Source organism: Notamacropus eugenii, chromosome 4 (genome assembly GCF_028372415.1).
Source record: "Notamacropus eugenii isolate mMacEug1 chromosome 4, mMacEug1.pri_v2, whole genome shotgun sequence".
In the NCBI taxonomy this organism is placed as follows: domain Eukaryota; kingdom Metazoa; phylum Chordata; class Mammalia; order Diprotodontia; family Macropodidae; genus Notamacropus; species Notamacropus eugenii.
Window position 1 is genome coordinate 170,617,134 of NC_092875.1, and position 72,089 is coordinate 170,689,222.

General features: G+C 40.2%; 1 protein-coding gene across 1 annotated transcript; it reads right to left on the reverse strand.

Annotated features, from left to right (window-relative positions):
* Positions 1-19,685: 19,685 nt before the first annotated feature.
* On the reverse strand, positions 19,686-26,606 carry FOXF2 (forkhead box F2). Its single transcript, XM_072603653.1, has 2 exons — positions 25,153-26,606; positions 19,686-20,683 (listed from the first exon to the last, which is right to left on the reverse strand). The coding sequence occupies exons 1-2, from the start codon at positions 26,429-26,431 to the stop codon at positions 20,517-20,519; spliced, it is 1,446 nt and encodes a 481-aa protein (XP_072459754.1). The 5' UTR covers positions 26,432-26,606; the 3' UTR covers positions 19,686-20,516.
* Positions 26,607-72,089: the final 45,483 nt, after the last annotated feature.

Here is a 72,089-nt window from a genome sequence, read left to right on the forward strand (position 1 = left end):
ATCTAATCCCTTAAATTGATAAATCAACCTCCAGTTCATATTCATAAATGATGTTATTTAGGTCATACCTGTATGATCTGATGGTTTCCCTACTTTCTTCAACTTAAGCCTAAATTTTGCAATAAGAAGCTCATGATCTGAGCCAAAGTCAGTTCCAGGTCTTGCTTTAATTGACTATATAGAGTTTCTCCACCTTTGGTAGCAAAGTATATAATCAATATGATTTTGATATTTTTGGCCATCTGGTGATGTCCAGGTGTAGAGTTGTCTTTTGGGTTGTTGGAAAAGAGTGTTTGCTATGACCAGTGAGTTATCCTAATAAAACTGTATTAGTTTCTGCCCTGCTATTCCAAGGTTAAACTTGCCTATTATTCCAATTATATTTTGATTTCCTACTTTAGCATTCCAGTCCCCTATGATGAATGTGACATCTTTCTTAGGTACTATTTCTAAAAGATGCTGTAGGTCTTCATAGATTCAGGTAACTTTGTCCTCTTTGGCATCAGCAGTTGGAGCATATATTGTATGATTGTGATGGGTGATTTGCCTTGGATTCAAACTGATATCATTCTATCATTTTTGAGATTATCCCTAGCAGTGCTTTTCTGACCTTTTTTATTGACTATGAGGGCTGCTCCATTTCTTCCAAGGGATTCTTGCCCGTAGTATATGTAATGTGAATTAAATTCACTCATTCCCATCCATTTAAGTTTACTGATACACAAGATGTTGATGTTTAATCTTTCTATTCCCTATTTGACCACATCCAGCTTATCATAAATCTTTACCTTCCAGGTTCCCATGCAACATTGATCTTTAAAAGCATCAGACTTTCCTTTTGTTACCAGAAACATCAATAGCTGAGCTTCCTTTTGGCTTTGACCCAGCTGCTTCATTAGTTCTAGAGCTACTTGTAATTGTCCTCTGTTCTTTCCCAGTAACATGTTGGATGCCTTCTGACCTGAGGCACTTATCTTCTGGTATCATATCTTTTTTATCATTTTAATATTGTCCATGTGGTTTTCTTGGCAAAGATACTGGAGTGGTTTGCCATTTCCTTCTCCAATAGATCACTTTTTGCCAGTTATTATGGCTCCATTGTGACTGTTCATGTTGGGTAACACTGCACATCATAGCTCATAGTTTCATTGAGCTATGCAAGTCCCTCTGCCATGAAAAGGCAAAGATCTAGGAGGGGTCGATAGATACTACTTATCATTTTAAAGAAAACTCTATTGCTAGGCTTTCTGTTTTTTTAAAATAGGAATGAGCATTGTAATTTGTCAAAAGCTTTCACTCTTGAGATAACCTACTGAGATGATCATGTGATTTTTATTGCCTTTTTGTTGTTATTTATATGGTCAGTTATGCTGATGGTTTTCCTAACATTGAACCAGCTCTGCATTACTGGTATAAATTTCACCAGGTTATAGTGTATGATCTTCATGATATATTGCTATATTCTCCTTGCTGAATTTTATTTTTTAAAAATTTGCTTTAATATTCATTAGGGAAATTGGTCTATAGTTTTCTTTCTCAATTTTTGTGCTTCCTGGTTTACATATCAGCATCATATTTGTGTCATGGAAGGAATTTGTAGAACTCCCTCTTTGCTTATTTTTCCAAAGAGTTTATAGAGTATTGGAATTAATTGTTCTTTATTAATTCTAAAAGAATTCACTTGTGTATCCATCTGGTCCTGAGAGTTTTTTTTCTTAGGGAGCTCATTGATGGCTTGCTCAATTTATTTTTCTAAGATAGGGTTATTTATGTATTCTATTTCCTCTTCCATTAATCTGGGCAATTTTAATTTTGTAAACATTCATCTCTTTCATTTGGGTTGTCAGATTTATTGGCATATGATTGGACAAAATGGCTCCTAATAATTAATTTTTTCTTTATTGGTAGTGAATTCACCTTTTCATTTTTGATACTGATGATTTGGTTTTCTTTTTTAAAAAAAATCAAATTAACCAATGGTTTATCTATTTTATTGATTTTTTTCATAAAACAATCTCCTACTTCTTTTTATTAATTGAATGGTTTTCTTACTTTCCAGTCTCTCTGCTTCCTAGTGAGTGACCAAAAGCACTCTTCTTTGCCCTGGAACTGTGACCAGGGTCCCCTCTTCTGTGCAGCCTTAAGGGCTAGAGCTCTTTTTCATCTTGAGAGTGAGACCAAGAACTGTGTATGGGCAATGCAACAGGGTCCTACATTCAGTGCCAGCAAAGGATCTCCTGTATTTCTCCTTCTAACCACTTTCTAGACTATGGTCTGAGAACTCCAGAAGCCCTGCCACCAATGCAATTGCCCCCAGGGACTGATGATGGCTTTGCTCTACAGCTGTAGGATCCTAGATTTGGGCCACCACTATTTCTCCATGCTTGCCCTGACTGGTGCAGCTGGATGGGGTCCTGCCTATATTTTCCACTGCTCACACCTTCGGGCTTCTCCACTAGTGGAACAAGAAACTTCTTTGCCTGGTGCTCTCTTCCCCTCCTTTTCTTCTCCCTTTCCTTCTTCTTCTTCTCCTCCCTCTGGTGATGATAGTTTTTTTTAAAGAAAAGAATGATGTTAACAGACCACAAAATAGTCAAGAAGGAAGAATAGGTAACAATGCCAAGGGTAGAAAATGTTAAAAGAGGGCAGAGAAAAATGAGGATTTAGAAAAGGACTAGATGGCTCAGTGGATAAGGTGCTGGACCTGGAGTCAGGAAGACTCATCTTTCTGATTTCAGCTCTGTATGACCCTGGGCCAGTCACTTAACCCTTTTTGCCTTAGTTTCCTCATCTGTAAAATGAGCTAGAGAAGGAAATGGCAAACTGCTTTGGTATCTTTGCCAAGAAAACCCCAAAATGGGGTCACAAAGAGTTGAAAACAACTGAACAACAGAAACAAAATTTTGGCAGATATAACCCACATAAACAAAAGCTCTTTGGAGGAAGGATCCTCAATCATTTTTAGGAGGACAAAGAGCTCTTGTAGCCAAAAACTTTGAGAGCCACTTTTCTAAAGAGAATATTTATACATGTTTGTAAACAGCGGGAAAGGAGCCACTAGAGAGAAATATGCCATAAAGCAAGGGAATAATGAATCTAGAGCCTATGGAAGAAAGGAGGGGATATTGGGAATTGAGAGCATAGATAAAAGGGCTAGGTTATTCTTCAAAAGAAGCAGGAATTAGATCTTTCTTTGAGACCAGGGGGAAGGATGAAAGAAGATGCAAGAATGCCCTAGTGCTATAAGGTGGAAAGGAATCCATATGAAAGGGTGTTCAGTAAAATAGAAAGTGATATCAGCTTCTGTGAGTTAGGTGGAAATACTGGAGAAGTGGAGATTGTGTGGTTTGGCCATGGTTCTCCAAGAGGACCATGACTTCAGGGAGATGATGCCATGACTTGCAATTGAATTTGATTTGAGTGAGGGAGGGCTGTGCTAAGTCACTAGCCTTGTCTTTTCCTCCAGAGCCACTGGAGAGGTGGAAAAGGTTCAGACAGCTAGTACAGTGAATGGGCTAAGATACAGAGGAATAAAATATAAATGGTACCTCCTCACTGTTCTAGGCACCAAAAGGGTTTGTTTTTTTAAGATAATTGTTCCTGTCCCCAAGGATTTATTTTCTAGATGAGAAGAGAAAACTGACATATGTGAAACAGTGATTAGAATGACAGAATGATTGCTATAAATAGGAACTTATATATTCCATATTATATCATGTATGTGTTTATCGTCTCCCCTCTAACATGATTACTACTACCTCCCAGCTTTGACATTACACTGGAAAAAGAGAGTGAAAAAGATAAAAGTTCTCCTAATTCTTCAAGACACAATGGTGAGCTGGATCCAGTTTGAGCTGGCTCCCAAGAGCCAACTGTTGAATTTTCAGTGTGAGCATTTACATATTGGAAATCTGTGAAGGCTACTCATCAGGGACTGATTTATTGTTTTGTTGATCAGCCAAAATTAAGAAAATGATGAAAATGTTAACAATAGAGAAACTTAGAAGAGTGTTATGTGTACATTTTTGAGAGTATTTTTGGTGCATTTTTTTTGAGAGCATTTGTTGAGAGAGTAAATAAACATTTACTAGTCCATACCTATACTTAAGAGCATCTTGAAAATTCACGTCACTCTACTGGGTAGGAAATACTGATCTATCCTCCTCTGTGCTCGAACCCAACCATCATTGTATCATTTAACTTGATTGAGGTCATCAAAATGTGTTTTTTTTTTTAAAGAAGCTTAGTTTAGAATTACATTATATACTCTGCATTGGTCACTTTAGAAGGATAGTCAGGAACTGGCACTCTTTTGCATTTAGACTTCTGTAAAGATGAGGAAAATGAGCTTGAATGATTGAAAGAGACAGAGTTGTATCAAGAAATGTGACTTAATAGGAAATTAATTCAAAAATGTTTCATATGAAATTAAAATCTGTGTAAGAATAGCTCTACTTCCTCTTTACTGCATACGTAACATTCCTCCAAAAATTTTAACTAGATGCCCAAGTGTGTCTGTGTGTTTTTCTGCAAATATTTCTTTCACATTTGATTTAGTCATCTTTCACAAGGGCATATCTTTTATAAAACTACATATAAAAATTGCTTATTTGAGCTCTTTTCTTCTCTGTAATCTGCTTCATCACAGCTGTCTTTCCTAGTTCTAGACCTGATTTCAGTTCACTTGAAGCTAGGGAAGTCGTTCCCGAGATCCTCTCCTGAGAACCACTATTAATACTGTAGAACTGCTGACCTGGGGGGAAGGTGTGGTTCATATTCCCTTACATGTAAAATATGGGGAGAAATGTGAAGTGACAGGTGTTCTTCTATAGATACAGAATGCTGACTTTTTAATATACCTTACTTTTTTAAAATTGGGGCTTCATGAATTAAAATAATTGAGCTATGTAAATTCAGATTGTTAGAGGACCTTACAGATAACATAATCTAGTTGCCTCTTTGCCTATGAAGAGATTAAGCCAAGAAGAAGTCAAGTGATTTGCTCAACATGATATAACCAGTTAGTAGCAGAGTTGTGACTCAAATTGAGGTCTCCTGATAATTCCTGGGATCCAATTCTAGATTAATTCTAAGAAGAATGTAAAGTCTATTTCTTTCAGTCTTGATATTTTAGTTGTTACAAAACATTTACCCATGTAGGTTCACTCTGTGTAAAATGGGATTCTGTGACATGTGACATTTCCTGTTGCAAACACTTAAGTAATATTTCTTTCTTAATTTTAATTTTGTTTGTGTTTTCATTTCCACATTTTCTTTCTCTCCCTTTACTACCTCTCCTGACCATTGAGAAAACAAGAAATGAGATACCCTCAAATAATGCTTCTCACTTGGAGGGTGAAACTATAACAGGAGAAGCTTGTGTTTGTCCTTCATTCTTGAAGAGGACCATGATGGAAAGATGATGACATGACTTGTGCTTGACTTTGATTTGAGTGAGGGAGGGCTGTGCAAGGTTGCCAACCTCACTTTCTTCTCCTGAATCATCTGACTCCAGTAGCCTGATATTCATTAGGGTGACAGGAGATGGCCCAGGATCAATGTGAGACACTGGCCTTTTTAGGCTAAGGCCTTACCACTTTCTCACTTTGAGTGAGATACACCCATTTACCCAGGAACCCTGAGGATGTGTAAGATGAGCTCTATTAAAAAATGTCTACAGTCATGTCAGAGGAAAAAGGCATCAGTGCAAGTGTAATAGAATAAAGAAAAAAAATCACCATCTTTTGAGTAAGCAAAATACTTCCTAATAATAAGACCTAGTATTCATATGCCACTCATCTGAACATTAAAACTACTTACTGAAGTAGGTTTTGCAAGTATTATTTATCCACAGTTTACAAATAAAGAGGCTGAAACTCAGAAAAGTAATTGATTTGTAAGAGTCACATGATCAGTTAGGTAGTACTGATAGAGCACCAGACCTGGGGCCAAGAAAACCCTGAGTTCAAATTCAGCCTCAGACATTTGCAAACTATGTGACCTTTGGCAAATCATTTAATTTCTGCCTCAGTTTCTTTAGCTGTAAAATGGGGACAATAATAATGCCTACCTCCCAGGGTTGTTGTGAAGATAAAAGAGTAGTATTTGTAAAGCACTTTGCAAACCCTAAAGTGATATATAAATGCTGTCTGGTATTATTATTATGACCAGTAAGTGGTAGTGCTGGGGAATCCAACATCATTCTTTTGACTAATTCCTAGTCTCTTCCAACTGTATCAGACTGTCTCTCTTGTGGTGTCATATAGACAATTCTTTTTAACAAATAAATGCCTTTCATTAAATAAAAATTCACAAGTCCTGTAACATCTGCTAATTAGAAGTTTTGAGGTTGTCAGAAGCATTATTCTCTCTTTTGGCAATAATTAAAAATAATAAATACTTAAAAGAGTGATGAAGGGTTTCATGCCTTATATTTTGCCCAAACGTTGTCCTTGAAAGAATATAAAGTAGCATAAAGATTTTTGTAACTATTGTATGATATGGGAATAAATATACAAGAGGGAAACTAGACATTTACGAAAACAATTCAGAACTATTAGGTATACTGCCATTGAACTATTCGTACTTGAGTCTATATTGAAAATAGACAATAAGAGCCTTCTAATTAGGCAAATCAACCAACTTCTCTGAGCCTATTTTCTCAACTGTAAAATGAAGGGAAGGGGTTGCACTGCTAATGTTCCTTCTGCTTCTCTATCTACGAACCTCTGGCTTACATTAGTAAGAAAGATTCTCCTTCAGCATGGCAGGAAATCATTTATTTCCTCAGTTGACATTCCATTTGGGATGACCTTATCTAACCCCATGCAGCATTGGCTAGTGGAAATAGAACTGCGCTGGATGAGGAACTGAGAGAACTCAATTCTATTTCCTATATTGATGTAAGCTTATTTTTATGACTACATATATATATATACATATATTTTATGCATATATATGTATGTGTGTGTACACATACACACACATACATATATATATGACTTTTCTTTGCCTCACTTGCACCATTGACACAAATAATTGTCATTTCTACCTGTTTTGGAGAAATGCGGGGAAATTTTGTTTTGATCTTTGTAATGATGCTAGATAGATACATTGTAATCATTTCCCTCCTTTTTACTTATTTCTTTCATTTTCAATTGTTTTTATATCTCTTTCACTTTCCAAATATATCCCTCCTACTTTTAGTACCCAGTGAGTCATCCCTTACAATCAAGAACTTTTTAAAAGAGTAAAAAAAGGCAGTTCAGCAAAATCAATCAACACATCAACCAATTCTGAAATTATATAAAGTGCTCTACATCCTTATTCCCTCATTCCTACAAAGAATGGAAGGAGTTATAGTTTCTCATGTCTTCTTTGGTTTTAAGCTTGGTCATTTTCATTAGATAGACTTCAGTTATCTTTTGCTGTGGTGGTAACTGCCCTTTCCTTTTATATTGTTGTGGTCATTGTGGATATTGATTTCCTGGTTCTGCGTGCTTCTCTATGTATCAGCTCTTATAAACGCTCTTATGCTTCTTTGAATTCTTTAAATATTTTGTTTTTTAATATTCAGGGAATATTCCATTAAATTCACAAATCATCATTTCTTTGGCCAGTCAATGGTCATCAACAATGTTTCTAGTTCTTTGCTACCACAAAAACATGCTGTGATAAATATTTTAGAATATAAAGAACATTTCTCTATGTCTGATATCCTTGGGGCACATGTCTAGTAATAGATCTCTGGCATACGAATTACTGCCATCATTTTCATTACCATTCATTACAGCCTTGTTATTATAGCCCTACCATACTAAGCTAGTTATAGTAAAGCATCTGGGAGAAGATGAATCTTCTACCCCAGCAGCTCCAGGCATTGCATAACTGCCTTCATTTCTAGACTCTCCCCAAGCCTTTTCCCATAAAGCACTATTCTGATTGCCAGGGTTTCTCCTGCCACTTAACTCTTATGACATGAGACATGAGTCTGTATCACTCAAACAGCACCTTTCACATTGTGCTTAAGACAATAGCTAGATTTTCTCTCTCCAACTGGGATAGTAAATGCTAAGACATTGGATACCTGACTTTCCACTTCTTTGTTTGTCCCACACAGTGCTCAGTACTTTCCACATAACAGAAAACCACAAGATCTAGAGATTAAAGAGACTGAGAGATCATCAAGTAAACCCCTGTTCCATCCACTGACCTGAAGCCGTAGTAAGGGTACAATTAATTTTTATTGAATGAATGAAACAAATCACCCACTCTTTTGACTAGGTTCAGGGAAGAAGTCCTGGAGGGAAGGAGGGGGTTTACTGCTACTATGTTTCTTGGCTACCCCTGGAAGGAAGAGGAAGACATCTTTCCTGTTTTTCTGAGTGGGTTATTGATGGATTTCCATTATCTGCACGTATACTTTATCTATTTAATGGAGAATTCTAGATGATCAAGATCTTGCTGGGAAAAAAATTCTCTCTCAACCAGAACTCATATTTGAGTTTAGGACTCCCTGAAGGTTTGACCTGCAGATTCCAAAAAATCATCAGATTCTTTTGGAACCTTCTTGAAACCCCTGGAAAGGAGGGGTCATCGAAAAGGAATGGAAATCTTTCTTGCTCACCAAATCTTGTTCTTATAATTTCAGTGAGGATATCCTGCTTTCAGAGATTAAGAAACCAAAGTCCAGTGGGACCTCACAACTGGATTGGGATGCCAGATGATTATAAAAGAGCATATGTAAATAAACAATGACGTATTGTCAAAGTGCTTCTTGAAGGAACACTGTTCATTTCTTGGAAAACTTTGCATTATGCTCTGTATCCAGCTAGTAACCTTATCCATGGCCAGGGGGCTCTGTTTGGTCTTTGAAAACAAAAACAACATCTTAATTTAAAAGGACTGCTTTTCTGGGATTTGGGGAGGTGGAAAGTGCTACCATTATGAAAGAGGAAGCCCAAGAGGCTAATTATAATATTTTACTGCTTAACTCTGAGATTTTGAATGTTCACATTATGGTAAAACATCATGCCATTAGGATTTCAGCTATTACTACCCTTGGGGGAATGTGTGTTTGTGGGCATATTTGGGGGAGGGGGATTTTGAAGGGGGAAGGAGTGTGTGTTCATGATCCAAAAGATGATTTTTGTTCAACTGTCCAAATTTCAGAAAAGTATCCACAAAAATCTCCAAAGCTTTGCTTTTTTTCCAGAGTGGCAGGGATGGGAAGAGAGGAAGTCACTTGGACTGAGGGAATTATTGAGATATTAGAATTTTCTGCTCAAGGCCGTTTCCCATCAGCTATTTATTATTTCTATTTTGACTAGATCTGTGATTTCATGGGTGTAGGGAACAACCAGTGAGGACCTTGCTCTCATTTGGTGATTCAAATCACCACCTTCTTTCTAGTCTATAGTCTTAGAGACTTCCTTGAACTACTGAAAAGTTAAATGATTTTCTCAGGGTGCCATAACCAGTGTCTGTCAGAAGCAAAATTTGAACCAAGGTCTTCCCAACAGCAAAGTCAGCCATCTATCCACCACGGTGCTACTATCTGGTTATTGTAATTATGCTAAATGAGTATGGCTCGTCCTCATTGTGCTGGACACAGCACTGCTGCTTTTGTTTAGTCTTTTCAGTTATGTCCAACTCTTTATGACCCCATTTGAGGTTTTCTTGGCAAAGATACTGGAGTGGTTTGCCATTTCCTTCTCCAGCTCACTTTACAGATGAGGAATTGAAGTAAATGGGGTTAAGTGACTTGTTCAGGGTCACCCAGCTAGTAAGTGTCACAGTCCAAATTTGAACTCAAGCAGAGTAATTCCAATGGGTTTACAAATTATCCCCCATTACAGTGACAAATCTAGCTTGCACTGGGATTGTAAACAGCTAGAAATTTGTAGGCTTTGCGTCTGGTGCTGATGTCCTAAGGCTGTGCTTTCTTCACTAGGAAATGTGCTTCCTTCTCAATTCCTCTCCAACATTCCTCACCCCCTCCAGCGCAAGTTGTCATCTATACACCCTTCTTTTGGGTACTACCTACTGGATGCAAAATGTACACTTGCCAAAAAGACTATTTTATGGAGAACTCACATAGGGCAAGTGTTCACATGGTAGTCAGAAGAACTTATACAAGGACACTCTCAAGGTCTCTCTTAAGAACTTTGGAATTGATTGTGTAACACAGGAGATACTGGCACAGAAATGCTCAGTATAGCATGCCCACATCAGAGAAAGTTCTGTGCTCTATGAGCAAGCCAGAATTGAAACAGCTCAAAGGAAACTCAGCATGCGCAGATTTAGAGAATTGACCCCAAGTGTTCACATGGACTATTTGCGCCTGACCATCTTATCAGCCAGTTGTACACACTGAAACTTTACTCTAGCATAGTGAAGTCATTTTGGTTCTCTTCGAGAATGAAGGACAACAACCAACCAACCCATCCATCACTGTACGGTATCACAACATGCCACCTGGCTTGGGGCCATCGGAATGACTGGGATTGGTGAAAAGGATCAATAGAGAAGCACTCCCTGTCCCCACTGCTAATAGTGAACTAGCATCTAGACCAGCCAGTCCATCCCCATCCACCCCTGTTCTCCTTTTCTACTGTGCTCTCAGAAATCCGAACCCCCCCCACCAATGTTACACTCTCCTTCGTCTCTTCCTCTCATATTTCTTTCGGGTTTTGCTATTTCCTGAAGCCAAACAGTCTTTTGAAGACAACACATCTCTTGGCAACCTTTGCAAAGCTAGCTGCTCTTTCTCTCTTACACTCTCTGACACATAAGGCCAAGAGGAGGAATTGCTGTATTCTTTGTTCTTGCTATGATGTTCACACTTTCCCTATGCCACCATCACTCAACAACTATCTCTGTTCCCTTTTAAACTGTCCAAATCCTTCCTGTTGAAATCTGTGGGTCTCTAGGGTGAGGTGGTTACCAAAACATATAGGAAGCACCACATGCATCAGAAAGAGCCTGAGGCTTGACCAGTTCAAAGACAAATGAAAAGACCAGCAAAGACCATGAACTTGTCTCTAGGACACAGAAGGCATCCTTACTTTGATCTCCTGCCACTCAAACTCAACAAGAATCTGGGAAATGTAAATGGATAATCACCATAATTAAGAGTGAGATTACTCACTGAAGGAACTCTGATCTGAGCCAGAAAGATTGTCAAACTAGATCTGTCCCATCTCTAGCCACTAGATGCTAAACTTCAGAGCTGAGATCCTTAGGTAGTCAGGGATGAGAAGTTTCTGACAGCACTAGGGTAAGCATTCTTATCCTTGCTGAAAAGAACAATGTAACACTCTAGCAGAGCCAATTCAGAAGCTGGAGTTGGGAAAGACTGCAGTTATCCATTTAAAAATGAACTCTAGCGTATTATTCCATTCAGCAGAGCTGCTCTATCCCATGAGGAGCAAGTCCTGCTGACTAATAGACACTTGGCCATCACTGTGTCCTACACTACAGTGAACGTCATGTGGGCTCTCTGAAGAAAGAAAAAGCATCAGACTGTTAATGTTTCAGAGTTGTTACTTGCCCTAGCCACATGTCTTCCCTACACATATACTTTACTAAAATTGTCTTTAAGTTTATCTCACTTTTCCCTCTGAGACTTTGTGTATATGAGTGAATGCTTTCCTGGATTTGGAGGGCAGAGGTAGGGAGTAGGGGATGATTTGTAAATATGGCTCTTGTTATATCGCTTGAGTAAATATCTTTTCTAAAAAGACAAGTGAGTCTACTGACATTGTTAAAAAGAAGCACACTCATGGAGTCTTATTAGCTAGAGTGTCAGGAGGACTGTCACTTGCAAGGTTATTTCCTATAACTTGAACAGTAGTCATTCATCTGGGGACCTACCCTGCTAGTGTGATATGGAAGCACAAACCCAAAGAGGACACTATACTAGAACAGGAGACGGGGAAATATGTTGATAGTTCCATCATCCTTCAAGGCAAAGATTGTTATTTTCATCTTTGGATACCAGTGCATAACATAGTGCCTGGCACATAGTATACACTTAAAGAAAAACTTGCTGAACACTGAAAAAGACAAGAAAGAAAAGCAGTCCTTTAGTAGATGAAATTTATTTTAACTCTGAAAACTATGGGAAAGCCAAACATTGACAAGAATTAGGTTAGTACACAAAAGGGAGGTAATTGGGTGGAGCTCATTAATGCTCTTTAAAAAGAAGTTCCTCCTCCCAATTCAGGTAGATTTTGTAACCATTTCCCCAGTTTTCTGTCTTTATCTGAATCCCTCAGAATTTATCAGTTGTGATGAAATTTGATAAAGTTCTCTATGTTAGAGTTTTTTAGGGAGATGCATCATACATAACATATCTGATATCTATGTTATGGCATATTATACACAGTGAATAAGTGCTTAATAAACACTTGTTGATTGCATGGTAATGGTTGTATTTTATATAGACCATGTGTGATATGGCTGAACCACTGTTCTAACCCAACATATCAATTCTAATGTTTACTGTGTTAAAGAAGCAGAATGACATAATGAATTGTTCTGGGCTTAAAATCAGAAAGACCTGGGTTTATATCCTACCTCTGACATTTCAGTAGCCATAGGACCTTGGGTAAGCCACTTATCCTCTGGTGTGACTAAGACAACCCCTGAGGGTTGCTTATAAAGTCCTAGATGGTTATAATCATCTTTGGTGGAGGGAATTTCCACAGCAAAAATTCCCTGTTTGTAAGACTCAAATAAACAATGAATAAACATTTATTAATGCTTCTATGTGGTAGGCACTGTATGAAGTACCAGATATTTAAAAGCAAAACCAAAAAATGACATCATCCCTACCCACAAGGAGCTTACACTCAATTGAGGAAGATCACAGATTTTATTTTTTTTTACCTGTAACACTCCCTCCCTCATTCCAAGACAGGATAGGTAGTTCTCTGAAGGGTTGTCCTGTGACCCTGAATACACATAGGGTGCATAGCTACAGACTGCATCTGTAATGCTGCATTCTCTGTATAAACAAGTATCCTGCTTGTTTGGATTGGTTAACAAATATTTATGTCCAGTCACTTAACTGCTAGGGTTAGAAATACAAGGAATTAAATGATGTCTAATCACAAAGAGCTTACATTTCTAATGAAAGACAGCAAGTACACATAAAATATATGTAGAATACATATAAAATTAATAAAGACAAATATATATATGGAGGACCATTCAATGAAAGCCCGAATGATTTGGGTTTAAAGGCATAGTTAAGTAGCTCCATCTGAAACACAATGGGCTGGTCCAAAGAATCATTGAACTCCTTTAAAACAAAAATCACTTTTGTGGAGGTGTGATTCAATAAGAGAGTATACAGGCAGATACAAAAGGCTTTTTTAAAAAAAGAAACGGATACCTCCGACTATAGTCCTACATACTGCCAAAGCCCCATGAGTCACACGTACAATAACCGTAACAAGAGTGATAGTAATAGCTGGCACTTATGAGACACTCTGAGGTATGCAGAGAACTTTACACACACAACTCATCTGATCCTGATGAGGATACTCTGAAGTAAGTATTACTATTATCTCTGTTTATAGAATTATGACTGCCTATCTTGTCCCAAACCCTTCAGGGGTTTCTTAATCCACTCCCTCTGGGGCAGTGAAATTTAACTTCACATTAAATAATTAAATAAATTAATAATTAAATAAATAAAACTTATGTTTGCTCCCAATGGTCTAGAATATCTAATAGGCCAACTTTAGTTGATCACAAATTCAGGAATGTACTTCAGGTATTCAAAAAGAAAAAAAAAATCATTCTTAAGCGTCTACTATGTCAAAGCTTAGGGGCTACAAAGATAGAGTGGACAGGAAGTCATTGCCCCACCCTCAGGCTCAAGGAGGTTACAGTCTAATGTGGGGATCTAACTGGAACACAAATATGATAAAGAGAGCATGTGAAGACAAAGCAAAGTGTTCTACAAGAAACTGAGAAAAAGGGCAGATCAGTTTCATCCAGAAGGAACAGAGAAGAAAGAAAAAAACAAACTTAATATAGGGGGAAGGTAATGCATCAAAGACATGGGGAAAAGAACAAAGGGAAGATCCAGGGGAAGAGAAAAGAGGATGAAGAAAACCAGAAGAAAGGAGAGCGGTAGTTAGTTATACTGGGGATGATAGTTCAGACCAGGTTACTTCTCAGGATATGAACGTGTTGATTCTGGAAAGGTAAATCTGGACAAAAGAAGGCATCCAATTACAAATAGTAATAGTGTCCCTATGTCACCTGGGTAAAAAGTATTAGAATTGGTGGTTCAGTAACAAGCAAAGAACTCTTGTGGAAATATGTTATAGATTCAAGAACAGATAGAAAAAAACATAAAATCAGTAAGGAATGATAGCTAAATCACAATAACCCTTGAGCAAAACAATGGGTAGGCTGTTATTAAAAGTGAAAATCGAATTTGGTTCTCAGGCATTTACAATCCAAGGAAATTTGGAGTCAGGAAAACCTGAATTAAAATCCCAACTCTGGACATTTACTATTCTGTGACCCTGGGGAAGTGAACCTGTTGGTCTCAGTTTCCTCACTTGATCAGAAGCAAAAAAACATTGTATACAGTGACAGCAATATTGTTCAGAATAACTATGAATGAATAAGCTATTCTCAGTAATAGGAACATTTAAAAAAAGAAAGGAAGGAAGGAAAGAATGGAAGAAAGAAGGAGAAGTAGTTCCTGTTGATTGAGCAGAGGTTGAGGAGAGGGCCACTAAACAAACCTTCTGAGATGTGGTGTGGTCTTGTGGACAGAATCCCTGTGGCTAACCCTTAGTGGGTCTCATTTACTTTTATCAGTAGAATAAGGAATGCTATCCTCTTTCTTAGTGCTACTGAATAACCCAGATAAAACTGGGACTTCTCAAGATGAAAGGAGGCACAAAGTAGTAGTAGAAGAAATATACCATTGCCCAATTTTAATGGCTTGGAAAAGAGAGCAATTCAGAGGGCAATGGCCTTTCTGCTGTTCCTAAGAACCCTCATATCTATTCCATCATTAATACTTTTATGCCAAAAGGAATGGAAATTCAGAAGTGGGATGGACTTTTCTTCCATATCACAAATGTCCCTTAGGATCTGATTGGAGCTGAAAAGCTGCATGTTTATAAAGTTGGATTTCTGTGGAGTTCAAGAGCACTGAACTCCAAAAGAACTTTGGGCCTTTTTATTATTTTTGCCCAAATGATCTTGACTTCTGAGCATTCTTTCCCTCATTGACCAAATGTCCCAATCCGTGGTGTTTTCCTGACTAAGATAGTGTTTCATAGAGGCATATTTGGTAAAAATGTATTTCCGTTCTGATAAAATATATTAAAATATATTTCCATTCTAAATTATGTGGAGCCTGATTTGAATTAATTACCATAATGTATAATAATTGGGTAGATATGATATGATGGAACATTTTTTTATTGTGGTGCTAATTCCATTTTAATGTCATGGTCTTCTAGATTCTCCACTCCCATTAGACTTCCTTTTTCTAAATCATAGACTATGTTTATTCTTTTAAAACTGTCCAGCATTGCTGTAACTTTTCAGAGAATTTGTTTCTATGGAATTAATTTACCTCCAGAGAAATCATTTAAAAGTTGAGAGAAGAAAAGTACCTGATCATTTCAGCCAAGACACAAATTGACTGGAGACTTTGTCGGAGGTAGACCAAAGGTGAATTAATCCAGACTTCCAGAGCAGCTACTACCTAAGACTGGACTCCAGCCCTTTGATTTGTTCTTTAAAAATTTACTTTGGAGGATCATGTCTCCTAGTTGGTATTTCTCTCTCTCCATTCTCCTCTTGCCTATCATTTACAACCTTGACTCCATTAATCTAGGAAAAAAACCCAACTTTTTGACAGTTGAGATGCTCTACTCTTCCCTCTACCTCACTTCCCTCTAGTAATTCCTGTGCTCCAATGGACTATAATCTCCTCCTTCCCAGTTTCTCCCCCTGAAAGCTTTTAGTACAAAAAGCTATAGCAGTGAGGGCACGCGTAGGCCAAATAGAGGTTTTCTCACTATTTTTTTTTTTTTAAATAGAGACATGATGGCTGATGTGAAATCTCAGTGACAATCTCAATAAATGTTTTAGCAGACTAGTTAATGACTACAAATGGTTTCTGCTTGGAAATTTTGCTGGAATAAAAATAAGGGTTTCTCTCTCTGAAAAACTTAATAGGTCCTCTGTTCTACCTCCCACTTTCTCTTAACAAAGGTTCAAACTCCATCCAAAGCTATTTCCTCTTGGGGCTGTACTGAACCAGAGAGAGTTGGACAAGTAAACAGATACATTGTTGTTGTTTAATTCGCCAATTTGGATAGCTCAGGATCTTCATTTGTTTCTATATTTTTTGGAGGCCCTTTTCTTTGTAATTTAGGACATCATCTATAGCACTCACCGGTCTCAACTTAGAATGATGTGCTAGCTTTTTGATTGATTTTGTACAGAGAAGACCATCATTTGTCATAAAAGCTTAGAACTGTCAGGAAACTTAGAAATCATCTATCCAATTCTTTCAATTTCTGCTGAGGAAACTGAGGCCAAGAGAGAACAAATGACTCACCTAATGCTACACAGATAAATAGTAGAAGTCAAAGGTTCTCACTCCCAGCTCAGTGCTTTTCCATATGCTCTCATACAAATCTCCAGGTAGAGGTCAGCTAAAAATACTACTGTATTTATGGTTCGTGACACAGTTTTTAGACTTTTTTTTTGTATGGAGTCTGGCAAAAACAATTTCTATTTTTTGGAAACTTTTGTACCTTGCCCCATAGTTGGAACTTCCCACGTGGTAATTGCATAATCACAAACTGTCAACTGCATTAAAATTACTCAGAAACTACAAGAGAAACTCATGGATTCCCTCAATTTGAGGTGATCACTTCTCTTCATCCTTCAGTGCCTTGAAGCACATGAATCAGAACTACTCACCAAAACCTAAGCCATATTTAAAACTGGAACACTATAACTTTCTCAAAGAGAAGGCCATAGTGGGTAAGAAAAGGAAGCAGGGGAAAGAGTTATTGCATTACACTCATTACAATTTATATCATTCCAACTAGAAACTGAATAGCAAGCAGCTATATAATTGGTCGATGAATAGGAAAGATCATTTCAAAACATCCCCAAAAAAGTACAGTGCCATTTGCTTGCTACTTCTTAATCCTCAGATGAAATTTAAACCCTGGGGAAAAGAATCAAATACATAGGGAACATAAGAAACAAAAACTTTTAATGCTTTTGTGTTTCCCAATCCTGGAAAGATTTTTTTGAAATAGATTATGAAATGTTACCATAGAAAAATTTGAATATATTTTTAAAACAACTAGAAATTTCATAGATCTCAAAATTGTCTTAATGCATATATTATCATACTTCTGATATGTTGGCTAATTTTCCTGAACTTCTTTCTTTTTTTCTTCTTTGTTACAAAGGAAAAACTTAATTGACAAGGGACACATATGGGATAGATTAAAAAATGGATAGATATATATTTATATAATTTTATTAATAAATATATGTATATATATGCATATATTTAAAAAATTCAAGTGGTTTAAACTCTCTAAGAACACTGAGCCACCCCTTTGGTTCCACCAGGGGGCAGGCTAACCTTTTTTTTAAAGCCGGCGGTGAGGCAGACGCAGTTTTTTTGTCTTTGAGGTCCTGTCATTCTCTGTATAAACAAGTTACGTTCAAGTGTTTAGGATATAAATTACGACCATGCAGGCTGCCTTGGAAAGAATGTAAACACAGCACTGTGGTCGGAGCAAACTCTGAAACTGACTTTATAATTTATAGCAGGCCCCTGAGTAGCTAGCTCATATGGAAGGAGAGAGAGAGAAGAGAGAGAGAGAGAGAGAGAGAGAGAGAGAGAGAGAGAGAGAGAGAGAGAGAGAGAGAGAGAGAGAGAGAGAGAGACAGAGACAGAGACAGAGACACAGAGACAGAGACAGAGACACAGAGAGACAGAGAGACAGAGACAGAGAGAGACAGAGACAGAGAGACACAGAGAGAGAGACAGACAGACAGAGACAGACAGAGACAGAGACACAGAGAGAGACAGAGAGAGAGAGACAGAGAGACAGAGATTAACCAAAAAAAAAGAAAGAAAGAAAGAAAGAAAAACAGATAATGGATACCCCTCCAAAAAACTCATTCAAATCACTTCTTAATTTTGGAAAATATACAAAATATACTAGGGAAAACTAAGGATTAAGAGGTGGTTATGGCTCTTTGAAGAAGATGCTTTAGCTGCGATCTCTTTCCAATAAGGATAGATTTGGATTAAACTGAAATCCACTGAAAGCACAAAAGTAGATCTCATAATGTCTCTCTCTGTCACTGCCTCCTTCCTCTGTTTCTTCTTCTGTGCCGTAGACTTAGGTACCTAGTAATTGAATGGAAGAAAAATCTTTCCAGGGGATGAATGAACCATCAGTTTTCCGTTCAGGAATAAATAAATAAATAAAATAAGAATCCGCAGCAGGACAAAAAAGTCCTTCCTTGTGGCACTGGGGAAGCTTTTCTCAAAGATCCGGTGGGGGCTTTCGAGGCGCTCAACTGCTAGGCAGACGAAAGGCATAGTTAGGTTTTAAGAAACAACAAATCCTACCTCTTTGCCTCCTAATTGGTCTGCTTTTTTTCCCCCTTTTTTTCTTTCTTTCCTCCAGGGCCTCGCCTGCGAAGTTTCAAGTCTTCCAAACTGTGTCCATCAAGAAAGTTGAAAAGGAGTCTTGGATGTAAATCCCCGAAGGCTTGGGCGAAGTGTGGGGGAGGGTGAGAGATTAAAGGAACTGAGACTGAGAGGGGAAGCCAGGGATGTGGCCTCGGCTTCGCGCCCTGTACCAGTGGCCCTGAATTCACTCGGCCAAGAAGGTGTGAGCGCCTTGGGCCGCCGTGTGCTTTGTGGGATTAAATTAGCCTTTACGAGCGGAGCTGGGTAAAAGCTGAGCTCCTTAGATCTCTGGCAGGCTTTGAGGCAACCCAGCTACCACTCACCTGCTTTTCTCCCAGCTCTGGTCTCTCCCCATCAGATTTTGTAAGGATCATTGCCACCTAGAGAAGGAGAGAGACTACCTGGACGAAACAGTATGCTTCCTTTCTAAGGACACGCAAGGACCATCTACGTCTATTTATGGCATTAGCAGAGCTCCTGACTTCTTGAGGTAGCTGAATCTAATAAAGTCACTAGGCACCTCGAGGTGAGAATAAGAGGGGACTTAGGTGGGGTTTTTTCCCTTTCCTTATTCAAAACACCCAAATGCTAGGCAGGGGAGGAAAGTTAAGCACTACTGGGATGGTACGTTCCACTTTAGAACTTGGAAGGCAAAGAAGTGAAAAGAAAATGAATTTCTAACAACTCTGCATTTAGACCTGTTTTTCAGGATCACGTCTCGTTTCTTTTTAAGCTGTTTCTGTTTCCATTGGTCTCTTATTTTAGTCAGAAATCACAGGGTATGAGAAGGAAGAATAGAAAATGTCTTGAGAGAAGAAAAACCCAAACCCTTCTGAATCACTCCGGATACAGACCGCACATCACACTGATCACTCCACCCGAAAGAAACCCCGGGCTTTTTATATTGCCTGGAGGTGAAAAGAACCTTGTTACCTAGGGTATCCTAGAGAAGAAACGATCGTTCATTATATACAATTTTATTGAAAAAATTTTTACATCAAAATATTTTGGCAAACTGTAAAAGTATACGTAAGTGCAAATATATCCTCCCTTTAAAGTACAAGCAATAGTGTGCGAGTATACACGAAGATCATAAACAATACTTTTTAAAATGTGGTAGAAAACAACTTTGTAAAAACGTTGTATTGTCACAATACTGAATATCCACTTTCTTAAACTAGACAGTTTATTTCTAAATACCTTCTTAATAATACTGATGGGCACTTTTGTCCAAAAAAAAAAATAGTGTTGGAGAAATAGAACACTCCTAATTAAACAGGAAGCGACATTTAAAAAAAAAAAATCACACACACACACACCAGGATTTCTTGTAGTCTTTGCTTTTGATTGCCACTTTGTTGTAAAATCCCAAGTTTTTCATAGAAAAATACCAACTGTTCTCTTTTCAGACCCCGATTCCTGAAGGCAACAAAGATCTCAGAAACGCTTATTTGAGTTTTAACTTGGTTAGTTTTTAAATTCCCCACTAGGGAGATAATGGTCTCTTCTGTCCACTGTTTCCTTTCCTCGTGACCTGCCCTCCTCTCCCCCCATAACAGGTTTCTTCTAACAGTTTCTGAACCTTACCTGGTCTTTGTCTGTCCTTTGATGCGTGGTAGAACAATACTGGCTGCCTCTGGCATTCTGGCCACGTGATTTGTGTTCTACTTAATGCTAGCAAGGGGGCACGGTAATATTTTACCATGTGAGTCCAGCTAGATCTCAAACCTGATATCCCACGGGGTCCGAGATAGCCACTGTTTTATCGTCTCTCCATCAATTGGTTCTCTATTCACATGACACAGGGCTTAATGTCCTGACAGACACTTTGATGGTGATGGTGGTGATAATAAGATCCACTAGCGGAAGGATGAAAAGAAGAAATGCCGTTGAAATTGAGGACGAAATCTTTCCTGTCACACACTGGGGTAGAGTGATGCTGGTAGCGAGGCAGTCCCACTAAAAGAAGAAATTTTTAAAAAGTATGTATATATGTGTATGTCTTTTCAAAAACAAATTTACCAAGGCTGCTGGGATAACGTATTGACACTGGTCACAAATGGAATAACGCATCTCTTTAACTACCATAGAAAATCTTAGAGAAAATCGAGTTCCGGAAGAAGATGGCAATATTTAGAACTTCCCCTGGCTCAGAAAATTATTAAAATTTCATTTTTAAAGAAAATTGCGAGCCCTCTATGCACCTGCGTACTTGTGTGAGGTGATTTCCTTGTTATTTATACATAGGGAAGGAATACCAATTAAACGCCACATGGGAAAGGAAGGATCATGCTTAGTCAGATTTGCTCCCACTTTCTTCTCTTCATTCTATTCCTTTCTTTGTGTGTATCTCTTTCTGTAACTTTCTGTGGGTCTCTTAGTATATGTGTCTCTGCCTCCTCTTTTCTCTCAGGACTCTTGGGTAGTGAGGAAGGAGCCCTGGGTGTTTGGGGTGGAGGCAATTGATAGAAGAACCTATCCCACATATGCTATATTCCCCTAAAGTCCCACTTTTATTAGTCTCTGCTCGACTTTCTCTTAACATGGAGGCTCCTTGCGAGTACGAATTGTTTCATTCTTTGAACTTGCGCCTAGCACAGTGTCGGGCCCGTAATAGCAGCTTACTAAATAGTCCTTGAGTGATAGGTTCAGTTCGTCGTAAAATTAGCCAATCAGACTAGGGGATAGAAGCAGGACTTATTTTTTTCCTTTTCGTTGAAATTAGTGGTAGAAAGAAAGAGGAAAGGACCACTAACTTCAGCAAAATCTGAGTTCCACGTGTTCCCGCGTTCTGCGTGAGTGAATCTGCATATCTGAATCAGCACACGGAGATATGGTATTAAGGAACTTCATTTGATAAGGGGTTGCAGACTGTGAGTTTTCCGAGGACACCTCAGTCACGTGTAACAAATTCGACTATACTTCTGTGTCACAGTACTGCTCTGTGGCCACTCTATCTTGGATTGCACTGCAAATCTTGGACTTTTACTTACGTCTTTATGGCACTCACTCCTTAAATCTTGGGTGGTGCTGGAGGTTGCGGGTGTGGGGAGAAGAGAATCATGCTTCTAGCTGTTAAGAAGGGGCAGGGGAAGCTAGTGCCCTTTCCGAGTAGGTGAAGTTCCCTGCCCCCTTCCTCACCCTTCCGCGCAAGACTTAAAAACTACTCTCTCTCCTTGGTCTATTCTAATAACCCGCTTGGTATGCGGACAATAAACCCTCACAGTTTATTGCAGGCCTGATTCAATCAGTTAGCATGCTTTAACAGCGTGTGAAAAATGTATCGCAAGCCTGTAAGGGGGTGGGTGGGACCTCTGCTTTCAATATTCCTTTCAATCTTTTAAGTTTAAGAAACAACAAGGTCGCTAACATAAATAGCTGGGGATTCGGCCCTTGTTTATGGACCGATAAAAAGCAATTGTAACCAAATATATGCATTGCCTTGCACCCACCAGTAAAAGAGAAAGTAGTCATACCCACAGCAGCAGCCGGAATTGCACTTGTTCCAGTGTACCGGTTAGCTTTCCTTGATTTTTTTTTTTAAGTAAAACATTTTGCAATTGCCTCCCTTCCCTCCCTCTTCCCCCTCCATAACTGTATTCCACATGTGGGGCAGTGAAATTCCACATCATACCCTTGGACCACAATCAGTCTGGTTATTGTTGTTGGTTTGTCTTTAATCTGTTGCTAGGATCAACAGAGAAAAATTTTTAAAAAATGCGAGCAGGAACACACGCGCACACACACACACACACACACACACACACACACACATACTCACACAGTCATACCCCCATACCTACACACTCTCGTCTTGCCTTGGACCTCCCGGTCTTGATAAAGGAATTAATTGGAAAAGAGACACTAAGGTCAGATTAGACTTCGCCTGATGTGCAGCTTTACTCTCATCTTTTCCCTTTTGACTTGAGTTATTAATGTGGTATACTGTGACTGGTCAGAGTTATTCTTCTAGATGTCTCTATTGTGTTTCTGAGAGCTAGGGGACCTACAGAGGAGCAAGAGTAAGGTCACAAATGGTCATTCACAAGTGTGGTTTGGTCATTACCTCAAACTCTTGTTTTATTCTTTTCAGCTACTCTCTCCCCCTATTATCCTCACCAAAGGTACACAGACCTCATCTAGCTTCTGCGGTGGAATACTCTTTCAGCCTTTATCTTGCTTCCTATAATAGGGACCCCTCATCCTCCACAGGGGAGACCTGTGGGGAATAACTAGTCTTTTGGGGTGGTGTCCACCTCCTCCCAAAGCTGGAGACAGTGGGTTGTATAGCTAGAGTTCACCCTCCCTCTCTAATAAGAGATGCCAAATGATTAGGGAAATATTTTAAGTGGGGAAGAAGGCACACAAAATATTCTCCAGTGTCTTAGTAGAAACGGGGGTGGGGTGGAGAAGGGCAAAGAACAAGACAAAAAATACAAAACAAACAAAATAGGTTTCTTTCCTTGCTGCCAAAGTCAAAGCTTGGGCCTTGCCGGTTCTTTTCTGCTTTGTCCCTGAGAAAGAGCATCATAGATGGAGGATGAGGCAAAAACCAGTAGGAGAGAGATCCTGGGGCTCTTGTGGATTAGCTAGCTGAGCCGGGAGGGCTTTCTCCCACTCTGGTTTTGGACAGTCTGTTTGTTCTTCATTTTCTGAACAAAATTCAGTGCTCTCCTTTGTTGCTTTCTGACCATCAAAGACATACTGGTTTATTTATTTTTTTTTAGGCAATTTCATTCAGAGGTCAGAAAAACTGTTTTAAGGTGGTGGTGTCCTCAGTACTGTTAAAGTATTTTGTTAAAGAATATATTTTGGGGATGATCCCTACAGAGGCCTTGACTATGGAACTGCCTGCCTTTGCCTGAGAGTGTTACAGAAGGAATACTAGGGGGAGGGCTGTGTGTGTGTATGTGTTTGTAGGGGAGGATTGTGATTGACAGCTTCTCTGAAGGGATAAAAAAATAAGAGGGAGAGGGTCGTCTGTACTTGTTACTTGTTGAAATTCCCATAAAATTGAACAAGACCCTGCTCTCATATGGGTTAAGTCAGGCTAAAATCCTCTTCGGTGTGGTCCTGCCCAGACTGTCTTTGTTTAGTTAACCTCCAAGACCCGCATTTAAAGGGGCTATTTGGAAAATTTCACCATAAAGGGAGCCACATCTTTTACCCATTTAGGGGGATGTGTATTTTGTGCTTCATTTTCCCTTCGCTAACGTTCTAGAGGCAGAAATATAGATAGTTGGAAACAATTTTTTAAAAACATACACCGACCCCTGGGTTATATTTTGTATTCTTCTTATTGTAGACATACTCGATTTGCTTTAAACTATAGACTTCTCAGAGATTAGCAGATTTTGCTGAGAATTTAGGCATTGCTGGAGTTCCCGAAACTTTTATACTTTCTCCCCATTTTTACTACAAAATCTACCAAAATACTTACTGTATCTCCCCTTCCTCTCTCAAATTTCCTTTCCCCAGACCTTTGACAATTCGTTGGCTTCTCATAATTAGTTACCAAAATATAAGATTTTTTTTTTTAATCGAGAATTTCAGGAGAGTCTCTCCATGGAGCCTCCCTATCGGAAACAAGAGTCTAAACCTCTGTATCTATTCTATGAGCAAGACTGGGCAGAACAGTCCAAGAAATTCCAGTCAGCTTAGGGGTCAGTGTTTTTGTTGGGTATTTTTCAGGGTTCCTTTTGGGTTCCCAGTTCGTTTCCCTTGTCTCTCACTGGACATTGGAACCATATTATTCCATATTCCATATTCTTTCATGTCTTTCCGTAGATCTCTTTCTCTTCCTCTCATTTTGTTTAGGTATCTATGTCTCTGCTTCTCTCTTTGTCTCGCCCCCTCCGGCCCCCACCCCCTTCTAACACTGGCCTCTCTGTCCAGTGACTCTCTTATTATTAGCAGGACTTTTCACACCTTGGCTTTCAGACAAATCAAGAGAAATTGACAAAATAACAAAAAAGTAAGCCAAAACAAAAACAAACAAAAGAAGGATTCTGAAATCACATTGATTTCTCTCAAATCTAATCTCCTTTCTCCTAAAAGCTCTAGGCCTGAGACGTTCAACATGCAAAAGCGTCCGCCACCTCCTCGGAGCAGTTCTGGGATGGTGGACAGAATTACAGAGCAGGAAGGGTAACTTCTCATGATGCCAAGCCCCTGACCCTAGTTACTTCCAGGGTAACAAGGTCACTACTACTTCCCTCTTCTGATCTCTTCTCCCTTCTACCTGTCCCTCCCAAATTACTGCTACACCCAGGAAAAATGCAAAAATATGGGTTACTCCAGTTCGCCAAGCAAGTGACCCCCGGGGTGTCCGACCTCTCAATGTGGCAAGAGGATGGATGCAAAGGGCAAATGAGAGGCAGAACGCGGGACGGGAGGGACAAAGGTGGCTACTGGGCGCCTCGAGTTACCTGAGAGGTCCTCGCGGGCGTTTTGGTGCAAGTAGCTCTGCTCCAGGGAGTAAGAGGACATGCTGGAGTGGAGTCCGGCAGGGGCCGCCGGGTTGCTGCTGGGCGTCAGGGCAGGCGGCTGCTTGAGGTAAGGTGAAGAACCAGGAGGGCTCCAGTGAGCCGCGGGGCTAGTGTAAGGTGAGTGGCACTCTATAGCACTCGCCATGGCAGGTGATGAGGGCACGGGGCTGCTACTACTGTCCGGTCCGTACTCTCCTCCCCCTCCTGCTCCTCCTCCTCCACCACCACCTCCTCCAGCCGCCCCAACTCCAGCGCCCGTGGTGACCGGGCAACTGGCCATATAGGTCGAGCCCGGGTTGGGCGACATATGGGGGACATGATGGTGATGGTGGTGAGGGTGGGAGTGTCCTGGGGCACCAGCGCCGGAATCGTAGCCTCCTGGCATCATGTCGAGGCCGCCGTAGCCACCCTGGCCGTGGCACCCGAGCGGCGCAGAAGGGGGGGCCTGGAAATCGAAGCCCTGCGGCAAGAGCGACGTTCCAAAACCAAGCCCGCTGACCATTCGGTGGTACATGGGCTTGAGCGCCTGGCACTTCCGCCTGAAACCCCGAGGTCGGCGGCGGAATGAGCCCTCTTCGAACATGAACTCGCTAGCTGGGTCGATGGTCCAATAGTGGCCCTTTCCCGGGCGGCCCAACCCCTTGGGGAGCTTGATGAAACACTCATTGAGCGAGAGGTTGTGGCGCACAGAATTCTTCCAGCCCTGGTAGGCTCCGCGGAAGAAAGGGAAGCGAGCCTGCAGGAACTGGTAGATCTCGCTCAGAGTGAGCCGCTTGCTGGGCGAGCTCTGGATAGCCATGACGATGAGGGCTATGTACGAGTACGGGGGCTTCTCTGGACGCCGCAGCCCTGAGCTGGCCTTCTTGTTACTGCTGCCCCCGCCTCCCCCGCCACCCCCGCCGCCTCCTCCGCTCCCACTGCTGCCCCCGCCGCCGCTGGCGTTCTTGCAAGCTGCGGAGGAAGCGCTGGAAGACGAGGAAGATGAAGATGAGGCAGAGGACGCGGAGGAAGAGGAGGAAGAAGAGGTGGTCTCCAGGGCGGCAGCAGCGGCGGCGGAGGAAGAGGACGAAGGGGGTGGCTGGCTCATCAAGACTGACTGGAGCGCACCGGGGGCCGGGCTGCAAGGACTCTGGAGAGGGGCCGGCGGGGGCGGCAGGCGTTGCTGCTGCTGCTGCTGAGGCGGCGGCGGCGGCGGCTGCTGCCCGCTCTCGGTGGTCATCTGGCACTGAGGAGAGAAGCTGAGGGGGGGTTGGGGGTGGGAGTGGGGGGAAGACAGAGAAGGCGTTCGGGTGGGGTAAGGGGTGAAGCCGGCAGCGCTCCCTCTCCTGCTGCAGGAGCTGCAACCGTGGCTACTCCCGGCCAGCTCGTCGGAGTCTCCTCCCTCAGCTCGGCTGGAACTTCAGGCGGCGGCAGAGGAGGAGTGCAGGCAACGCCCGGCGCATCCCTCCCCCAAGCATCCAGCCCTCTTCCTTGCGCAACCACCCTCTCCTTCCCTTAACGCCTCTCAGCAGAGCTTCGAGAAGCTGCGCCCCAGAGTTGGGACTCTGGAGCTCGATGTCTCCCTTCACGTTCCCTCCTCACTTCTGTCTCTCTTCTTTCCACCCTCCTTTTCCCTCTCCCCCTCCCTTCTCCTCCTCCTCCTTCCCCTCTTCCTCCTCCTTCTCGCCCCCGCCCTTCCCCTCTGCTCTTTGCATCACCGCGGGGAGGGCTCACTCACTGTTTCTGAAATCACAACTTCTCTCCCCACCTGGTGGCCATCTCTCTCTCTCTCTCTCTCTCTCTCTCTCTCTCTCTCTCTCTCTCTCTCTCTCTCTCTCTCTCTCTCTCTCTCTCTCTCTCTCTCTCTCTCTATCACACACACACACACGCACACACACACACGCACACACTTCTTCGGCTTTGCGTAAAGCCCAATGGGCCTCACGAAAATCGACTAGTTATTTCTCAGTTTATGAAATCATTCTTTCCCCCTTAGAGACTCTCTCCACCCCTAACTCATCCAAGAAATCCGAGGCGGTCGCCGCTGCTGCGGGAAAGAAACCACCCCCTTCCTTCTGGCCTCTGTCCACTACTCAACCGGCAGGCGATTGCTGCCGTTGCCACCGCCTTAGATCTCCCTTGCTGCTTTCTCTAATACACGCACTCACACCATTTATCAACTTCATTTAGACGTTACAGTTCCCACAACCTCACTCCAGTGTGCCAGACTCCCGAAGGTAACGTGCAGATCACACTCTTCCCGGCTTAGTCCTGCATGGTATGCTTCAGTTAGAGGAGGGCTTGGGGATATCGCCTAGGGAGAGCAGTTTACGGATGATAGTGGGGAGGGAGCGCGGGACTTTTCAATCTATCAAATTCCAGATAAATTAGGACACACACACACACACACACACACACACACACACACACACACAAAGGCTGAATGCAGGAAAAAGATTTCAGTTGCATGAGTTGAGCTTGCATCTTCTGCATGACCATAAAGAGAGGAATAAAATATTATCTATTGGGGGTGGGGCCGGGTAGGAGAGTCACAGAAAAGGTTATTGTATGAACAAATTTCCTTAAATGTGAAAAGCGTGGATATACTAAGGAAAGTGGGGTTAATGTATGGGCAATGCTTTCACTCCTTAGCCTTGACAGATGATCACTAAAATTAAGTATCTCTCACAGTCTTAGTGTATCTTCCTCAAGAGCCGAAACTATACCAGTCCTACGTTTACCCAGCTCCCTAGTCTAACTGGCATTAATCTCTACAGACATTGCAAAAGGATGTGCCCTCGGGAGAAATCATTTTCAATGAGACCCGACAGTTAGTTATTGGATTACACGTGCTAGGAAATGCAGTCTGATCAGGAATCAAGACTGGGAAATAGGAGGAAGGGAGAGAATACTGGAGAGGAGACTTGGCGAGTATTGGGGGGGGGGGGGTGCTGGTGGTGGAGAGAAGGGAGGGAAAAGAACTCTGGAGATACAGTGCATCTCTGAGACAAACCAAAAGGACCAAGAGAGTAGTGATGTGTGTAAGGAAGGACTCGGGAGTAGGGGCATCCTTTAACAGAAGATGGTGGGAAAGGGAGAAGGAAAGAAAAACTTGGAATCTTAGGCAGGACAGGACCGGACACTGTCCTTCTCGAGTTTTGCCTGGAGCTAGTTGTGTCTCTATAGAGCTTCAGGATCTGCTCCGGGCTGAGTTTACTGGTGGGTATATGCAGGGAAGGAAGAGAAGGTGGGGAGGAGGGGGTAGTGCTGTGTGTGTGTGGTGGGGGGGAGTTGGTCCCAGACAGTGACCTGAAGTTGAGTGGAAGCAGGCTTTTTCCATCAAACTCTGCCTGGATACCACACACAGAGACTAAGTGTCAGTTTACTGCACTGAGCCCGGCTCCTTTTCCCTAAGCTCCACAGTAATTAGACAAAGAAAACCTAAATTAGCTGAACAGGCGTCGACAGCTTCCTCCAGAGCACCCCTGGTACCTACATGGGAATGTGTCCGAAAATGGCTTGATTGTAGCCGAGAATCAGCTAAGAAAACACCGAGAGGCTGAACTCAGTTTACCGCTCATTTCCAATAGAAAAAAGAAAGAAGAAACAACTCGTTCCTAGTGAGTTGTTTTGATTGGGGTTTGTAGGGGCTTTTGGTTTTTCCCACTCTTTAAAAATTCTGGTCTGACGGGTGTAAGTCTGTTTTAGAAAATGAGTCCAAATTTATTTCAAGGTACCTTCTATCATGTTATGGCATTGAAAATTACACTAGGTCAATTTAAAAACCAGATTGTAGTTTTTCTATTGTTTCACCACCAATATTATCATTTTTTGCAGTGTATTGATGTGATTCAGAGAGGGGGGAGAAAAAATATTAAGGGGCAACATCTGAAGGGAGCTCTGCTCACTCTGCAAGATACCCCCCCCGTAGAAAAATTTTTTAAAAAATGTACTCATGCTGGAGTTAATTAACTCTGTGTGTGTATGTGTGTGTGTGTCTGTCTGACTGCATGTGAGAGACAGAGACAGAAAGAGATAGAGACTGAAACAGAGAAAGACAAGACACAGAGACACAGAACAGTAGAACTGAGTATGAGGGAGGCAGTGAGTACATACTTATACTATTTGACTAACATTATTATTAATAATTATGCTGACCAAGTTCCATTATTTTTGTAGCATTTTACATTTTCCAAAGCACTTTTCACACTTATGATCTTATTAGGCACAATTCATTATTTAGAAATATATCTGCCCTTAGTTTCACGCCCATTAATGAATTATACAGTTAGAGGAATTAATAAGCAGCCTTGAAAGATTGAGAGTCCAGGGCCTAGCTGCAGAAAGTCCAAGAGACCAAGGCAGAAATTACTGGCAAGACAGTGGCAGCTTTATCAAGCTTCCACAAGAATTACCCATCAGTCAAATGGAACTTCTCTTGTGGGTAAATCGTTGCATTTACCTACAACAGGAACATTAACGAATTCTTTTTAAACTTGTGAGAACTACCCATAAGCTGGTAAACAGTTGCTCAGTTTATTGATAGACTCTTTCTGTAGAGGGAAAATGGAAAAGAATGTGAAAAGCTGTCGAGAATCCAGTCAATTCTGTTCCAATTCCATTCACCGCAATGCACATTTATTATGTGCCTAGAACATGCAGAACATTATGCTCTGCGATGAGGGGCATACCAAATGTAGCTAAGACTCTGACCCTGATTTGGTGGAGTTTAGCTTCCCAATCTTGCATCCTTTTGTCTCTTCAGAAGGAGCAGTAATACCTAGGTAGTCCCTGAACTTCAGAGTGGTCTAGAAATCTGTATATGTTGAAGTTAACAAAAAGATAAGACTTGCCTTTTCTGAAACTTTTCTTAAAGGAACCAAGGGGGCAAGGATGGAGTCTGTCTAAACTTCGTATCCTCTCTCCTCCCTAGAGCCTCGCACAGTTCTCTGCACACAGTAGGTGCTTAATAAATGTTTGTCGAATTGAACTGAATTGGGTTGGGGATCCTACTGTTAAATGCATACATTGTATGTTTTTCATGCACAGACTAACAAAGCAAAGAAGCGCCCGAAAATCTCCCGCGTCCTTTATTCACCTCACTTTACACAAAAGTGCTGGGGAAGAGAGAACGTGAAAACAAATTATGTCATATTCTTCCTCTCAGGAAAAGTCTTCTGCTAAGTAGTCTGTCTTTAAAGGAAACGTGGCAGGCGTAACCGTGGCCCCTGCTGGGATCCCCTCACTTTTCTGCTCAGAGGGTAGCTTCCCTGCTTGCCTTAGGGGAGAACGCTTCTTCTGTGGTGGTCTCTTTGCTACTGACTTTCACTGCTTTTAATACGAAGCAAAACATAACTCGAATCCTTTTTTTCCCCTGGAAAAAGAAAGGTTTGTTTCAATCATTGTTTAGGTGAGGTTAGGGTGGGAAATGGGCAGTTATTCTATAGAAATCGTCTGACTGAAACCCTATTTCTTTCTTTCTTCTGCAAGTGGCGAATGCCCCTCAATGACTGGTCAATTCCTACTTGGTCAAAAACTCCAGTCCTTTGACCCCACTGGAGAGAAAGCAGATGTAATCGAAAGCTTAGCTTCTCAAACGTTATTCTGCAATTGCTTTATTTTTGTTTTAATTCTAAGCAACCTCTTCCTCACTGGAGTTTAAGTTGCATATTTCTAACATGTTTATCTTCTTAAGTGAAATAGTCTACGCTAAACCCATTAGCGAAATAAGAGATGAATCTGAAAAGATAAAGGTATATTGTCATCTGAGAGATGCATGTCCCTGTTTCTCTGCAATGTGTCCACGACCTCTCCTGCCCCCTTCCCTCCCTTTCTGCCCCCATAATTATCTAAGTAAAAGGCCTGCCTTCCAGAGATCCACTACAAGATCATAAGTTTGTATGTTAGTGAGAAGCTGTTTTCTAATTAAGTCTGAAACTGACCTATTCCAACTGGACCTTGAGTTAAAAACCAAAACAAACAAAACAAAAACCGAAATCCTCTGACGTTCTTCTGACCTTGGGACGTTCTGTGCTGGATTCGTGAGTCAGCTGGCCTGAGTTCTAGTTCCCATCTTGGTCACCGACCAGTGTGACTAATGAATAGTTTTACCCCCTTGCAGAGACAGTGACAAATTGTATAAATTGAACTTCTATATTTTGATGGGGGAGGGAGAAGGAAAAGATGGAGAAACTTCAGCCTGAGTACATAGATTGTAGTAGATTTCAGAATAACCACAGTTAATTACAAGTTAAATTAGACTAACTAGAAGAGTAGGGAGTGAGGTGGGGTGGGTATGAGGAGGGGGGTCCTAAAAAGGTGACAGTAAGAATTTTACACCCACAGAGACGTCTGCTCTCCTTTCTCAGTCCAGAATTCCCCAGACCTCCTGGCTTCTTAGGACTTTGGGCACCAGCCATGCAAACTCAAATGTTTATTTGGATAGATTCTTCCGCTTTTCAGGCGCATATGTCACATGCATGGTGCTTTTTATAGCTATCTTTTTGAGAGATTCGACTATGGCAATAGGTCTTCTGTTCCTAGGCCCCATAAGCCCGATCATCAGATCAGAGATATGTCTCTTTGTCAAGAAGGTGCTTAGGTGAGAAGGAGAAGGTGGAGGGGCAGAAGTAGGTGTGAGTAACTCTGGCTGAGAAGAGGAGAAAAAGGGTCCAAATGTCCAAATCTTACTGATGGGAACTGCTTCAGATTATTGCAGTTGTAATCTGTCTTTCTGCTCTCCCAGAGCCTTGTTTCTATATGTCCAGAAGATAGATGTTCTCTGAACATGAGGGCCCAGTATTAATTTCCACTGAAGATAGATATCCTGATTAAGAACTTTCCAGGTGCAAGCTCAAGAAAGCTTAGGGAGCATAAAGCTGGATTACTGATTTGAGAGTGTAGGAGTTGGGGAGGGATATCTTGGTGGGGGGCCTTTAGAAAGGAATTTCCTTTCTAGAATCAAGTTGTTTGTCATAATTAGAAGGGAATGATACAGTGCTGTGTAGTGAGACAAAAAAGATGCCAGGGCACAGTTCAGGGTTCAAATGATAAATGGGGCAGTGAGTCCCATAATGAGGAAGGAACATGGAATTGCTCAGTAAATAAAATAGGTAGGAGTAGGGCAAATACCACATACTTACCATACAGTGAGAGTTATATGTGGGGATGCTAAAGAGAGAAGCCCATTAATTTGTGAGAAAGTGGTGCAGGTAGATTTGAAGTTTTTTCTACATCCATTATCTAACAGTTAAGTGAATTAGCTTTTACTTTTCAAAGAATTCATCACTTACTAATTCGCCAAATATTAAGATGGGGAGTAAGTCATAGAAAAAGAGAACTCTAGATGAGCTGCACAGAGCAGTTTGACACTGAGTTTGCATCTCAGGACCCCAGCCCTCTTCTCTCTTTTCACTTCTCTGACTGTTAATTGTTCTTCTTCCATTTAGTAGATGTTGCCAATCCTAACTCCTTCTCCTTTCATATACTTCCCTAAAGACTAGAGTCAGGGAGCCTTGGTCCTCAAGAGGATCAAAAACGTGTAGAGAGTCAAGAGAGTTCAGAACAAGTCCTGAAGTAATTCTGACTGGGACTTGCAGACATGCCACCTCCACTCTCCTCCCCTTGACCCCTTCCAAGGCCCCCAGAAACAAGGATTTTTCAGGAAAGCTCCTTTGGCTGGGCCAGCAGCCAAGTAGACACGGGCCCTTAGATGAAAGAAGAAAATAGAGATAACAGGGGATGCTGAAAGAAGGCCAGGATGTCGATTCAACTGGTGCTGACCTGGAAGGCTAGGAATGAGGAGTTCTAAACTTGGTTTCTAAGCTTTTGGACTCACAAATGCCTCAACTCCTTCTAAGGCTTTAGGAAACGTTCTCTTCAGGAGGTGAGAGGAGCAAAGAGGAAAAGAAAAGAGGGGGGAGGGAAGAAGAGAACAGAGAGAGAAGGGAAAGGAGAAGAAACAAGAAAAGTAAAATGGATAGAAGAGGGAACGAGGGAATGAAGAGGATGGGAAAAGAGAGCAAAGGAGAACAACGAGAAAAAAGGAAGAGGAAAGATCTAGTTTTTAAAAAAAATTGTTATTGTTTTTCCAGTGCATCTCTCTCTCTCTCTCTCTCTCTCTCTCTCTCTCTCTCTCTCTCTCTCTCTCTCTCTCTCTCTCTCTTTCTCTCCCTTCTCCTCCTCCTCCTCCTTTTCCTACCCCCAGTAAATCAGTAAAAGAGCATATACTTTTGCCGAAAGCTAGGCCACATATAGAACCTCAAAGTTCTATATGACCTTTCTGGAGCATCAACCCCCACCATACACACACACTCCCCGCAGAGTTCAGGATATAGGACTTTCTTGCCCTCTTCAGAAAAGGAAACGTAGCTCTTCCAAAAATATAAATCAGTTCTGACGTCCAAATATTTCTTTTGTCCTCCAGCATCCTTTGTTCGAGTAAATAAAACGTGCCCGGCGCCCAGGCCCCACTTCGAACCTCAGGGCGCCCTAGACAGCGACCTAGAGGCGCTGGCTTTGGGGAGACCTTCCGCTCTTCCTTCTCCCCTCCCTCCCCTCTCTGAGCCTCCTTTCCTTTGGCTCAGTCTGGGTGATCTTTTTCAGCTCTGGGAGGGCCAGAACCGAGGAGAGAGGGGCTATACTCTGGTGGTGGGGGAGGGTGCTGTTTGTCTCCTGTCAGTTTGCCTTCCCCTCCGCCTCACTGCCTGCCTGCCTGCCTGCCTGCCTGCCTGCCTGTCTCCCGGTAAAAGAGATGGTCCAATGTGTACAGTCAGGGGAAAGCGAAAATAATGAGGTGATGAGAATCAATTCGTTTAACGGAAGACAAAGTGACAGATACTAGCAGAGTCCTAACACCAAGTTCCTTCGGTCACGGGTGACGTTTGCTTTTGTACTAGAAATCTCTAACGAATTTAAAGCTCTGGCCGTTCCTCCAAGCCCATTCCGCTTTAAAATTAAGTCCGAGTTTTCTTTTCCTTAAGTGGGGGGGGTGGGGTGGGGGTGGGTTTATACTTGGGGTGCCCCTTTGGATGTCTGTGTGGGGAAGTTGCGCGCGTATTTTAACTGGACACTTTCAAAATGACCCTCTTGATTGCAACGGAAAGTCAGAGGAGGTAGAGGGACAGTGCGTGGGGCACCTCCACCTCAAGCTCCGCCCTCTCTCTCTCTCTCTCGATCATCACCTTTTTTCCAGGAAAATAACCAGGGTAGTTCTGTGAGCTACTCTCAGACAACCAGGGTCTTTTCCAGGACCCCATCTGGGGAAAAGAGAACCTGGAGCCTTAGAAAGAACACTCAAGACAATGACTGCTGAGAGAGGAACTATTCTTATTCCCTGGAATCCCCAATAAAAGTTGCTGAGTCTCTTGTACACAGCTCCCCCTCTCCCCACTTCTCACTCCTACCGGTGGCATTGGTTGAATGAGATTCTCAAAGGTTCTGTTTCTAAAGATTTAAGATATACATGATCTTAGATTTCCGACTGGAAGGGACCTTAGAGGCTTTCTCGCCCAATTACTTGATTTTGCAGGTGAGGAAATCGAGACTTGTCGATGTTTCCCTTTTGCAGGCCTGGATAGCATTGCTATCAGATTTCCGTCGTAGAGATTGGGGTTACGGTGAAACATTTTTAAAGCGCGTGTTTTGAGGAGGATAGGTGGGAAAGTAGGTTGAAGAGTAGGTTCTATTAAACAATTTATAAATACAGTGTAGAAAAAGAAACGTCTGAATAACTCTTTGGAGTGTCTGGTATTTGAGAACAGAGGCTCCTGTAGGTGATTTAAGCCCCTTGCCACCTCGGTGCCATAACTAACTAGTCTTGGTGAGTCGTTAGAAATTGGCAAATTAGCTTCATGTCAGTTTGATGAACTGTCTGTTTGATAAACTCACCATTTGTACTCATCCCACTCTCCAAACGCATTAGTCATATTACGGGATATAATGCCATTCGAGGCAAATGGGCTGGGTTTGATCAAAGAGCCTTGACAGTCTTGGGGGACAACCTGAATCCTTCCCGCCACAGAGGCCCAATATTACCCTGTGCAGATTCCCCCCAACTTGCACTTAGGGACCAGAACCTCCAAAGGAGAGCAGTTGAAGTTGTTCTCCAAGCCCCCTCTTCGATTTTGCTGGGGGGGGGGAGTCTTTATTGATGAGATGGCTTGAGATACACTCCCCCGCTCCCCAACACACACGAAATGCGCTTGAATGGTTTAGACAATCCATCACCTATCACGTCAAGAATATGTTTCCTCCCTTTCAAACACAATCGTCACACACTAGGCGGACTGGCGGGTGTGGAGAGAGAGGCTGGGAAGGAGGGGGCACTTGAAAAGAGAAACAACTCTATAATCAACGTTAAAAACACCCCCTAACAGGGATCGAGGACAAAAATCTCTCTTCCAATGATTTGCGCATCCTTCCATCCCTTCTCTCTCTTTAAATATTCGAATTGAGCACGTACATAACCCTAATCCCTCCCTCATTAAAACAAAACAAAACACCTCCCCCCCCCCCAATCAAAACCATGGTTCTTTAGTTATTTTGAACGGTATGAAAAAGTTAAACCAAGCCTATTCTAGCTTCAGAAACGATGTTCTGTTTTGGCAGAGAGCTTTCTCAGGGGCATGGGCGGAGTGGCTGCGTTAAAGGAGAAGGGTGATGAATTGGGAAGGAGTGGGTTATGGCTTCCTTTCTTAGAGTCAGTCGGTGGGCGGGTCTCATCTCTCAGAAGCTTTACTTTTTCTAAAGGGATCTGACTTCTTTTCTCGGGAAACTCCTTTCAGCTGTAGTTGACTACTCAGATTGTCCCACTTATCTCTCTCCGCCTTCCTCCCATCCCAACCCCTTCTTCCCTCAACTGTCTGCTTTATTTTCTTAGTACTGAAAGAACTGAGTTCTTTTCGCTGCCACTGGATGGCACTAGGCTCTCGGGAATAGTGTGTGTGTGTGTGTGTGTGTGTGTGTGTGTGTGTGTGTGTGTGTGTGTGTGTGTGTGTGTGTGTGTGTATGCGTGTGTCTGTGTGTCTATGTGTGTGTCTGTTCCCAGTCCCTGCTTATCAATCCTGGAGGTCAGAAATCTCCAAAGGGCTATGTACATCGAATCTATGAAGGAGGCCCTCAGAGAGGGGAGTCAAGTCCCAGCAGGAAGCTCTATTCTGGAAAACTCTGGAGACAAGAATCAGTCAACTTCCTCCCCTGAGGGCAACGGGAAAGCTCACATTCACCCCAGTTCTAGCTTCTCAGCACTGAAAGCTGAATCTTAGCTCTTCAGTTCTTAGAATGGTCAACAACTGTAGAATTTTGGAGCTAGAAAAAAAAATCTTAGAGACAGTTTAGTTTAATCCTTTAATTTTATAGATTAAAAAAAGCTGAGAGCCCAGAGAGATTAAATTATTTGTCCAATGTTACACAACTGGTTAGTGGAAGGTATGTGTGTGTATGGGGGAGGAGGGGGAGGTACAATGGGGAGATTGAGTGATATCTTGGAAACCCAAGTAGACCTGGGTTAGGATCTTGACTTTGCCACTTACTACCTGTAAATAAAGAGGCAAAAGGGCAAGATAGTTAACTTTTACCTTGCTTGCCTCATCTCAACACAAGTCTCCTCTACGAGGTCTTTCCAGCTTCTTTACATACCTCTGTTCCCCCCACCTCCCACAAGAGAATGTCCACTCATTGACAACTTAATTTCTCCCTTTGTAACCACAGTAGCTGGGTCAGGGTAGATATTTAATACCTATTTTAAAAAATTTAATTGTTAGATTTAAGTTGAGGCCTCCCTGGGCCTCATTTACAAAAGCAGGGAGTTGAACTAGATCATGAGTCAGTATGGGGTAGTGGAAATCATCAGATAAGGTGGCAGTTCCAAACACCAGCTCTATCACTTGCTATCTGCATGACACTGGGCAAGTCTCTTAACTTCTAGGGATCATGGTTTCTTTGTCAGTAAAATAAAGAACTTAGCTGTGTTATATTTAAATGTCCCTGTGAGCTTTAAGTCCCAAGAACCTGACTGCTCACTCTTAGTCTAGTGTACTTTCTTCATTCCAATGGGTTTTCAGTTGCTGTGACCACACTGCCCCTTTCTCTTTTTTCCCCCCAAGATCTCATAATTGTTATTAAACAGGGAAGAGAGAAAAAAAGTAGTTTAGTGACTTATTTTAGTGTTTAAGTCCCTCTATTATTACAGAAGAGGATCCAGGGGGTCAAAGTAAAAGGACTGAACTGAACTTACTGTAATTGAGTATGTGAGGGGTGAGGGATGGCAGATGGCATGGGGGGATTAGAACCCCATATCTACTTGGTTTTCTTGGGAGAACTCCAGACTCTCTTTCAGTGCTCTACTGTTAGTAATGCCTGCAGTGGGAAGGATATAGGAAGAAGGAAGCCAAGTCTTAGCTTTTACTGAAAGACATTCAGAAAAAAAAAATGGAAGGAATGTTTCCTTGGCTTCTCCAGTCTTTGCCTGGAGATGGAATCACAAACTCAACTTCTATGGAATAAAAGGGGACCTTTTAGGACTTACTTTGAGGTTGGGAGAGATGTATATATGATGGAAATGTAAAGGAATATTGTGGATCTTAGGGAAAAGAGAAAGGAGAATGTTTTTTATATGGGGACCAACTTATACTTCTGGATTTTTTTGGGGGGGAGGAGGGTTGTTCTGACTTCTTCAGTTCTTATTTTCTCCTGTCAGTTTGCATCTCCATTTGGGAAAAGTGTATCTACAAAAATGTGTGTCCCCTTGCATCAAGATCTTTTTTATTTTATTAAATAAAATCAACATATCTCTATTTCAATGGAAGAACCAATTTCCCCCCCCAAATGACAGTTTTCTACTCTACTTTCACTTCCCCCTCCAAAAACAATCCAGAGCAATGCCAGCATCAACAAAACAAAACAAAAGTGAATTTTGTTGGCAATGTACTCTGAGAGAGTTTAGAGTTAGATTTAACTAAGAGTTTCCACAGTCTACTCTGGCAGCCCCTGGGCCTTCCTAGGCAAAAGCCACACTGAGGAAGTAAACCCAGGATTTTCAGCCACTTTGTGTTCATTATTTTTCTGCCAAGCTGCCTCTGTTAAATTCCTTTCTCCTTCAACCTGTATGCTTAGGTATGACAGTTAGTGATCCAAAGGGTGTTTCATTGTTGTTTATTTAAAAATAATAATGATAGATCATGTTATAGGTTGCTGTAAGTTTTTAAAAGCCCTGTTGACACAATACTGTGAGCTGTGTAGTGCAAGAATTCTCACCTGCACTTTTATAGATGAGAGGGTGGCAGGAATACTGAAAAGCAGTGGCTTACGTTGGGAGCCAGGAATACGGCCCAGGTGTGGGTCCACCACACCACATTAATTTATAAAGACTACATCTACCCACAGCCATACTCACATACTATATGCTGTTTGGATAACATTAAAATAACTCTCATGAGTCAGTCTTTTAAGATTGAGGCTTGACACATTGAAAGTCTGCTTGGGTACCTCATAATTTAGCTTTAAAATCCAACAAATAGCAATCTTCTACTCCTGGCAGAACACCGAGTCAAGCTCTGAGAGATATGATATCGCTGCTCTAACTAAATGGTCTATTTTGATCATCTAAAATTTTTACCAAATGCTTATTCTGGACAATGTCAAAAGTGGAAAGGTGAAATGTCAGAGGTGTACTCTGTGTGCCTGGGCAAGTGCACGCAGAGTGTGTTCTGGGAGACATGAAACCTCTAGTCATAACAAAGCCTGTATGGAAGGCAGGGCAACATCTTCCTATGACTTAGACCATTCTCAGTACACTGAGAGCCGCGAAGGCACTCCATAAATATTTGCCGGCTGATTGATTTTCCTAAGCATTGGAGACCATCTCCCATTGTCAGTCTTTGCAACTCCACAACGTGGCGCCCCTGGGCTCCAATCTGTTGTGCATGACTAATTCCTCCAGTTACTCAGTGTGCTAGGTTCCAGCCTCAATCCCTCCCCTCCCGGTGCCCATCGGGTGATTGATCTTAGTGTTCTCAGCTAATTAAAAAAAGAGAAACCAGCTGTCAGGCATAGAGCCCAAATTCTTGCCCACCAGTGTCTGTCTACTTGGTGGGCTCTCAGGCCCACCAAGACGGAGTTCCAGGTGTGAGCCGTTTTCCGCGGCTCCAATCCACACAGTGCCCAATATTTCCAGTTTGGCTCCCGGTGGAATTGGGCCTAGATCCCTAGATCCAAACTGGCATCTTTTGTACCTTAGACATCCGCTCAGTACCAAGAAGAGTCTATATGCAAGGTGCCAAAGAGAATAAAAGAGAGGGAGAGACTAAAAGGCAGCTCTGTCGTTGGTGATAGTTTAGGAATGGTTCAGGCAGAGAACAGACAAGGCAAACGGGGAGAGGATTGGGGAGGGGGGCGGCTGCGGCTTTTGCTTAGAACCTCGGCCGCAAGTTGTCCTTCCTTCAATACTATTACTTTTACCTTAGACTTTAGAATTCTCAAAAAGCGTCACAACACATCATCTTAACTTATCTTTTACATTACCTTGCATACATCTCATTATCTAAGTTTCTCAACAGCTCTGCAAGTGAGGGAAACCGATGATTGTAGACGATAAGTGACTTGCCCAAGGTCACACAGCTAGTGTCAGGTGAGATTTCATCCCAGTTCTCCCCGACTTCAGATCCAAAAATCTAGATATACTGTTCCACGTAAGTTCAGTTGAATATTCAGCAATCAAAAGCTTCCGTTTAGGCCAAATAACCGTCATTCTCCTGCACTTAGTTGGGGAGTTAGGGTAGGAGATGAAGAGGAAGACCAGGAACCAGAGCATTAGGTGCCCCGACATTTCATTAAATGGAGAGCAGGCTTTAAATTGTAAAGAGTGTGCCATCGTGCAGTAGAGTCGGTTCATGGCATCAAATTTGGGGCAAAGAACTCAAAAACTCTAGAGAAAAATATTTCTAGGCGGTTTTTTTTTTCCCTTGCGGGGAGAAAGACTGCATATCTTTCTTGGAGGAACCAAAGCGCATCTCTTTGTACTGAACTGGACTTTACTTCCCTCTGTCCACTCTCAATTCTTTTACTGAAGAGCGAATCAATTTCACTTTAGGTTGTCAAAAAGAGGCTGAGGTTATCCTCTTCTCCCTTCCCGTGGACCATTCAGATACTGGCAGATATCCCTTGAATAAAGGCACCTATTCCCATTCTGAGGGTGCCAGGCAGGAACCGAAACTGGAGCGGAAGCCACTTTATTGTTGGAACCGAGAGCTTATTAGATAGGATCACCCTTGCTTCTTCCTCACTTAAACCACATGGATGGCCGTAGTTATTCTGACTGTAAACTCTGCCGATTACGTTAGAAACAAACAAACAAAAAAATAGTGTATTGTCAAGTCCTAGCTCCAAGGACCCTGGACTCCGATCTCCCCTGATAATTTTTAAATGAGATTGCTAATACATTACAGTATTAATCTGGATTTCTTCCCTCCTTTCTCTCTCTCTAGATACAGTTTGTTCTGGTCTTGTCACAGGTGCAGGACCTTGAGGGGAGCGGGTTTGGGAGAAAGGGAAAGGGAAACTGAGCACCAAGCCAGATTATCGACAGAAGCTTCCAGAAAACCTGACCCAATTTGGGGTTTTTGATCAGATAGGGCTAATTCCAGAGTCCTTTGCAGAAGCGTCATTTATTTTCAACGGTTGTACCTGGTTAAGGCTCCTGTAGAGTACATGATAACAGAGTGGAGGAGAAAAAAAGGAGAAAAGGGAGAGTGGGGAGCTGGGGAAGAATATGTACCCTTGGGAAAAAAATACATAAGAACTTCACTGTTTTTTGTACTCCTCTGCCTATTGAATTAAATGTTTATGTAGATTTTTTAAAAGGATTAAATGTTTTTAAAAAGAAAATTAGAATAAGAAAACACGAAGTTTCAATGAACTCAGCAGCAGCGAACTGAGAATGGCAGACAGGTGGTGCGCGCGCGCGTGCGTGCGTGCGTGTGTGTGTGTGTGTGTCTGTGTGTGTGTGTGTGTCTGTGTGTGTGTGTGTGTGTGTGTGTGTGTGTGTGTGTGTGTGTGTGTGTGTGTGTGTACTCATTCGTGCTCCAGAAAGCATTTCTCACTGTGCTCGTGTTTTACGTGAATTGGTGCAATTCCAGTTCTCGGATAATGAAAGCTGCAAGCAGCAGCGGCCAGATTCGGAGCTCGATTCCAATTTACCTCTCTTTTTCTCTTCTTTCTCCTTTTCTCTGTCTGGACTCGCGCCCTCTGGCGCCTCGACCTTCAAATCACTGCCCAGTTGCGGGGGGTGGGAGGGTAGCGTGGGTTTGAGGATGCAGAGCTTGAGCATCCCTCCAGGAGTGGGGAATGGAAGCCACCAGGCGAAGGGGACAAGGGCTGAACACTTGTAGGACGGATCCTTGTTCTCGATCGCTTCCTTTCCCCATCTCCTGGCTAATCTCGGGACCGAACAATTTCCAAAACGTACTTGGAGAAAGTAAAAACTAGATGATGTCTCTTCTGTCCGTGAGGGAAGAAAAAACAAACACGCAAAGCGGTCTTGCGCGTTGGGCTCGCCACAAATCATCCAGAGATTCCTGGAGGCGGACTCCGACGCCCTGAGCCGCGCGTCGGGCTAGGCACTGGGCTCTTTGACGCGGCGGCCGCAGGACGCGAGGCGCGAAACCTCAGGCAGCTGCACTGCTCCCCAGGCAGAGCTGGGCTGGGCTACTTTCGGAAACGCCGCCACAAGACTGAGTCTCCCCAGGCCAGAAGGAACTATGTAGGAGAGAAAAATGACCTATTGCACTTCATCGAATGCAAATACATATGGCTTTTTTTTTTCCCTGATAGAAAAGGAAAACGGGAGGACAGTGAAATGGAGAAACCTTGATTCCATTTGGAGTTTGAATAGATTACTTTAGACCTTCAAGACGCGTAAATTTTCCCAGGTTTCTCTGGGGAAGTTCGATTACTGATTGAGAAGATCACTTTGTATGTGGTTTAACACTCAACCGCAAACTATTAGTTTTCCCTCTCCCCTCACTCCCCGTATCTAGACCATGCCTGCATCTGTGGAGGAAATTCTTTTCTTCAAGTCTCAGATGAAATGATATACCTCCATGAAGGTATATCTTCTCCGATTCTGCGGGCTGAAATTAAGCTCTGTCTCTCTGTCTCTCTGTCTGTCTTTCTTTCCCTTCCTCCCCTTCATCCTTCACCTTTGTTCAAATCACTTGCCACTTTTTATCAGACTAATCTGAATACATCTCTGCTTGTGTATAAATTTCTTCATCTTTTCCTGGCTTTTACCAGATGGTTGTTGACTTAAATCGTATGCATATTTCATATTAAATGCCTTTACATTTCAATAGTTAACTTTTAATTAATCCTGAATATGAACCCTTACTCTTACGCATATATATTTCTTTCAATATACCCTTCATTGATCCTGCTATTTCTTTCTCTGCCCCTTTTGTCATTAGTGATTGTGGCTATTTAATACTTGCTTGCCAGGTCAGTTTGCTAAACTGATGTCCTGTTTATGAAGTATTATTACTTAAGCCCAATTTTAGTAACAATTTTCAGTTATACAGAACCTATAAATTTAATTTAGCAAACATATAGTGCACAGTGCTAGGCAGTGGAATTTCAAAGACAGAAAAGATCAGTCCCTGTCCTCAAGAAACTTATGTGGTTCCACTCTCTCTCATCTCTCCTCCCTTTAATTCATCCTTCATCATTTGATAACCCTGTAATCTCACTGGTATGAACTCTATCTCTACCAGCACAAATAGAAATCCATCCATGTCTTCTTATTATCTAAAACTCCCACCCACCTCCTTCCAAAACATTTACCAAATGTACTGGAGGCCTTAACATTTCTCAGTTATCAGTGAAACATCTGGGCTGTCTATGTGTCTCTTCTTACTCTCCCTGGGTGACTGATCTACCTCCCTTTCAAGCATTCATGCTCTTGATAATAACCTTTACTTAATTCTTTGCAAGTAAGTTATCTTTGGTAATATGCTTCAGCCTGCTTGCATTAAAAACATGTATTTCTCCATTGCCAGTTGGTAAAAGAGTGCTGATCTCGTTGAACTGATAATAATTGAGGTGGTTAGGTCCCCCAAAGGACTACCCTTGCTTAAATACTGATGTTAAAAATACACTTTAAATTTCTATGGCTCTTTCTGCTGCATTTCCTTTATTTCAAGCCACAAGATTACTGGTAAAATTATCATGCATACAACAAATAGCTGATAAATAAAAATGTAGTCTTATAAAGTGGTACCATTACATTAAGAAAATTATGGTATTTTCTTGGTACATAAAAAGAAAGCCAGATATTTTTGATGCACCTGAGAATATAGTTACTCCAGTGACTATTACCTGGTAATATGAATTAACACTACATTGAGTTAATAGTACATAAGTGCATAGAGTTTGTTCCCTCAGCCCATTTGATCATGTTCTTAATAGATATCAACTAAAATGAACACTTTCATACACATAGTAGAACAGAAAGAGAGGGATGTATATGAACGTTTGAATGTCCATCACGGGGCATTTATCTTTGAATGGAAGCCACTCCCCCCCCCCAAAAAAACAACATGGATTTTCTTCTGCTGATGCTATGTGAAATCCTCACATCCCTTTGTGGGAAGAAAACACAAGCTTTACAATCTTCATTTTGCAGGGAGGTTAAAGCTAATTACTCAAGGTCACAGAACTAACCTAGTAAGTACCATTTTATAGAGAGGCTAAATCCTTTCTAAGGTAAGTAAACCTACTAACCAAATATCCAGAGAGCTAGTTTGTTAATTAGTAGAGTTGGTGTATCTAAAAAAGGATTTGAACCTCATACTTCTGATTTCAGATCCAGAGCTCTTCCCACTTCACCATGGTTGTTTACTGTCTCGCCTTTTTGAAAGTTATTCATGACCTTCCCTAGGAAACTGGAGCTAGGCTAGGTACAGAGTATTTATCATCTATATTAAAAAAGAGAGAGAATAAGATGTCCACTGAATAAGACAGCCATCCTTTCAGTTTTACTTTTACAGATCATTAACTAGCTAATGAGAATTCCAAATCATGTCACAGTGCTGCAACTCAAACCACTGAGTGATGCAGCTGTCTCTAATTCATGGAATAAAAAGGGCATAACATGAATAACAACTTGAGCCAAATTCTCTTCTTGGATCTTTGTTGCTGCAGAACTCCAGAGCTGAAATATGCTAAATATTTGAGAAATTGACAGCAGTTTCCTTGCTTCATATTTCTGTTCTTTTTGTGAACCAAAGTTTGAGCTTTGCTTTGTTTGGGAGGGGGTAGTTTTCCTGAAAGCAACACTGTTTGGGGACCACAGTAAGAGAGTTTTTAAGCAATTGACTTTCCAAACCCATTGAGTAACACAGGGGCAGACTGAGGTATAAATTGGTTTTAAAAATTGGTCTTAAAAATATTCATTCACCAGAATGAATCTATGTTTTTTTCTCTGGATCTAGTATGGATTGAGTAGGGTCAGAGCAGAGTTGGAGAGGCAGGGCATTGGAGTAGAGAAATGGGGACAAAGAGCTAGAGGTTTACCTTATTTCAAATAATGGTAATAAAGAAGTAGTTTTGTCTGAACAAGAGAAAAGAGTATAGTTAACTACTTTTGTCTTGGGCTAAAAAATAGCTCATTAGTCCAGTACATATTCTCTGTACCATCTGAAAAACAGGGTGAATCTGAAATAGTATATAATAGTATCATCCAAGGCAGGATAGCTGGAGGAATTGTTAATGTCAGGATGAGAGGACTTACTCAATTGACCAAAGAACTATCTATATAATCAAGCAGAATTGACTCAGGCATCATATAAATAACTACACAAATTATTTATACAACTATTTCATTTAAATCCAATACATGTACAAGTGAAGACATCATCTTTTGGGGTCATTGGTCCACCTTGAAAACAGTACATGTGGGGAATGGCTGAACAAGTTGTGGTATATGAATGTAATGGAATACTATTGTGCCATAAGAAATGATGAACAGAAAGACTTCAGAGAGACCTGGAAAGACTTATATGATCTGATGCTGAGTGAAAGGAGCAGAACCAGGAGAACTTTGTACACAGAAACAACTACAATGTGTGAGGGAAGAGAGAGGGAGGAGAAAAAAAACTAAGATATATGGAAGTGATTGTAGAAAACCGAAAGCAAATAAAAAAAAAAACAAAAAAACAAACTTAAACAATGACAGTAAAGAACTAAGTGGTCCTAAAATAAAACAAAAGATGAACAACATTGGATAACAAGTATTTCATTTTGTTTGTGCCCCTACCCTAACTCTGTGAGAAACCTCTAATATTTATGTATATAAAATACATTTATTAAGCTACACATGAAATGGACATGCGTTATATGCACCCATGGGTATCAGCAAATACCCATTTGAATTGATTTGGTCCATTAGAAAAGGAGTATGTTCATGATGGCTCCTATCTTGGGTAGGGGTGGGCACATTTCTATTATTCCAGCCCATAAGAAATAAAAAATTTGAGTCAGAAAATTCTCTCCATTTATGAATTAGGAAAGACCTAAGTATTGTCACATTGGAAACATTTTGTTGGGTGTGGGATTTAATGAGAATGAAAATGATATATAGATTAAGTAGAAATGGACTTATTTACAATAAGTCCAATGGTATTATTAAATGGTCTTTTTCAACACTGATTTTCATAGAACCATAGCACCTTAAAAATATTGCATGATTTGCCTTCAAGTATAATCTATTCCTCATTTGCTATTCATTCTGAGTAGAAATACTTGGAATAAAATTTTATGGGTGTCTAGTCTTTAGTTGTCTACAAAGTATAGTGAAGAATTGGAGGGAGGGATAGAATCTGGAACTCAAAATTTTAAATAAAAATGTTAAAAAAAATTTTAAAACAAGAATTGGGTAATTATATCATAATATATGCAGCCCATAGCAAGACCTCTTTAAAATATTTTTCCTGATATCTATTATCTAAACATTTGCTGGAGCTCTTCACCTCAATATGCTAATACATCAACAGCTTCTATATTACCTGGGATTTGGTGATGGGATTTCAAAGAGGGTATATTCATACTACATGACCTTGAATAAATGTTTGCTTTTTTACAATTTGTAGTGAGGTTCTAATTTGGAAAGTTGGTTAAGGAAAATCTTTTTAGAAAAAAGTATGAAAAATTATACATTTGAATTGTGTAAAGAAAAACTTTTGAAAAAGTGACTGGAGAAAGATGTGTGGAAAGAAATAATTGTTCCTTCCCTTGTCTTTATGATTTCTTTCTTCCATCTACACTATTTCTTCATCCACCAGTTCAGATGTCATCTTCTTCAAGGAACCTTTTTTGGATTCCCTCCCCCAACCCCCATTAGTGGGCTTCCTTAGCACTTTGTTCCTTCACTTGTGAGGTTTAGTAAATTCTGCTTTCTGTTATCTTCAGTTATGTCCTACTCTTATTTACTCTACTAAATTGTCCACTGCTTGTTATCATTATGCATGCTTACTTAATAAGTTATAGAATCATGATGTGTTAGAACTGTAAGAGACCTTAGAAACCAGCTAGTCCAATCATTTTTCTTTTTTAACAGATAAGACTGACACTCAGGGTGGTGAGGTAACCTGCCCAAGGTAACATAATTATTAAGTGTTGAAGAACGGACTAAAAATTCTGACTTCTTAACCATCAGTTCTGTGCTTTTATAACATTTGTGTAAAATAAATTTATTCATTCAATGTAGCACAGGCAGTGTACCTTCAGCATAAATATTATTTTCAAAAGCTGAAATTTTTAAAATGCCCAAGTTCTAAAACTGAAATTTTCCCTTAGGAAAAAAAACTAACAATGAGAATGGTACAATGACTTGAATACTTTTCATCTTGTGTAACTTTCATAATGATATTACCTTGCATTTATGTATGAATCACTTTTGTTGCAGGGAATAGAAAGAGTTTCAAAAATCCTCACCTCTTTGCACTAGTCCTCTGAAGTTAAGAGAAAGGGAATATCATTTCTCCCCATTTTTGCAGTTGGGAAAAGTGAGTCATTGGGCCCAGTGTAGTTTAACACTATCACTTTCATCAATAACCTGGATTTTGGAAGAGAAAAACAATCTTTTCAGAATTGTATTTTTTATTCCAAATTTAACAGATGCCAAATAGAATTAAAATTTATATATACGTAATACAACAGAAAAACAAACTTTTACATGAAATCATGGATCTCTGTTATGTATCCAGTGTTTTTCTTTTAAATGTATGATAAATTCTACTGGTAGCTATCAAAGCTCTACTTTCTTCTACAGAACAATACATTTAAAGATGGAATTGAAGGATGGGCTGTGTAATGGTAATTTAAAGAATGTAATGGTAATTTAAATGGGAAGATCTTTCCCATTCATTAATAGGCCCATATGACCTGTCTGGGTCACTTGGAAGTCTGCTGAATGGATGAAACAGGAAGGGATAGAGCAGGAAGGGTAGAACAGAAAAAGGCAGAGCTGGAGCAGTTGAGAAGAAGTTGGTCAGACTAGTCAGAGCCAAGAAAGAGAAAGCAGGCAGCTAGTGTGAGTGGGGGAGCTTATTTGAGATTTTGTTTAAGGGAGCTGGTTTGTGGGAAACCTAACAGAGGGAAGGCTTGGGGACAGTGTTGCCTCCTGCTTTGTTATTGTGTATAGATTTCTTCTGGTGCTTGAATAAATGTTTTGGTTCTGTCTTCCATGTGGGGAGTCTGTTGTTTTTTGGGATCCAGAATTATGCTGACATATTCATGACTGCCGTAGGTGCTGCAAATATCACCTTGATGCTATGGGCTGACATAAGGTGGGGTTGATGATGAGGTAGTCAGCATTTAGAAGGATAAGATCAGAATTAAAATGTCTTGGCAAACTGAAGAACTGACCCAAATCAAACAAGAAGTGGATCATAATTCTCTCAGGAAGGACAAAAAACAAAATCACTGAACACCCCCCTCCCCCCCATTCCCCACAAAGCCTGATCCCAAACAAGATAAGGCAGATAGAAATCTATCAATTTTAGTGGATGACAATAGGAACCATAGACCTTAAGATTTAGAAGGAACTTTAAAGATCATTGAGTAGTTCAAATTCCTCATTTTGCAAATGAGGAAATGAGGAGCAAATGAGGAGTAAAGTGCTGAATGAAAACCATGATGCATAAAACAGGGTACTAAAAAATCTAAACTGGGGCTATGAGGATTATAATCCCTATTATGTCAGATGATGGTTTAAACCTTCAGAAATTCTGAGTTGTTGTTTTTGAGTCATATAGCTGAAGATTGCTGAAGGAGAAGGAAGGATAAGTGCAGCAATGATGTCCAAGTGAATAAAAGACACTTGCATCTAAAGATGGTTAAGATTGGAATCCCCAAATTATACCAAAAATAAATCAAGAGAAAGTAGACTTAAATGGTGGTAAGAACATAGGATGGATTCACAGGAAGAACTCTATGGCATAGAGTCATTGAATGTTAGAATAAATTATCATGAAAGGTTATGCAATTTATTGCATCTCCTCAAAGTAATATACATTTTCCACCTGCCTAAAAAGTTCTCTGTGGTCCTGCCTGAAAGAGGGTGGGGTGAGTGAAATAGATTAGGTGTTTTGCTGCTTTGTGGTTCTGTATCAATGGGCTGGTTTGTCTGCCCATCTAGATGTAATTAAAGTCTACCATAGATCCTAGATTACCAGAACCCAAAGTTTCTAGCTGCTATGTTCTCATTGGTCTCAAGACCTTGGTTATGGGCCAGAACACTATTAGACCTGGGGAGGCTTGAGTTAAACCCCACAATCTCACAAAACCAAATGTTGTTGTGAACTAAGAAGAGCAGATTTGGGTCAGTTGAGTTAACTCTATCCCTGGGTAGATGGATTGGAACCCAACTATAGGTGATTTGGTCAAGAAAAATATAAAAACAGTTTTAGGAGTTTGTTAGAGGAGCACCCAAGATCCCAGGGAACCTGTCTGTCAACTGCTTTTACTTCTTGTATTGTCTTTTACCACCTTGTGCGATTGACTTTTACATGATGTTTATTGAGTGTTTTTACTAAAAGGATTGCTTTTCTGAATCCTCAGGAATTGAGTCCTTGCTCTAGATTGTTGGTCTACCACCAGGACAACATGTAGGGCAAGTGAGTGGGAAAAAAAGGGGACAATTCCTTTTCCCAATAAACTTTTTACTCTCATTTCAACTCATATACTCCAGTGTGCTGACTGTTAGGAAAAGATGGTGACTGGTGGTATTGCTGAAGCATACAGAGAGTATAGTATTTCCTTTTTTTATTTTCTTCTCCTGCCCATGGGTGTAGCTGTCTCCTGGACTTCAGTCCCCACTTGGAAAAAGCCCCTGGATACAGGACAGGTGCATTTCCTGTAGCTAAAAGAATGCCCCTTTGAGAAATTGTGCACAGAGGCCAGATATATCCCAGAATTACCAAGTTGTAGATTCCCACAGTTGGAATGGATCTTGGAGACCACATTGTGCCCAAACAGAAATCCCTTGTAAAACATTCCTGATAAACTATCATCCAATTTTTTCTTAGAGACCTCCACAGAGGGACAGCCCACTAGCAACTGAAGCAGCCCACTCCCCTTTTACCTTAAAGTGTTAGGAAGAGTTTTTTCCACATAGAGCATAAATCTACCACTTGATGTTCTTCATCTTCCTGGTCAGCCTCCTCTGGGTACTCTCCAAATAATCAATCTCCTTCTCAAAAAAATGTCACCTAGTACTAAATAAAATATACCACATGTAGTTTACTAGGGTGGAATACAAGACTCTCAGCTTCATTCTGGATGTTATATCACTTAGTACATCTTAAGATCATGCATCTTTTTTTTTTTTTTTTGGCTGCCATACCACATTATTGATTCATATTAAGTTTGTAGTCCAATAAAAGTCTCTAGTTCTTTTTCAGACCAAGTCTTTCCCTACCTTATACAAATCTTGTAAAGTTGATTCTTTGCACTTGAATATAAGTTTTTAAATCTTTGCTTATTAAATGTTATCATACTCTGATCTGTTGAGATAGTTTGGGATACTCAGTTTATCAACCAGTTTTGTTTCATCTGAAAATCTGATAAGAATTCAAGTCATTGATAAAATTTCAGGGTGTCCTAAGAGACTCTGGATTTTTACACTATTAATGCTTAACTATTTGTACAAAAAGACTAAAGACAGACTTCTGGGACATGGTGACATGGAGAAATTAATTACTTATCTTTGGATATGACCAGTTGTGAATGTATGTCTAACTCACATCCTGTCATCTTTTCCACAAGGATACTATGAGGGATTTTGTCAACTGCTTTGGTATTTAAACTAAAACCTCTTAAAACCAACAATTTTTTTTACTAATTCCTTCCTTAATATCTCATCCTTATCTGTTACTCATTACATTTAAATCTGGCTTACCTTTGAGTATACGCTTTATCTCCTTTGCTAGATTATAAACTTCTTAAGCAGGGACTGTCATTTGTCATTTCTCTATACCTAACTCTTGGCACAGTACATTGTATCCCAGGTTCAAAGTTGAGATAAATTGAATTGTGTACACAAGCATTGGCCTTAGGCAAAATTGCAAAGCACTTGAAGTTTGCTACCTCCTTCCCCCCAGCCCCCATTCTCTTCCTCCTTCCTCAAAATGTTCAATGTTCTCATCTTTCTATCCAAGCAGCTCTCAGGATAGGATATGAAAATTGGTTTACACTATAATATAAATTATCAATCACATTATTTCTCTCAAGGGAAATTGCTTTAAAACAAGCTCAAAGCCTGTAGATGAAAGATTCATTTAACTGTGGGAGAATCTAAGAATTTATCTAAGCAAGTAAAGAGGTGGGGCATGGAAGAAGATTTCCAGTGTGTCTAAAATAACTTCATATGTGTCTAGTCTTCTGCCCCACCCTTGGATAAGCCTGCCCTATCTACAAACCTCTCTTTTAAGTGCTTTGCAAACCTTAAAGCACCATATACATGTCAGCTATGGTTATTATTTATTTTAAAAAAGTCATGAAAGTAATTTTGTGAAGAAAAACCCACACATACTCACGAAAATAACAGTTGACTGGGAAGAGACACTATTTCCTCCGCTGGAAATTGCTTCAGCTCTGAAGATTTGTATCCATCCATCCATCCATCCATCCATCCATCCATCCATCCATCCATCCATCCATCCATTTATCCATCTATCTATCCATTCATTCATCTATCCATCCATTCATCTATCCATCTGCCACCTTTTCTAAGTAACGTTGCACTTTACCTTGTATTAATATGGGACTGATTGATTCCCTTTAATTTAGAGAAATGGCAGAATGCCATGTGATATTCACTCCCTTTCTCCAGAGACACTCCTATCCCTAGGACTCCTCTCCCACATCTCAACAAAGCAACAAAGAGTTGCTTACCGCTACTGATAGAAGACTCTTTCCTCTGTAGGAAAAAGTCATCAGAGATGTCCCTTATGGATCTGTTAGGAGACAAATCATTGCATTTAAACTTTTTGTAAACCAATTTTTTTCAGCAACAATTTCCTCATCTACAAGTTTACTAGGCAGTAAATAGCCCCAGTGTGCATAATGAATTCTGACATCATAAGCCCTCAGCACTTATAAGCAGCTGGTTTGCCAGAAGTTTTATTAGCAAGTATACCCTGAGGCTAAACAACAGCCCCTCCCCTTGAACTTTCTATTGTAAACCTTACTATAAAATGTTCTTTGGAGTTTTCCTCATCTTCAGTGCCCTGGCTTTCTTCATGTTCCAAGTTATTCTCCCTCCCCACCCCTCACCCTTCTTTCCAGGATTATTACAATGTGAGGCAGTCAGATTTAAAAAAACAAACAAACAACCTAATGTGCTGGTTGTTAGCTATGGGTGCAAGGTGGCTTTTATGAGCAGACAAGTAATTCCAATATAAGAAGGTGACAGAATGAAAAACTAGTCTCTCAGCTCTCTTTGACACAGTGTAGACACTGTTGCCCTTCCGGAAGGAGTTACATTTTACCATTTGTTCTCAACCTGGGGCCTGTGAAATCCTAGGCAATTCACTTGACCCAAACACATGAAGGAAGCATTTTAAATTGAGAGGGAGGTGGGGAAGAAAGAACTGAAAATTTGTAATGAAGCATTCATTCCCAGCTTTCCCAATGCCTTTCTTCTAGGGCCAAAAGCTTTAAGAACATTTGGCTAGTGAATTTCATGATTTCCTTGTGAGCCGAAGTCAAAAATAGGCCTCATTTTGTAGAGAATAACTGAGGCACAGGGAAATTTAAAGTAATTTGATAAAAATGTTGTGCGGTGACTATGAAGAAAATTCAGAGGGATGAATGTTGTTAATTATAAGATGTTAGGCATTTGACTTAAAGACTATAATGTAAGGGTAGTTGACTGTAGATTTTTGTTTCTAATTCATAGTGCATTGTATAGTTGTAGAAATTATAACAACTATGCAGTTATCAACATTATTAACAATTATTATTAACATTTACCTAACATTTTGTGATTATAAAGTGCTTTCACATTTGTTAGCTAATTTTATCTTCCCAGAAACCTTATGAGGTTGTCAGGATAACAATGTATAATCTACATCAGAGGTGTCAGACATATTGTGGGTAGCCTGCAACACTCCCTTGTGCCCTGAACCAGATTAAAATGCAGTTTGGAAATATTTAACAAAATAAATGAAAATACAATAAAACATAGATGATTTCACATTTTAAAACTAAGTCAATTCCTTAAGCAGGATTCCTTATGCTTGGATTAGTGACCCCCATTTCTATTTGAATTTGATGTCACTGTTTTATGTTATGCCTCGTTTTCCATTTAAGGAAACTGGAGCTCAGAGTGGTTAAGGAGCTAGTTAGTAGGAGAGTTAGGATTCCAACTCTGGTACCTTTCTGTTAGCATGTTATGTCGCCTCTATAGTTGTGCTTAGATTAGCAATACTATTTATCATAGCAATATCATTTATTAAGTCTTAATCAGCAAATAGGTATTGCCTATTCAAACTAATGCCTATTGAAGACCTTAGCTTGAGAAGGCCAAGGTCCCCCATGGCATCCTGGGCCATCTCCAGTTGTCCTCATCCATATCTGGCCATTGGACCCAGGTGGCTCTGGAGGAGAAAGTGAGACTGGTGACTTTGCTTAGCTCTCCCTCACTCAAACCCAATTCACTTGTGTGTCTTGGCATCATCTCCTTGAGGTCATCATCCTCTGCTGGAACAAAGGACAAGCAGCAGCAGCAGTAGCAAAATTCTGTAATTCTAGGAATATCAATAAGGGCCAGATCTATGATTTCATTGATATAGAGAACTTCCACCAGTGCAGGTTAATGCTTTCTTTACCATTTATATTTTTAGAGAAAACCTCAATATTATAAAACTGTTCTTTACCTTTGCTCAAGAATTTTAGGGTTGGAAGGGACTTTGGTAACTCTCTGGGTAAGCCAGTCCTCTAAAGGAATAATATTATACAAGTAATCAGACAAGCAGCTTTTGCTTGGACACCTGCAAGGAGAGGGAACCTCCACCTCTGAGGTAGCACATGTCAGTAAGTTTTTCCTGACATAAAACCTAAATTTTCCTTATTCTACCCTATGAGGCCAAACAGAGTAAGTTTAATCCTTCTATGATAACATAGCCCTTTAAATAATTTGAAGACAGCAGTCATGTTTCCAATGTCCATCCTCTACCTTCTCTCCCCCATTCTCTAGTCTTCTCTTCTACAGGCTGAGTATATTCAGATCTTTTACTGATTCTCATGAGACTTGAATTCAGAACCATGCTGAACTGGTTTCTTATTTATCAGTTACTCAAAGTCCTGACTTGAGGCAATCTGAATCTTTCCTAGATAATTCCCAGTCTGAAGGACCTAGGACTGATTTGGTCATATTAATATTTGGAAGAGCTGGTGTGAATTTCTGTTTAGGTTCCCTTTGGTTTCTCCATGGGCTTGATCTATGGCTATGCTGATCCTTATTTCTTGTTGTTGTTGTAAACTGAGATCTGTTTAAAGACCTTACCTTGAGAAAACCAAAGTCCCCCACTACATCTTGGGCCATATTCAATTGTCCTGATCTATATCTTGCTACTGGATCTAGAAGGCTTCAGAGAAGAAAGTGAGGTTGGTGACTTTGCATAGCCCTCCATCACTTAAATCCAATTCACTTGCATGTCATGGAATCACGTTCTTGATGTCACAGTCCTCTTTGAGGTATGAAGGACAAACAACAGCCTCTTTGAGTGGAAAGAGAACTATCTATTGGGGACCAAATTGGAACTGACCAGTTGGGCCACATGGCTTTCTTTCTTTTTCCTTCCTTCCTTCCTTCCTTCCTTTTCTCTTTTTCTTCTCTCTCTCTTTCCCTTCCCTCTGTCCACATAAGGTAACATACCCTTACCTGTGGATGTTCTCAGGCAGCAGGGAAAGCCTATATCTTTGAAAGGTTTTCTGCTTTTCTTCATACTTTCACTTTACACTTTTTCACTTTCATTACATGGTAATTAGGGGTAGGGAAAACTTGAAACTACATAGTAGTGTGGTTGGAGGCGGACTAGATCTAGAGTTAGATGGCCTGATGAATCTTGACTGCCATTTACTAGCTGTGTGATGCTGGGAGAATCATTTGGCCTTTCTCAGCTTCAGCTTATTCATCTGTAAAATGAGGATTAGACTCACTGATCTTCTACGGTACTTCCATTTTGAAACTTATGCTTGGTCTATACCTGTAAAGGTGTCTAGTTTATCTGGATTATTTTGCTATGCAAAATGGTATTTTACTTCCCAGACTTAGTTTGTCATAGAAAAAAGTTACTGAGATGTTTCTGGACAGCTTGGATTTGTCTGTATCCCTCTTACGTTTGGGTCTGTTTCCCTTGAGATCCAATCGCATAAGTTGATATTGTAGGTCTTTTAAAAAGTTTGAAAAAAGTATATTTTTAAAATAAAATTAAATCCTATAAGGTGGGACCAGGCCTCTTTGTACAGAGTCTAACATACTTTCATGCAGTATTGGGTACTTAGTAGATGTGTCATTTTTCATAACAAATGTATCTTTCTGTGGTTAGATTTAATTTTTATTTAATCTACTTTATGCAGTATTGTACCTTTGAGGATACTCTATGGTATGAGATCTCGACCTGTGGTCTGTGAGCTTGTTTTTTTTTTTTTTTAATTTTGATAACTGCATTTCAATGCAATCCTTTGTAATCTTGTGTATTTTATCTAAAGCATTTTAAAACATTATTCTGAGGAGTCCATTGGCTTCCCCAGACTTCCCCAGGGTCACACAGGTCTAAGGCACAAAAAAGTTAAGAATCCCTACATATCTATGAGGATCCTTCAGAGTCTATGTGTTAGATATGGACATCATCTCACCTCTTTCAATACAATAAATCCATTATCATTTTTGCCTCCTTTGGCAGGAAAATCATCTAAGAAGGTTTTAAAATTTGAGCTTACTTTATCAAGTCAATGACATAGATGTTTGAATTTTGATTGGCTTAATTCCTGGATTGGAGAAGTACCATTTTGGTTTTTCTTTAGTTTTTCCAAAAGAATTGTGAGTTTTATTGTTATTGAATAGGTTATCTGGAGGTCAGTAGGCTAACAGGTTGTTTGGATTTCCTAAAATTGTGCCTTTCCCTAAATGTGGTTGAATAGATTAAGCAAGACAGCATACTAAGCTCCACACAATGCTGCTATTTCTGATTCCTTCTGCTAGCCCTGATAGAGATATTTTAGGGAAACGTGGTATTTAAGAAGATAGTTAAGCCAACAGCTATAAAAGCCTAAATTCTTCACAATCTCTAAAGATTCATTGAGATTTCCAGCAGAATTCAGAACAAAAGGCTTATTTGGAAGAGTTATTTGTGTGAATTTCAGGAAACTGGCTACATTTTGTAATCATTTTTCATTTGATGGACACTTTATTCAGGTCCAGCATATGGGCAACTTTCAGTTCAGATAAGCTGCCAAATCCAGTTGCAAATGCAGATCTTTATGAGTTTATGAAATATACAGAATCAATGTCTTGAATTTGTATCACTTTCCTCAGAATCATCCTTAGAATCATCCAAGTTTTTCTATTTAAAGAAAAAGAAAAAAAAGCAGGATAGATTCATTTCCTGCTTTTAGCAGGAAACGGATTTGCATATGAAATTTGATTTTATAATAGCATGTGTTGGAAATTCTTGACTGAGAAAAATATCTTCCTTTAATGTATGATACTGTTGTGCTGTGAAAGGTCTCTACATGCTGGCACACATGGTATTAACTTATCAGGGGTAAGGGAGAATTTGTCCCTTCATTGAATAGTTTAAAATGAACTTATTTTGCCTGGTGAAAGAAAATGTGGTTTGTTTAGTATGTACTGGGGAAGTGGTGATTCTAAATCTAATTTGACATTGCAATTGGCTAATTTGATTAGTTTTCCCATCTGCAAAATGGGGGTAACAAACTACTGTGATTATTTCCCAACATGATGATTCTAATAATGAAGAAACAAAGCTCTGTCGTGTTGTGGTGGAAAGAGAACTGGATTTGGAATCTGAAGATCTGGGTTTGAATTTCATTTTTGCCACTTAGTACCTCAGCCTCCCCTGGGTGTCCGTTTCCTTATCTGTAAAATAAATTTGCTGTTCAGTCATTCTTTTTAGTTATGTTTGACTATTTGTGACCACATTTGGGCTTTTCTTGGCAAAGATACTGAAGTGGTTTTGTGATTTCCTTTTCCAACTCATTTTTACAGATGAGGAAACTGAGACAAACAAGGTTAAGTGACTTGCTCAGGGTCACACAGCTGGTAGGTGTCTGAGGCCGAGATGAGTCTTCCTGACTTCAGGAAGCACTTTGTCTATTGCTTCACCTAGCTGCCCTAATTATAAAATGAATGAGTTAACTAAATGGCCTTTATAGCCTTCCTAGCACTGGGAACATGATTTTATCAACAAGCATTTATGAAGCACTTACTAAGTGCCAGGTAGTATGCTGGCACCGGGGATATGAAGACAAAAATGAACATCTCTATGCTCAAAGAGCTTATACTGCACTGGAAGAAACAATATGTACACATATAAGTATATATAAAATGGTTGTTGTCTTTCACACTTGAAGAGGACTAAAATGACATCACTATGTTGGGGTCCATGTACTGTGTGTCCAACTATGGTTGATTAGACTGATACAAGCTTGGGAGACTCTACCACAAGTCAGGTACAAATAGTCCATATGAACATGTGGAGTGGAGATGGCTCTAAATTTGCATATCTCATGTCTCTTTTGAGCTATTGCAGTCCTGCTTTGCTCATAGAGCACAGTGTCTTCTTTGATGAGGGCATACAGTGCTAGAATATCCTGTGCCAGCAACTCCCATGCGTCACAGTCAATTCCAAATTTCTTCAGAAAGACCTTGAGAACATCCTTGTATCTCTTCTTCTGAGTTCCATGTGATCATTTGACTTGTGTGAGTTCTCTGTAAAACAGTCTTTTAGGCAAATGTTTGCTTGTTACTTGAACAACATGGCCAACCATTGAAGTTGTGCGGTTTGCAGTAGAGTTTGAATGCTTTACTATTAAACTCAAGAAAAGACCTCAGTGTCTGGTATCTTATCTTGCCAGGTGATATTCAGAATTTCTTAAGATAATTCAGATGGAAGCAATTCAGTTTCCTGGTATTGCACTGGCAGTCTGTCCAGGTTTCACAGGCACACAGGCATGAGGTCAACATAACAGCTCTGTAGACCTTCAGTTTGGTAGGCAGTGTAATATATTTTTTCTCTCATACTTTCTTTTAGAACCTCAGTCAAACATTGAGCTAGCTCTGGCAATGTGTGTGTGCCAACCTCATCATCTCTGTGGACATCCCTAGAAAGTATACTGCCAAGGTAACTGAACTAATCCACAGCATTCAAAATTTCTCTATTTGGGAGGGATGGAGTCAAGATGGTAGAGTAAAAGCAGGGACTTCCCTGAGTTCTTCCCCAACGCCCTCCAAATACCTGTAAAAAATGACTCTAAACAAATTCTAGAGCACACCCAAAATGACAGAGTGAAACAAATCCCCAGCCCAGGACAACCTGGAAAGTTGACAGGAGGGATCTTCCACACTGGGCTGGTAGTGGAGCGCAGACTGGCTTGGGCTGCACCAGTACAGACAGGCTGGAGCAGGCCTCAGGGTAGCTCATTGGTAGCTATGGCACTTTCCAGATTTCTCAGCCTACAAACACCAAAAAGGTCAGTGGGAAAAGTCTGTTTGACCTGGATGAAAGAGGAGCTCATGGTCTGCCCAGTACTGGCCCCAGTCTTAGGGTACCGGAGGTGGCATTGGTGACTGGCAGCAGCAGCAGCAGCAATAGTGACAGAGTTTGATTTCAGAGTTCTGGGCCCACAAGTGGTGAGGAATCAAGTGCCTGATACAAAAGCCCTGAAACCTGGGACAGTACATGTACCCCTACCCCCACCCTCACTGGAAGCAGAGTCCTACTTTGACAAAGAATTAGAAAGTCAAGTGTTTGGCTGGGAGGATGAATAAACATCATAAAAGAACTCAGACTATAGAATCTTACTTTGATAACAAGGAATATAAGGGAATATAACCAGAGGAGGACAGAAGAGCCAAATTTCCTACATCAAAAGCCTCCAAGAGGAATGTGAGTTGGTCATAGGCCATGGAGGACCTCAAAAAGGATTTGGAAAATCAAGTAAGAGAAGTAGAGGAAAAATTGAGAAGAGAAATGAGAGTGATAAAAGAAAATCATGAAAATCAAGTCAACAGTTTGCTAAAGGAGACCCCCACAATACTGAAGAAAATAACACCTTAAAAAATAGACTAACTCAAATGGCAAAAGAAGTCCAAAAAGCCAATGAGGAGAAGAATGTCTTAAAAAGTAGAATTGTCCAAATGGAAAAGAAGGTCCAAAAGCTCACTGAAGAAAATAATTCCTTCAAAATTAGAATGGAGAAAATGGAACTAATAAGTTTATGAGAAATCAAGAAATTATAAAACAGAACCAAAAGACTGAAAAAATAGAAGACAATGTGAAATATCCAGACCTATAAAACAGATCCAGGAGAGATAATTAAAAATTATTGGACTACTGGAAAGGCTTTATCAAACAAAAATAGCCTAGGTATCATCTTTTAAGAAATTATCAAAGAAAACTGCCCTGATGTTCTAGAACCAGAGGGTAAAATAGAAATGGAAACAATCCACTGATCACCTCTGCAAAGAGATCCTAAGAGGAAAACTCCTAGGAACATTGTAGCCAAATTCCAGAGTTTCCAGGTCAAGGAGAAAATATTGTAAGCAATCAGAAAGAAACAATTCAAGCATTGTGGAAATTTTTTTTGATGTCTTTTGATTTGTGAGTAAATTGGATTTAAGTGAGGCAGAGTTGCACAAAGTCATCAGCCTCACTCTTTCCTCCAGAATCATCATAGTCCAGTGGCAGGACAGAGTCAAGACAGCTGGCGATGGCGCAGGATGCAGTGGATGATCTTGGTGTCTTTGGTGTCCAACCAAGCTCTAATCACTCCACGTTACCTGCTTCATCTGCCTTTGGGCCGTTAGATCAAATTGTTCTCATCCACCCCTTCCACCAGAGAAAGCCTTCACATGCTTGAGGTAGACACCCCCCTAACTCATCAATGGGTTTGAGACTACCTTGGTTACCCTCAACCTGGTTTGGCCTGTCTGCCAAAACTGTTTACCAGAGTATGGCCACTGCATGTGCTGCAACTTCTTGGAGCCACAGGTGAGAGTTAGGTGGAGCAGGTGGACACCAAAGGTGGAAAGAGCCCCACAAAGGGCTTGGCAGCCATCACATCAAAAGTACTGATCCTCCCTGAACACACCCTACACCCTACACATAAAATCTAGTAACTTCAACATTAAGGGACCAAAGGGCTTGAAGTATAACATTCCAGAGGTCAAAAGAGCTAGGATTAAAACCAAGAATCACCTACTTGGCAAAATTGAGTATAATACTTCAGGGGAAAAAATGGAATTTCAGTGAAACAGAGAACATTTGAGCATTCTTGAGGAAAAGACCAGAAATGAATAGAAAATTTGGCTTTCAATTACAAGAATCATGAGAAGCATGAAAAGGTAAACAGGAAAGAGAAATCATAAAAGACTTATTAAAGTTGAACTGTTTACATTCCTATATGCAAAGATGATATTTGTAACACATGAGATCTTTCTCAATATTAGAGTACTTGGAGGAAATAGATAGCTAGACAGATAACTAGCTAGCTAGCTAGCTAGATAGAGGGCACAGAGTGAGTTGAATATGAAGGGATGATATCTAAAAAATAAAATTAAGGGGTGAGAGAGGAATATATTGGGAGAAGAAGAAAAGGAGAGATAGAATGGGGTGAGTTGTCTCATATTTACAAGACAAGACAAGAAAAAGGTTTCACAATGGAGGGGAAGGGAGGGGAGGTGAGAAGGAAAGAGTGAACCTCACTCTCATCAGATTTGGCTTAAGGAGGGAATAACATAGACATTCAATTGTGTGTCTTACCCTACAGGAAAGTAGGGGAAGGGGATAAGAGGAGGGAGATGATAGAAGGCAGGGCAGATTGGGGGAAGGGGTACTCAGAAGCAAACACTTTAGAAAAGGGACAGGATCAAAGGAGAAAATAGAACAACCAAAGGGTCGGATAGGATGGAAGGTAATATAGTTAGTCTTTCACAACATGACTATTATGGAAGTGTTTTGTATAACTACACATGTATAACCTATGTTGAATTGTTTGCCTTTTCAGTGGTGGTGGGTGGGGAGGGAAGAAGGGAGAGAATTTGGAATTCAAAGTTTTAAAAATAAACATTAAAAATTGTTTTTACTTGCAACTGGAAAATAAGATATACATTCAATGGGGTATAGAAATCCATCTTACCCTTCAAGAAGTAAAGGGGAAGGGGATAAGAGGGAAAGATGATAAAAGGGAGGACAGACTGGGGGAAGGGGTAATTAGAATGCATGCCATCTTGGGATGGGGAAAGATGGGGAGAAAATTTTGAACTCAAATCTTGTGGAAATGAATATTTAAAACTAAAAATAAATATTTAAATCTTAAAAAATTCTCTATTTGCCATAACCAATGGCTTCATGTATGGATGGTGTGGTGCTGGCTGTTTTCTTGATGCTAATTGTCAGGCCAAAATTAACATAAGTAGTAGAGAATTGATTCACAGTCTATTGCCTCTTAGAGGCTGCATTGAGTGCACAATGATCTGTAAACATTTTGTACCAACTTTCCCTCCACTTTAGTCTTGGCTTGTAGCCTTTGCAAGAAAAATAATTTTTGTCCCTGTTGATACCATTTTTGTCCCTGCTGAAGGCATCTGATATCACTGAAAATATGATGCCAAAAATCATGGGAGCAAGCACACAACCTTGTTTTACTCCATTGGTGACTGGGAAAGTGGGAGAGCATTGTCCATTATATAGAATCCAGGAAAGCATGACATCATGAAATTGATGTACAAATACTGATGAACTTCTCTGGACAGCTAAATTTTTGCATAAGCCCTCATGACTGACAGTATCAAAGACCTTGGTCAGATGAATAAACATTGTGTATAGACCTCTGTTCTGCTCCTGGCATTTCTTCTGGAGTTGTTAGTCAGCAAACATCTCAACCCTTTCTGAAGCGATACTGGCTCTCAGGTAGATTAGCTTTTTCCAGGTGAAGGATCAGTCTATCAAGGGGACTCTGGCAAGAATCTTGCCAGCAATGACTAAGAGAGAGAGACTCTCCTATGATTGTCACAGGACACCCTATTTTTCTTTCCTTTACAGAGATGGACAATGGGGACATCCTTGAACTCCTTGGGGATAACCTCCTCTTGCCATACAACCCAGAAAGTCTCAGTCAGCTTTTGTATGAGCAATGGACACTGCCCACCCCATCCCCCCCACCTCTACCTTGTAAATCTCAGCTGGTATAGAATTAGGACCAGATGCTTTACCACATGAAAGGAGCCTAGGGGCATTCAAAACCTCTTCTTCAGTTGGAGTTTCAGTTAGAATTGACTTCAACCTGAGGTAAATGGTCAATGACTTCAGCATTGGTCAATGGTAGTATGTTGAGAACACTATGGAAGTGTTCAGCCCATCTCTCTAGGATCATGTCCTTATCACTAATCAATGTGGCTACATCAGCACTGAGTAGCTGAGATGTACTATAGGTCTTTGGCCCATAATAACCTGTAGGGCATTATAAAAGTATTTTGGATCATTCTTGTCAGGGTAAAACTGAATTTCATCTGCCTTTTTACTGAAACAAGAAGCCTGTATCACTCTAACCTTCACTTGTACTTTACTTTTGGTGAAGTTAAATGCTTCCTTCTTAGATATAGATGAACTATCTCTCTGGTAAACCCTATGGAATTCTCTTTTTTCATTTAGCAACTCCTAAATTTCCCCATCATTTTCATCAAACCAGTCTTGATGTATGCAAGTGTTCTGACCCAGATAAGAAGTGCAATGCTGCACAACAAATCTCTGAATCTTGCCTCCTTCTTTTCTGCTCCACTGTTGTCAACTGTATGTTGGCTCAACTTTCCTTCCAAGTTAGCAAAGAAAAGTTCACAGTTCACAGTTCAGAGAAGCACTCTAATCTATCGACATTGAATCTTTTGGCAGTTGTCTTGGGGTCACTGCTTTTGCTGAAAATGAATGTTTAGCTTGGAGAGGATAGTCTATAATCAGTTCAGCACTCTACACCACACATACCTTTATCACTCTCACATTCTGTCTCTTGTCCTTAAAATCACTTAGTTTATTAAATGCCAATGTTTGCTGCAAGAGTGTATCCACGAAGTTTTATTGTATTCAGGTAAATGAAAGATGGTGTTGGTGATAAGAAGGTCACAAGACACACAAGTCTTCTTACCGTTTCTGTTTTCGACTCCATTCCTCTTAAGGCCTCTGTGCCATGTCTGAAAGTCTATGCCTACTCTGGTGTAAAAGTCACCCAGAATGCAAGCTTGTCCTGTTTCAGGGCACCAATGAAAAGGGTCTTCAGGGTTTCATAAAATTTTTCTTTGACTTCATCATGGTAGTCATTGTGGGAGCATATACACTGATGATGGCGGCATGGTGTTTCCTTGCAAGTGGCAATCACATTGTCGTAAGTGTTGTTCACTCCTTTTGGGAGGGATACACGCTTGGTGATTAGATTAGTTTTGATTGCAAAAAGGTAATCCCCATCACTGCAGCCACTTCAGAAAACATGTATTGCAATCTGACTTGAGCAAGCTGGCTTTCATTTGCCAGCCTTGTTTCACTCAGGATTGCTATTTGGATATGATACCTGCTGAGATCTTTCACAAGAGCAGTTCATCTTTCGGGTCTCCTGGATTTTGTGTTGTCCATAAGCCTGTGCGCATTCCATGTACCGATGTCAAATGGAATCATCTTTTCAAAAGTTTTTATTTTACTTTCAGCTTCAGGGTGGAAACCCTCCCTAGTAAGCAGTCTAGGGTTAGGGTGGGTAAAATTTTTATGCCACCTTTTGTAGATCCTTCCTCATGTCAGGAGGTGAGCAGTCCTTAAAAAAGGTACTCAGACACCTAGGGGGCTGCAAAATTCCACTGTTGCTTCAGTCCAATGGGAGGATGACCCTATGGCTTGGGCCACCTGCGTGGAGGGTCATGACTACAGTTCCCAGTGTATCCATACCTGCTGCTTCATCACTTGTCCATTGTCACAGGATTTTGAGGTAGGTAAAAATGGTAAGCTAGTAAAGAGAATGTCTTTTAACTCACATATAAATTGGATTTAAGTGAGGCAAAGTTGCACTAAGTCATTGGCCTCACTCTCTCTTCCAGAGTCATCAAAATCTAATGGCAGACAAAAGTCAAGATGACTGGTGATGTTCCAGGATGCAGTGGATGACCTTGGCATCTTCAGTGTCTAACTAAGCTCTAAATGCTTCACCGCACCTGCTTCAGCTGTCTTCATGGCCATTGGAAAAAGTTGTTTTTGTCCACCCACTCTGCTAGGGGAAAGTCTACACATGCTTGGGGTACATAGTTCCCTAACTCACTGACAGGTTTGAGCCCCCTCGATTATCTTCAACCTGGTTCAGCCTCGTCTGCTGAAATGGCTTATTCAGGTATGGCTGCTACACATGCTGCCACTTCTTGGAACCACCAGTGAGAGTTGAGTGACCAGTTTGATACCAAAAGTGGAAAGCTGCCCTGGAATGGGCTCAGTACACCTCGTACCAGAGGTATTAATCTTTCCTGAACATTTCTACACTCCAGATACAAAATATGTAAGTATATATAATATATAAGTATATAATATATACGCAAAACAAGCAGAGTAAAAGTAATGAGGAAGGAGTAGGAAGCACCATTAGTAGTAATGATAGGTAACATTTATATAGTGACTAATACGTGCCAGACACTGTGCTAATCACTTTACAATTACTGTTTCATTTGATCCTCACAACAACTCTGGGAGGTTGTTGTTATTATTATCACCTCTATTTTACAGATGAGGAAACTGAGAGAAGTCTAAGACTTGCCCTGGGTCATATAGCTATTAAGTATCTAAAGCCAGATTTGAATTCAGATCTTTCTGATTACAAACCCTGTGCTCTATCCACTGTGCCACGTACCCACAAATCAGGGTCAAGAAAGTTCTTCTGTAGGAGAACTTTGAACTGAGCTTTGAAAGAGGGAAGGGATTCTAGGAGATGGTATTAAGGGGGAGGTATATTCCTAAGATTCTGTATATATGCTTGGGAAATCTATAAGTTTTGAATCAGGGGATATCACAATCTCCAAAGAATGAAAATTATACCCAAAGGGCAATGGATAAACCCATAGAGGACTTTAGCATTTTGTCAATGATAAATTTTGTTGTTAAAGATGTCAACAAAGAGATATGTCTAAAGGAAAAAAAGGTGAGCTGGTCGTACTTGATCAATAATGACAGATAATATATAAACAGATGCATATTATGTTACTATCTATATAACATTAAGAGTCTTAAAGGGAAGATCCCAGTACAATGTGTGTCCCTTCCCTTCTCCTCCCCCCACCAAGGTTTATGAGGTGACAAAGACCATACCTCACCAGAAGAATTGGATGGAATTAAAATCTGTCGTATTAGAGTGATTGCCTATATTTGTGAAATCACAAATCCAGTGAAGACTGGGAGTTTCAAAGTCCTTATAGGGTTCATCCTTTGGAGGTAAGTTTTCTGATACAAGAATAAGAGGTCTCTCTGTAACATTGGAATTATAAAATTTCGCCTTTTTTTGAATGTCATTTTAGTTTAGCCTTTCATTTGTCATTTTCATTTAGGGTTACTTCCCAAGTGAAGATGTATGTGTGGAGCTATAAATTAGAGATGTACATCTCTAAAACATCCTTCATTTTCCTTGATAACTGAGATTAAGTGCTAGAGGAGTAGTGGCTTTTTCTGTGTAATCCCTAAAGGAATAAATAGAATTGATGTAGATAGTCATCTATGTGGTATGATCCTCTAGTGCTCTCCCTGATGTTATGTTTCCTTCCTCCCTGACCCCAGATGTCTATCATTTAAAGCAATGCAGTAGAATGCTAAAGAACAACAGATTTAAAATAGAAGACTTGAGTTTGCTGTGTATTCTCTGTGTAACTTTGTACAAATCACTTAACCTTCTTGAACTTCACTATTCTAATGTTTAAAAAGTCCCTGTCAGCTCAAAGTATAAGATTCCATGAGGAAGTCAACATAAGGGCAGGAGCTTTGTCTCCAGGAGGCCTCTTCTAAAATGTGTATCTTAATTAAAAACAGAAAAAGGTCCAACTTTAGTGGTTATGGCTGGTGGGAAGGAGATGCTGGTAAATGTTTAACAATCAACTCTCAAAAAAAGCACACATAACACACTTTTAAGTTTAATTTGTATTATTGACATGTTCCCCACCACTTTCTTAAGTTTAGATAATCAACAACAGTAAATGAAGTCCTGTTTGTCATGTCTGACAATTTCCAAGGCATAAATGTTCATTTTGAAAATTTAACAATCAACTCTATGAAGCTGTTGGAGTTGGCTCCAGTACAGCTCTAGGCAGGGGTGAGTTCAGCCTTATTTTCTCCTCTTACATCAGTCTAAGTCATTATCACTTTGGAGTATCTGGAAACCCTAGAGAAACTGAACAGAGAGCAAGCATGAAAAGCTAGGTCAGGGAGAGAAGGCCTCAGAGGGAGAGGTATCTAAGAGGGGTAAAAATGAAGGACAGATAAGGATCACAGTTTGGACTCAGGGCTTTTTCCAGTTGCCAGCATTTCATTGACATGTTGGCTTAGTCCACATGGACCAGTTCTAGGGTGTAACTCTTTTTTGGCTACACTTGCTGCTTCCAAAAGTTTCCCATTCTAAAAACAACTGTTTTTAGTCTCCTAGGCAACACCTTCCCTACAGCCTAAACCTGTTCTACTTTCTAAGAGCCTTCCTAGATGTGGTCAGTGGGTTTAGAGAATGTTCCAGTAAGAAAAATTAGTAAATATTGGACACAGTGATTCTTTTTTGTCTGGAAAAAAGCTGAAGTTAAAAACGAGGAGCTTTCTGTGGCTTTCTATCAATCATTTTTCAAAAGTGCAATTGAAATAGGTAGCAACAGAGGTGATTCTCTCAGAGGCATGCCTCCATTTCTGTGTTTGTGTATGTGTGTGTGTGGGGGGGGAGGGGTGTGCGTGTGTGTGAGAGAGAGATAGAGAGGAGAAAAGTAGATGGCAGAGGGGAAGAAGGGGAAGGAGAGGGAGAGGGAATAGGAGTGGAAATCAGTGCAGGCTCTGGTCTTGATCTAGCTCCAGAAGTCTCAACAACTCCTTTTGGGAAGTAAGTTGTCCTATGGATAGTCTGAGTTTAACTGATAATACCTTTGTAACTTATAAGTAGGTCAGAGTCCTTGAGACTGGCAAGTGAGGAGGAAAAAACAGCACAAGGCACCGTGGGTTTTCTGGACTCTTTTGGAGATTACAGCGCCAGGCAACTGCCTTAGGTTGTTTGATGCCATGGGACAAGAAAAGGACTGTGAAATAGCTGAATACTATGTACATCAGAGTTTAAAAAAAAAAATCTCTCTGTCTCTGTCTCTCTCCGTCTGTCTTTTTGTCTCTCTCTGTGTCTCTGTGTCTCTCTCTTTGTTGTAGGATAGGGGATTGGCAGGCTTTTGCTTGTTTTCCATTGGTACTTCCCCTCAAAGCTGATAGAAATATGTTCAACTGTATCATTTAATGCTACACATGTGCACACCAGTTTGAAGATGGGTCATAAACATTTGAACTATATTGGCTGGATAATGGGGACCTTTTGGCTCTGGGCTATATTGAACTTTGCCTATTCCAGAAATATCACACAAGACATTCCCAAGACACTTAGTGATGCAAAACATATTTATCCACTTATTATAGACAAAAATCTTAAAGAAAAGCTATGCTTCAACTTCTCCCCAGATAAAAAGGAATCTGTGTCCAATATTTATAAAGTGAAGCTTCTTTCTTCACTTGAAAATCCCCCAAATCCATTGGTCATGTTCAGGAAGTTTCTCAGAGTTTAAAGAATGATTGGATTGTGAAGATTAGAAGAGGAAAAAAAGTTGCAGATGTTCTGTGTGTGGCATCTTGCTTCTGAAGTCTTACAAAAACTTTCTCCAAGACCAAACATGTCTTCCATCCTGATCTTATTCATTCTTGCCATAATAACCAATGTAAGTTAGGACTATGTTGTTTAGTGGATGGTGTTTGACTTGGGGGTCAGTTTTGAATCTTTTTTTAAGTTTGTGTAGGTAAAATTGGATGGATTAGGGTCACTTTAGATCTTGCCTCTTACATTCATCACCCATCTGACGATAGACAAGTATTTTAACGTCTTCTAGTCTTTGTTAGCAAAGTCTGCCCTGCTTCTTGATTTGGTTTGTGGTTTGTTTGTTTTGGTCAAGAGCTATGATCTCACTGGCTTAGGGAAATCTTTGGTGTGGAAACTGTTATAGGTCTGAGACTGTTTTTGAATTTGTAGTTTTAGTAGTTTGTGTTTTTGGTGAGTGACCTGGAGCACTGAAAAATTAAGTGACCTGCCCGCTGTCATACAGTATGTATAAAGTGCAGCACCTGAACCCAGGTCTCCCTGACTCTAAAGACAGCCTTCTATCCACGGCACCACCCTACCTTCCCTTTGCCAACCATATACTTATGGAATATCTTTAAAACAACAACAAAGGGAAATTTTATGGTGCTATTTGGATCTATATTCAGGAGGATCAGTGTGGCACTGGACTGATAATACAAAGAAGCTGGGTTTTATCTTGGCTTTGCCACTTAGTGGTGTGACCCTAGCTTAATTCCAAATCTCATTTTCCTCATGTGTAAATGCAGGTAATATCACTTGAATATCTATTTCAAAGGATAGTTATGAGGAGTGACTTCTCAAATAAGGCATTCTGTAAGCTTTAAAACACTATATAAACACAACCAAATATTATTTTCTAAAGAGATTCCTGCTTTTAAACAACTATTTTGAAAACATTTAAGCACCTGTATGGGGGCTAATGAGTATCTATCTCCTATTGGGGAGATATTTTTTCTTTTGAGAGGGTGTTATGCTTACCTTAAAAGTGGACCCAGTATCAGTAAAGTCGTTGTCTTCCTGTTTATCACATTGTATACAATATATATGAGTCAAATGAAGCAAAGGTTGATACAAATAGAGAAACTAGAAAGTATGCCACCCTTTATGACTTCCAGTCTTCAGATGTTGAAGGTTTGGCATAAGACCTTTTTCTAGTCTTTATCTCCACTCTTGCTCTTACTAGCTGGGTGACCATAGATAAATTCTTTAATCTCTCTGAGCCTGTTTCTTCATTTGCAAAATATGTGTAATGATGCTTGCATGACCTACTTTCCTTACAAGGCTGTTTAAAAGAGAATGTTCTGCAAAACTGTAAATGCGATCTTTTTTTCTTTTTGCACTTTGTGTGTTTTTTAGACATTATCTTCTCTACAGTTCTTTTAAACTTAGCTTTCAAATGTATGATATGGTGGAAAGAATGTTGAAATTAGTTCCTGAGGATGAAGGTTTAAACCTTGGTTTTGTCATGTATTACCTGTGTGACCTTAAGCAAGTTATTTAATTACTATGGATCTCAAATTCCTCTTCTGTGAAATGAAGGGTTTGGACTAGATGGCCTTTAATGTCCCTTCAAATTGCTTTAAAAAGGAAAATCATAGTTCATAGACTTATGAAAACACTTAGGTCTATGATTTTTCTTTTTAAAACAATGAATGTATTTTAGTAATGAATTTATGATCATTGGTCCAGGACTTACTTATCTAGAATGAGGAGAATGTGGAGTCAGCAGTTCAACCTTTCAGCTACTCATAATAACCTGATTACTCATAGTAGTAATACAAAAATATAAATTAGTAAAAATCAAGCTGTGGCTTAAATATTATAAATAGATAAAATAATGTCAATAAATTGTAAATAAAGTGGAGTAGAATAGGTTAACTTCATTTGTTACCACTCTGCTAGGTTAAAATAAGTCAACAAATTTGAGACTTTGCCCTCTTAAAATAACCATTCCACTCAGTCAATATTTATTTATTTAGAAAAGCCACAGAATTCCAGTGGTGCTATGTCAGTGATGAAACCCAGAAAAAAGGGAAGAAAATCATTATGAATAATTCATCATTAATAACAGAAGCAGTAGCTATGAACTTGCCACTTGAGAAAATTAATTGCTTAATATGGTGATGGTTATACCTTCCTATGCTTCAATTTTCATTTTGTGGATTTTATTTTTGACTGTCACAACACAGTTTCAGTTGTGTATGTCTGGAATATGGGGAGGTGAAGATCTGGGATAGCGGTTGAACAAGAATGTGTGTGTGTGTGTCCATCTTGGTTTCAGAAGATTGTAAGTAGATGCCCTGTGTTATTTATGAGAACCATCTGGCTTTGTTTATTGCTGTTTGTAGTTCACATGTGAGGATCCCATTTGGAAGTTTTCTGTGTGGCTAGACCCAAAAAAATGTAGTGGTGGATTGATGCTTCTATCATACAGCTGCTTCCATGGAAATGTAAATCTGACAGTATTTACTGAAATAGTCAACTACTGCTCCTTTGAAAAATGACCCTCCTTTACATGGTCAGTGTAATACTAATTGCATTGTTAGATGGAGAGAATTCCTTTTAAAAATTATCATTGCTTGATTTTGAAAGTATAACAGAAGAGAGCATGGCCTAATAGTGAAAATGAGGAAATGAGAATTAGGATACAGAGCTTCAAATGCACCAGTGTCTTCCAGTGCAGGATGTTTGGTTCTCTAGATAATTAATACTGTAAAATGGTAATAATATACTTGATTATCTTAGGTAAGTAGGCATTGGGCTGATGAGATCAAAATTGTGGATTTTATCCCAAAGCTACAGGCTCACTGTTCCCTCCCCCCACTTCCTAAACTTTTCCAGGTATGTAGTTGATCGTAATGAGGTGAGAGAGTACAATAGATCAATCAGCTCAAGTCTATCCCCACTATGAGAAAAACAGCTCAAGGTCACACAGTAAATGGTGGTGAGCCAGTTGTTCATTCAAGGACAACACATTTTTACTTCCATCTATAGCTATTACAAATCTTAAGGGAACTTTTTCTGCAAATGGATATCCTGCATATGCCAAGAGATGCCAAGATGCAGTAACCTATTAAAAAGTCAGCATATTAAGAAATAAGAAGGTATTATGTTCCACTCTTCCTCAGGAGTCCTGAGATGGCCACCTTCTGGTCTGAAAAAGGCATCAGTATTGATTAACAAATGGTCTTTGCTGCTAAAATGCCTGAAGATCTTTGGATGGTTTATTGGTTATTCTAAGAGGGTAGATTATTCTTTTGGAGATTTTCTCTCAAATTTGTTGAGTTATTAATTATCGGGCTTATAATGAAAAGAATTGATCCATAGCTAATCCCTCCTCCCCCATTTTGGTAATTTACATGTACATTTCAGTTATGGGTAGCTGAAAAGTTTATTTGTTAGCTATTATTTATTACCTTTATTCTAGAGATGCCCTGAACTAATGGATAGAAATTTTTTACTGAAACATTGATTTAAAATAAAATCAAATTAGATGTGGTGGCAAATTTCTGTATTCCTTGCTACCAGGGGAAATGAGGCTGATGGATCTATTGAACTTGAGAGTTCTGAGCTATGGCAGGATTAGATATGGTGAGCATCTGGAAATGCAATGCTACAGGGCTGCTTATGAAAGGTGAATCAGCATAGGCTGAACCAGCCCAAGTTAAACCTTCTGTGCTACTACTGAGAATTGGGATGAGATCTTTGAGTGGCTACTGTACTTCCAGTTGGAGGGAGAAAGGAAGATTTGGCTTTAAATAAACTAACAAGTAAACAAACAAAAAGATAAATGAATAATCAAGGAAAGTTCAAGTTCTTTTAATGTATAAAAGATACTGTCCAAAGGACAGTAACATTTCAGCAGTTATAAAGTCTAGCATTTAAGGTTTGCAAAGGACTTTACAAATATTATCTCATTTTATTCTAATGACCTTGGAAGTATGTGCTATATTGTCCTCATTTTCCAGCTGAGGAAACTGAGGTAGACAGATGTTAAGTGATTTGTCCTGGGCCACAAAGTAAGTGTCTGAAGTGAAATTTGAATTCAGGTCTTTCTGACTCCTGTTTCAGCATCCTATTCACTGCACCACCTACTGGTCTATTTATATAGTGATTTCAGTTTTACAAAGGTTTTTTTTTTTTTTTTTTAACAACGTGGTAAGGTATGTAGTGCAAGTATTTAAAGAACACTTTCTCATTTATAGATTAAGAAACTGAAACTCTTAAAA

What these genes read in the sequence shown, in the direction of transcription:
- FOXF2 (XM_072603653.1), bottom strand. Translation starts at nt 26,431, where the DNA reads ATGACCACCGAGAGCGGGCAGCAGCCGCCGCCGCCGCCGCCTCAGCAG. An exon ending in CGCCCGCGAGGACCTCTCAG is followed by an intron (nt 20,684 to 25,152) that starts GTAACTCGAGGC and finishes TTCTTCTTTTAG; the next exon opens with TGGGACTGCCTCGCTACCAG.